General features: G+C 46.0%; 1 protein-coding gene across 2 annotated transcripts; it reads left to right on the plus strand.

The window, feature by feature from the left end:
• Nucleotides 1-18,319: 18,319 nt before the first annotated feature.
• LOC147122683 (interleukin-15-like) lies at nucleotides 18,320-57,911 on the plus strand. 2 transcript variants are annotated; one of them, XM_086009023.1, is made up of 8 exons: nucleotides 18,320-22,506; nucleotides 33,857-33,968; nucleotides 34,061-34,087; nucleotides 35,765-35,797; nucleotides 38,201-38,233; nucleotides 40,394-40,534; nucleotides 54,692-54,817; nucleotides 57,069-57,911. In XM_086009023.1, the coding sequence occupies exons 2-7, from the start codon at nucleotides 33,915-33,917 to the stop codon at nucleotides 54,788-54,790; spliced, it is 387 nt and encodes a 128-aa protein (XP_085865149.1). In that variant the 5' UTR covers nucleotides 18,320-22,506; nucleotides 33,857-33,914; the 3' UTR covers nucleotides 54,791-54,817; nucleotides 57,069-57,911. The 2 variants fall into 2 exon arrangements, with proteins under 2 accessions (XP_085865149.1, XP_085865140.1); XM_086009014.1 differs by having other exon boundaries at nucleotides 18,329-22,506; nucleotides 54,689-54,817.
• The last annotated feature ends 14,178 nt before the right edge of the window (nucleotides 57,912-72,089 follow it).

The following is a 72,089-nucleotide window of genomic DNA, read 5'->3' on the forward strand; positions in this document are numbered from 1 at the left end:
TAGCCATATATATTACGGATTAGCACTGGTATACCTCTAGTGTGCACTTTATAACTTGGAGTAAGTTACTAAGAAGAACTACAGCCTCTCATCAGGCAGCAGACTAACTCGTAAAATAAAAAGGAACAACTGCAAATTTTGGAAATCTAGAATTACGCAGCAGGCCAGTCAGCATATATTCTTTAAAAAGGAAACTGCAAGTTTGAAGATTTTGAAGGTGTATCCTTCCTCAGGATTGAAAGATAAACAGGCATTGTAGTAAGGTTGGGGAAAAAATTAGAAAGAAAAGGTGATGGGAGAGAATCAGCAGATATGCCAGTTGCAGAGCGTGAGTTAATGGGTTTGCAGGTCATTTAACCTATTAACTCCCTCTCTCTGGTGCATCTCTGTTTTCTATTTCCCCTTTATTACAGACTAACTGGTGTTTTGCAATGCTTCAGTGAGCTCAGAACTAGCATCAAAATAGCTCTACAGATGCCTCAATGACTTGACGGAATGGGCTTTCCAATGATGAATTCTACCGAACCTCAAAATCACAAGTGTATGCTATTCTCCAAAAGAAGCAAGCACAAAGAATAGGATGCGAGGATTGTGTTGCTGTCAAAACCAATCAAGACCAGCAGAGTGCAGAAGTTTCTGGGCCTAACTTTCTAGAGAAAAATGGATGGACTCAGCACAATGATGACTTTTCTGCCAGGGCATTAGCCAGACTGGGCCAATTTGCAAGTCCTCTGTGGAAAGAAACATGAGCCAACCTCAAAGTCACTGAGGCTGTTCAAAACCCACATTTTTCCAATCATGGAAGATGACCATTCAGACTTGTGCACAGGCACAAGATTATCAGGCCTCAAGATTATCAGGCTACAAGCAATCCAGAACAAGAGCAGTAAGGGCACGCATTGCTTCCCATGTTTTATATGCTCGACCGATCTACACAGAATCTGTGAACTCCAAAAACTGAAAGAAATGTTCCTGAGATTCTAGCAGAGGTACCTGCACAAGGCAAGGACTAGTCCATCATTCTCACAACTGATGATGGAAAAAGGATAGCGCCCATCCTGGTACATTTTCAACACTGCACTGCCTGCCATAGGTGGTTGGACCATGGCAACATGCAGTCACAGAGAGGATTCTGCCACAGGGTCAGCTGAACCAGTGGCACTGGAATCCACACACCCATCAGAACAGACTGTTACAAATTCTGGAGTATTGGATATCAAAGTAATCTAAAAGTGATAACAAATCCTGGGCCATGCTTAGCCAGTTCCTATTATTCCTAATGACTAATAGTTTGGTAACAGTTCAGTCTCTTTTTTAATATGTTCTGATTTGTATCTCTAGAATCTATCTTCAGTAAGTTATCTGTGTATTGATTTCTCTGTGGGTTCAATGATGAGACATTTATGAAAGAGAATGAGTTTTAATCTAAAGTCTGTTCAACTCTTTTATACAGCTTTTACAGGAGACACGATGCTGTGATGCATCTAGAACGAAACTGAAACTAAACTCAACTGCCTTGCTTGTCTCGGTCACATGACCTCTGCTGGTCAGGCACAAGCAATCAATACCTGCAATCATGCTGCTAAGGCATCATAATCGAACAGGCAAATACCATCTCTATTTGCTGATATCATTACAATCTGTAGTCATCTTTTTGCTTGGTTTAATAGTATTTATTTCACAAAAATGTAACACCTTGCTTATACTTGTATAACACATTCCTTTGGCATAGTTTTCAATAGCTACCTTCAAAAGTAAATGATTTTTAATTTTAACCCACTAAAATTGATCATCACTTCAGATAATCTGACCATTCGTAACAACCAAGTCAACTTTAGCCAACCATTTAAAGGATATAATCCAGCTATGCAAATATATCCTAGAAACTGTAACTTTTCCTATATGAAACTCTTCCTACATGCACTTTCATGTGTAGGATGTTCTACTATTGCTGCTAATTCTGTCTTCAGGATTTGAATGTATAATGTGGTCTGCCACAAGACCAAGGAAGATAAATCCATTTTTATCTTTCTTTTATTGCCTGCTCATTCTCTTGCTGATATAACTTTGGTACTGTCTACGCTATGTTGTCATTACCAACTAAAAGGATGAATTACAGGGTTAGAATTACAGGATTAAACTCTACTTTATGATTCCTGTACGCTTCCAGTAGAGGGATGTTAGATGCTGATTTGGAGCAAAAACTCTTCTGTACTTTTTTTTTTACCCTCTTACTCCAAGGGTGCTGAGGTCAGTTGCAGTGTGCTTTCTCTGGCAATCCTCGCTGAGATCATTAAATATCAGCTAACTTAATGAGGGATCAAGCCTGGAACCTTAATATGGCTGAGTACCACCCCTGATGGTTCACTTGCCCATTGAGCTATTTGAGAAAGAACAAGCGACCAATGAATATCGCAGCCTCAGCAGAATGTTGAAATTTTTGGGTGGGGGAGGAAAGGGTGGCAGGGAAACGCAGAGGATTGCATGGAGCACTTAAACTGGGGGTACCTTGTGTAAGTCCTGAAGCAGACCAACTAAATTAATGCTATCTATACTCCTTACTATATGACGATAAGAAATTTGGATTACAATGCTGGAGATTACCCAAATAATGTATACATTGCATGAAGAGAATGCCCCTTCTCATTGCATCCCAACAGGAATGAGATATGAAGTGGAGCAGTTTAATATTTTTAAACTTCGTGTCCGTTTGACTTTAAGATTTTTTAAAAGTACTGTGGGTAAGTGCAAAAGTGCTTTACTTCAGGGATCTAAGTACTGATCCAGCCCTCAGATTCTTGGAATGAATACCACAACTCTCTAACTGTTTGATTCTTGTGAAATGAATTGGAAAGTCTCAACACAGTCCCTGGTAAGAACAAGTGCACAGTATAATCTCGGGATTACTACCTGAGCCACGTGCTAATTGACATAGGGATAGACAGATCAGGAAGGTGACTGTGTGGCTGAAAGACTGGTGTGTGAAGGAGGGGTTCCATTTCATAGGACACTGGGACAGGAAGGAGCTGTACTGCTGGGATGAGCTCCACCTGAACCAGAGTGGGACCAGAGTCCTAGTGCAAAGGATAAATAGGGCTGTGGATAGGACTTTAAACTAGTAAGACGGGTGAAAATAATATAAGTCTGACGGTAAGAGAAATAGGAGATGAGAGTAAAGGTCAGACCAAGGTAAGGAACAAGGGTAACATAAATGGTCGGGGAACAAATCTAGTTATAAAACCGAAGTATAAAAGGACTGTTTAAAAATAAAGTAAAATGAATAACTATTAATGATTAATTAAACTGCGTGTACAGCAATGTACACAGCATCCAAAATAAAATGGGGGAACTGGAGGCAATAATCCGTAGTGAGGAATCAGATGTCGTAGGAATAACTGAAACATGGCTACATAAAGAACAGGACTGGCAACTAAATATTGCAGGTTATAGCAGAATCAGAAAGGACAGCGAAGATGGAGGAGGCAGGGTGGGGTAGCTGTAATAATTAGAGATAACATAATGGCAGTAGAGAAAAGGGACAAAACTAACCAAGGTTAGAAACAGAATCCATACAGATTGAAATAAAAGATAAAAAGGGATTACTCACGCTAATAGGGGTATAATGCACACCAGCTAATAGTGGAAAGGAGGTGGAGGAAGAAAGATGTAAGCAAATATGTGAAATGAGTAAAGGACACAGACTAATAATCATGGAAGATTTTAACTAATCCCAAATAAATTGAAAAGAGGTATGGAAAGTGGAAAAGGAAATGGAGTTTTATAGTGTGTATAGGACTCGTTTCTTACCGAGAATGTAAGAAGCCCAACAAGAGAGGAATCGCTGCTAGATCTAGTAATGGGAAATGAACCAGAGAAGATAAGAGAAGTAAACATAGGAGCACATTGAGGCAATAGCGATCACAACATAATAAGCTTTAAAATAATGATTGAGAATGACATAAGGAAAAAAATCAAAGTAATAGTTTGGAAAAAGTTAATTTTGAGGGGATGTGAATGCAAAACTAGGGAAGATAAATTGGAAGAAAATATTGACAGAAAACAAGTGGGAAATATTTAAAAAGGTAATCAATAGAGCTCAGGAGTAATATATTCCACTAAAAAAAATAAAACTAGCCAATAATGAAAGACCATGAATGAATAAAGGGTTAATGGGAAAAATTAGAACTAAAGAAAAAGGACATACACTATTCACATAGAGAGCAAAGGAAAGAATAACAATGGGAATATGAAGAGGTTAGGAACAAAGTTTTAAAAAAAGCAATGAGGAACTACAAAATTAAATTATCAAGGAATATGAAGAAATAGTAAAGTATTTTACCGACACATAAATAACAAAAGGAAGATTAGGATAGGGCCATTAAGGGATGCATAAGATAAACTCACGGGCAATGACAGCAAAATGGCAGACATATTGAATAATTACTTTGCCTCCGTATTTACCAAGGAGACTAATGGGATGGACATGACATTAGAAGAAATCAAAAAAGATACCAAAACACTTTAGAAGGGTGGGGGGGGGGGGGGGAGATAATAAACCTAATTAAACCTAGAGGATAAAATCCCTGGATTGCATCCGCACATATTAAAAGAAGCAAGGGGATAGATGGTAGAGGGAGAGGGACTAGTATATATTTATAAAAATTCACTAGAACATGGTATAGTGCCAGAGGAATGGATGACAGCTAATGGCCCAGAAATTCGGGTTGGGGGCTTCCTGCAGGTGCAAGCCCCCGACCTGCACTTAACTTGCGCGCTGGCCGTTGAGCTGTAGGGCCCCGTGGAATTCTGCTCCGGGGCCTGGCCCAGCTGCCGGCGCGCTGTGCTTGCGTGTCCCAGGGGCGCAGTTAGTGCGATGCGTCCCCTGGGATCACATGAGCCATGGGCAGCCAATCGGAGGAGGGAAAAGCCCATTCACAAAATTGACAGGAAGACCTGTCAACTTATAAGTACTACGGCCCCAAAATAGCAGTAAACCTTCAAATAATTTTTTTTAAATGACACTTTTTAAATAAACTATAAATTACATTAAATAACTATTTTAAACAATAATTTAAATTTTTGAAAAAAATAATTTTATATTCGAACAGGGCTAAAAATAAACTTACCTTGCTTTAAAGTATTTAAAAATAATAAACCTGTGGAAAAAATGTTTTAATTTTAATTAATTGACCACTTACCTTGTAAAAAGCAGGCCTTATGCCTGCTTTTTACATTTCTAAATCCTGCAGGCTTGCGATCCCGGGAAAACCTGCAAAAAAAAACCTAAGTTCAAAGCGCACGCGCAGCCACTCCTGCGCATGCGTTCGACCTCTGAACCCCTTCGTTCAGAGGATCAGAAGTGCCAGTTTCCCGCGCATGCGCAGTGCATGCAGAAAACCGGCACTTCCATTTGGCCTACGGGTGAGTACCCCGTGCATACCCATGGAGACCCGAATTTCTGGAATGTTGTTCCTAGATTCAGAAAGGGAGATAGATCAAGTCCAGGGAACTACAGACCAGTTCACTTAACATCGGTGGTAGGAAAAATAATGGAATCTTTATTCAAAGATGTAATAGAAAAAAAATCTAGAAGCTGAAAATATAATAAAGAATAGTTAACCTGGATTTCAAAAGGGGGAAGATCATGCTTGACCAACCTTGTTGAATTCTTTGAAGAAGTAACAACAGATCGAGTAGACAAGGGTAGTATACTTGGATTTTCAAAAGGCCTTTGATAAGGTAGTAGACTCATGACTAAGGACAGAGCATGAGCAGTAGTGGGATAAATAGCAGAATAGATAGCAAACTGACTACAAAACAGAATACAGAGTAAGGGTTACTGGTAGTTACTCAGACTGGTGGAGGGTGGGAAGTGGTGTGCCACAGGGACTGGTGCTGTGACCACAAGCCTGAGTTGACTTTCAAAGCAGGAAATAAATATATAAAGTGTCTTTTTGGTGCAGTGCAGATTCAGCCACCAATTTGTATCTCTCCCAGTCTCCGATTTGAAAGATGCATGCTGTGAATAGTTGACTGCATTGTGGGAGAGCAGTGCATAGCAGTTAATCAACAGAAAAAAAAGTTGCTAGATGTTCATCAGGATACTACTGGTTCACTGGTACCTTGTTGATGCTTAAACCACAAATCTGTAATTTGGGTGTACAGATCTGTAATCTGGAAATTTGTGGCTTTTAGTCCATATCTTTTTAAAAAAAATAATAATAAATAATGTGGACAACTCCACAAACTGGCAAATTGGGGGTGTGCCGGCTATTGTCTCACCCATTTTTCCTTCTATATTGTATTCCTCCTTTTCTCACCCCCCACATCCATACCTCTGTTTCTATGGTGCTGGCATATTTAAATCTTAAAATACATGCATGTGCTCAGAAAGAGTGATGCAAATTTTAGTCTTTTAGTCCTTTGCACATTTGAGGCAATCAGGAAAATCTTGTGCTACGGATGGATTTAACGTGTGATGTGCACTACACTCAAAACCTTCAATACATTAGCGGATCTTCTTTGGTGTTGCGCACAGTAAGTCTGATGATGCACCTATAAGGACAGAAGTTTAATACGATTTAATGCACAAGGTAGTCTGCTTAGGTGGAACTGTGCCCTGTTAAGGTGACCAAATCTAATGGGCAGTCTGAGATTAAGGGCAGGATTTTCATTCAGGAGTCGGGTTGGAGGCGGGTCTACAACTTTCGGGGTTCTGAGAAAAACATCCTGTTTTGAAGTTGTGTACAGATTCTTTCATGTTTCCTTGTGTGAACCCATATAGATATGTTCTCCCTTCCAACAGGAGAGCAGGCATTTAACAGCGATTGCATTGTTGTTCCACCCCCAATTGTAGAGATGAACTTATCTCTAGTCTTTCAAATAATCAGGATTGATTGCAAACCAATATGGTGGGTATATTGTGTTTAATCGGAGTTTAGGACGGAATATAACACGCTAGTTATATAGCAAAAACATACGACCATGACAAGCAGCTGATACCGGACCCGATCGGACAGATGGCTTGCGTGCACGAACAGCTCTTATTCCTCTCTCTCTTCCCGAAGAGTGTTAGACCGAAGTCAACATCGAATCCACCCTTAGGAGTTCTTACTTCACCGTCTGCGCTAAGGGCTCCTTAGGTCTTTCTCTTATTCTCTTTTTAGGGGTGGGCCTGGGGTAGAATATGGACAGGACCATTTAACCTATAGAGGTGCCCCTTAAAACAAGATGCCCAATGGCATGTCGACTTCTTTGTCTAAACTTACAGACCCCTCAAGGGGTCGTATGTTTTCCCCTCGCATGTCTTTCTTGTTTATACTTTTTGAAGGCCAATCCATCTGAACCCCTCTTGTCTCGTCCACCCTGTTCTCTCATACTCATTTTCCAAGAAAACAAAACTTATGCAGTTCCAGTAAAACATAACTTATACATTAACCCCTTACTTGTCTCAAGCTCTAATACGATCATTTAAACACAGTATTATTCATGTCATAGTTTCATTCGCATAACCATATGCATTTTTAGGCACCCCTAATTCTTAACAGTATGTATTCACACATTATTGCCTTCAGAAGTTATGAAAATAAAAGCTGTTTTGGGAGTTCAAGGATATGTCACGCAATGCACGCAAATACTGCTAGACCTGGAATTAGCAGCTCCAAAATTTTCCACAAGAGGTTCACTCCTGAGTTGGAATTATTTTCCTTCCTCCTCTGTCTGAACAATGATATTGAGGATGTTTTACCATCTTGTTCTGTTGTGAGGATTATTCTGTTTGTGTTTTCGTGCTGTTCCCTTTTAGATTCATAGAATGGTTACAGCACAGAAGGAGGCCATTCGGCCTGTCGAACCCGTGCCGGCTCTCTGCAAGAACACTTCAGCTAGTCCCACTCCCCCGCCCTTTCCCCGTAGCCCTGCAATTTTTTTTCCTTCAGGTACTTATCCAATTCCCTTTTGAAAGCCACCATTGAATCTGCCTCCACCACCCTTTCAGTCAGTGCATTCCAGATCCTAATCACAAGCTGCGTAAAAAGGTTTTTCCCTCATGTCGCCTTTGTTTTTTTTGCCAATCACCTTAAATCTGTGTCCTCTGGTTCTCGACCCTTCCACCAATGGGAACAGTTTCTCTCTATCTACTCTGTCTAGACCCCTCATGATTTTGAACACCTCTATCAAATCTCCTCACAACCTTCTCTGCTCTAAGAAGAACAACCCCAGCTTCTCCAGTCTATCCACATGACTGAAGTCCCTCATCCCTGGAACCATTCTTGTAAATCTTTTCTGCACCCTCTCTAAGGCCTTCACATCCTTCCTAAAGATGCCTAGAATTGGACACAATACTCCAGTTGAGGTCGGACCAGTGTTTTATAAAGGTTCAGCATAACTTCCTTGCTTTTGTACTCTATGCCTATAGTTATGAAGCCCAGGATCCTGTATGCTTCTCAGCCTGCCCTGCCACCTTGAACGATTTGTGCACATATACCCCCAGGTCTCTCTGTTCATGCATCCCCTTTAGAATTGTACCCTTTAGTATATATTGCCTCTCCTAATTCTTCCGACCAAAATTTATCACTTCTTACTTTTCTGCGTTAAATTTCATCTGCCACGTGTCCGCCTATTCCACCCGCCTGTACATATCTTTTTGAAGTCCATCACTATCCTCCTCACTGTTCACTATACTTCCAAGTTTTGTGTCATCTGCAAATTTTGAAATGGTGCCTGAAACACCCAAGTCTAAGTCATTAAAATATATCAAGAAAAGCAGTGGTCCTAGTACCAACCCCTGGGGAACACCACTGTATACCTTCTGCCAGTCCGAAAAACAACAGTTCACCACTAAAATAACAGAAAATGCTGGAAATACTCAGCAGGCCAGGCAGCATCCGTGGAGAGAGAAACAGAGTTAACGTTTCAGGTCTGGGACCCTTCATCAGAACTGGAAGAAGCTGGAGATGTAACAGATATTAAGCAGGTGCAGAGATGGGGTGGGGGGGTGGGGGTGGTTAGGAGGGGAGGAAGGAGTAGAAAGAACATCCTGTACTTTTGTAAGAGGCAGGAAAGATAAAATGTTGCAAATGGGAATGGCAAAAATCATACTGCATGAATAATGGGGGCAGGGATAATTATCTGAAATTGTTGAACTCAATGTTGAGTCCGGCAGGCTGCAAAGTGCCCAATCGAAAGATGAGGTGCTGTTCCTCGAGCTTACGTTGAGCTTCATTGGAACAATGCAATAGCCCGAGGACAGAGAGATCAGAGTGGGAGTGAAGCGGTGAATTAAAGTGACAGGCGACCGGAAGCTCAGGGTCACCCGTACGGACTGAACGGAGGTGTTCTGCAAAGCGGTCGCCCAATCGGCGTTTGGTCTCCCCAATGTAGAGGAGACCACATCGTGAGCAGCGAATACAGTATATTAAATTGCTAGAAGCACAAGTAAATCGCTGTTTCACCTGGAAGGGGTGTTTGGGGCCCTGGACAGTGGGAAGGGAGGAGGTAAAAGGGCATGTGTTGCATCTCCTGCGCTTGCACGGGAAGGTGCCAGGTGAAGGAGCAGGGCTGTTGGGGATGATTGAGGAGTGGACCAGGATGTCGCGGAGGGAGCGGTCCCTTCGGAATGCTGAAAGGGGAGGTGAGGGGAAGATGTGTTTGGTGGTGGGATCACGTTGGAGGTGGCGGAAATGGCGGAGGATGATCCGTTGAATGTGGAGGCTGGTGGGGTGAAAGGTGAGGACAAGGGGAACCCTATCGTGGTTCTGGGAGGGAGGGAGGGGCAGGGGTGAGAGTAGAAGTGCGGGAAATAGAACGGACACGGTCAAGGGCCGTGTCAACCACGGTAGAGGGGAATCCTCGGTTGAGGAAAAAGGAAGACATGTCAGAAGCACTAGTATGAAAGGTGGCATCGTCAGAACAGACGCGGCGGAGACGGAGAAACTGGGAGAATGGAATAGAGTCCTTACAGGAAGCGGGGTGGCACAATAGCTCATAATCCGGAGATTACTACCTTTTGAGGCCCTGCTTTTTAATCTCTTTCCTAGCTCCCTAAAATCTGCCTGCAGGACCTCATCCCACCTATGTCGTTGATAGCGATATGGACCACGTCCTCTAGCTGTTCACCCTCCCTCCCCCCTCGGAATGTTCTGCAGCCGCTCACTGACATCCTTGACCCAGGCACCAGGGAGGCAACATACCATCCTGGAATCACGTCTGCGGCTGCAGAAACGCCTGCCTGTTCCCCTAACTATCGAATTTCCTATCACTATTGCTTTCCCGATCTTCCTCCTGAGCCACCCGTGGTGTACTCCCCAGAGGAACCATCGCCCTTACCAGTATTTAGTACTGAATACTGGTTGGAGAACGAAATGCACCTGGGACTCCTGCACTGCCTGTCTGGTCCTCCTTGTCTGTCTGACGGTTACCCATTCCCTCTCTGCCTGCTCACTGTTGCGCTGCGGGGTGCCCACCTCCTGAAACGTGCTATCCACGTAGCTCTCAGCCTCACAGATGCACCGCAGTGATGCCAGCTGCTACTCAAGCTCTGAAATCAGGAGCTTGAGCGCCTCCAGCTGATGACACATCCTGCACATGTGGTTGTCGAGGACACTGGATGCATCCTGGAGTCCCCACATGGCACAAGATGTGCATTAGAAGATGAGAACATAAAAAATAAGAACAGGAGTAGGCCATACGACCCCTCGAGCCTTCAATAAGATCATGGCTAATCATCGACCTCAACTGCACTTTCCCACCCGATCTCCATATCCCTTGATTCCCCTAGAGTCCAAAAATCTATCTATCTCGGCCTTGAATATACTCAAAGACTCAGCATTCACAGCCCTCTGGGGCAGAAAATTCCAAAGATTCACAACCCTCTGAGTGAAGAAATTCCTCCTCATCTCAGTCTTAAATGGTCAACCCCTTATCCTGAGACTATGCCCCCTCGTTCTAGACACTCCAGCCAGGGGAAACAACCTCTCAGCATCTACCCTGTAATACCCTTCAGAATCTTGTATGTTTCAATGAGATCGCCTCTCATTCTTCTAAACTCCAGAGAGTATAGGCCCATTCTACACAATCTCTCATCACAGGACAGCCCTCTCATAGAGTCATAGAGTTATACAGCACGGATAGAGGCCCTTCGGCCCATCGTGTCCGCGCCGGCCATCAAGCCCTGTCTAATCTAATCCCATATTCCAGCATTTGGTCCGTAGCCTTGTATGCTGTGGCATTTCAAGTGCTCATCCAAATGCTTCTTAAATGTTGTGAGGGTTCCTGCCTCCACAACCCTTTCAGGCAGTGAGTTCCAGACTCCAACCACCCGCTGGGTGAAAAAGTTCTTTCTCAAATCCCCTCTAAACCTCCCGCCCTTTACCTTGAATCTATGCCCCCTAGTTATTGACCCCTCTACTAAGGGAAAAAGCTCCTCAGCATCCATCCTATCTATGCCCCTCATAATTTTGTACACCTCAATCGTGTCCCCCCTCAGCCTCCTCTGCTCCAAGGAAAACAAACCCAATCTACCCAGTCTCTCTTCATAGCTGAAGCGCTCCAGCCCTGGTAACATCCTGGTGAACCTCCTCTGCACCCTCTCCAACGCGATCACATCCTTCCTGTAGTGTGGCGACCAGAACTGCACACAGTATTCCAGCTGTGGCCTAACCAGTGTTTTATACAGCTCCATCATAACCTCCTTGCTCTTATATTCAATGCCTCGGCTAATGAAGGCAAGTATCCCATATGCCTTTTTTACCACCTTATCCACCTGTTCCGCCGCCTTCAGGGATCTGTGTACTTGCACACCCAGATCCCTCTGACCCTCCGTCTTGCCTAGGGTCTTACCATTCATTGTGTATTCCCTTGCCTTGTTAGTCCCCCCAAAGTGCATCACCTCGCACTTTTCCGGGTTAAATTCCATTTGCCACTGTTCCGCCCATCTGACCAACCCATCTATATCGTCCTGCAGACTAAGGCTACCCTCCTCGCTATTTACCACCCTACCAATTTTTGTATCATCCGCGAACTTACTGATCATACCCTTTACATTCATATCCAAGTCATTAATGTAGACCACAAACAGCAAGGGACCCAGCACCGATCCCTGTGGTACCCCACTGGCCACAGGCTTCCAGTCACAAAAACAACCTTCGACCATCACCCTCTGCCTTCTGCCACTAAGCCAGTTTTGTATCCAATGTGCCAAGGCACCCTGGATTCCATGGGCTCTTACCTTCTTGACCAGTCTCCTGTGCAGGACTTTATCGAAGGCCTTACTGAAATCCATGTATACCACATCCACTGCGTTACCCTCATCCACACACCTAGTCACCCCCTCAAAAAATTCAATCAAATTAGTCTGACATGATCTTCCCTTGACAAAGCCATGTTGACTATCCCTGATTAATCCTTGCCTCTCCAAGTGGAGACAAATTTTGTCCCTCAGAATTTTTTCCAATAATTTTCCTACCACTGATGTTAGGCTCACTGGCCTGTAGTTCCCCGGTTTTTCCCTACTTCCCTTCTTGAATAATGGTACTACATTAGCGGTTCTCCAGTCCTCTGGCACATCCCCTGTGGCCAGAGAGGTCCTGAATATATGTGTTAGAGCCCCCGCAATCTCTTCCTTTGCCTCACACAGCAGCCTGGGATACATTTCATCCGGGCCTGGGGATTTATCCATTTTTAGGCCAGCTAAAACCGCCAATACCTCCTCCCTCTCGATGTTAATATGTTCGAGCATATGACAGTCCCCCCGCCCTATTTCTATGTCTACATCGTCCTTCTCCATAGTGAAAACAGATGCAAAAAATTCATTTAGAACCCCTCTTACATCTTCCGGCTCCACACATAGATTGCCACTTTTGTCCCTAATGGGCCCTATTTTTTCCCTAGTTATCCTCTTACCCTTAATATACTTATAAAACATCTTAGGATTTTCCTTTATTTTGCTCGCCAGTGTTATTTCATGGCCCCTCCTTGATCTCCTAATTTCTTTTTTAAGTATCCCCCTGCACTTTTTGTACTCCTCTTGGGCTACCTCCGTCTTTAGCCTTTTGTATCTGCCAAAAGCCCTCCTTTTTTTCCTAATCCATTCTCGTATATCCCCTGACATCCAAGGTTCCCTGTGGTTTTTGGAACCACCCTTGACCTTTACGGGAACATGTTGCCATTGTATGATCTCAATCTCCCTTCTGAAAGCCTCCCATTGCTCCGATGCGGATTTTCCTACAAGTAGCTGATCCCAGTCCATTTTGGCTAGATCCTGCCTTATCCTATTAAAATCGGCCTTCCCCCAATTTAGAACCTTTATTTCCGGCCCATCCATGTCCTTTTCCATGACCACCTTAAATCTTACCATATTATGGTCACTGTCACCAAAGTGCTCACCTACTAGCACTTTTTCCACTTGGCCAGCCACATTCCCTAGAATTAGGTCCAGTACCGCCCCCTCTCTTGTAGGACTTTCTACATGCTGGCTCAAAAAGCTCTCCTGGATGCACTTTAAGAATTCTACACCCTCTGAGCCTTTCACACTCTGACTATCCCAGTTAATATTGGGGAAGTTGAAATCCCCCATTATTATTACCCTATTATTTGCACATTTCTCTGAGATTTGCCTACATATCTGTTCCTCTATCTCCCCCTGACTGTTTGGAGGCCTATAGTACACTCCCAGCAAAGTGCTTGCCCCCTTTTTGTTTATAAGCTCCACCCATATGGCCTCATTAGAGGAACCTGCTAATATATCATCCCTCCTTACTGCAGTAATTGACTCCTTAATTAATATTGCGACACCCCCTCCTCTTATACCTCCCCCTCTGTCTCGCCTGAAGATTCTGTACCCCGGAATATTGAGCTGCCAGTCTTGCCCCTCCCTCAACCATGTCTCCGTGATAGCAACAATATCATACTCCCATGTGTTTATCAACACCTTCAGTTCATCCACCTTATTTGCAAGACTCCTTGCATTAAAATAGATGCCATCCAGCCTTGCCCTTATATATTTGCCCTGTCTACCAAGCTGACTTGTTTTTTTCTCTATAATTGGCAGCACATCACCCCCTATTTCAGCTCCCCTCTGTATCCCATCCCCCTGCCAAGTTAGTTTAAACCCCCCCCCCAACAGTGCTAGCAAACCTCCCCGCAAGGATATTTGTCCCGCTCTGGTTCAGGTGCAACCCGTCCAACTTGTACAAGTCCCACCTTTCCCAGAAGCAGGCCCAGTGATCCAGGAAAGTAAAACCCTCCCCCCTACACCAACTCCTTAGCCACGCATTCATCTGCTCTATCCTCCCATTCCTATACTCACTAGCACGTGGCACTGGGAGTAATCCAGAGATTACAACCTTTGAGGTCCTGCTCTTTAATCTGTTACCTAGCTCCCTAAATTCTTGATGCAGGACCTCATCTCCCTTCCTTCCTATGTCGTTGGTCCCAATGTGGACCACGACCTCTGCCTGCTCACCCTCCCCCTTAAGAATGCCCTGCAGCCGCTCAGTGACATCCCTGACCCTGGCCCCAGGGAGGCAACAAACCATCCTGGAGTCACGTTTGCGGCCACAGAAACGCCTATCTGTTCCCCTTACGATAGAATCCCCTACCACTATTGCTCTCCCACTCTTTTTCCTCCCTTCCTGAGCAGCAGAAGCTTACCTGGTGCCAGGAAGCTGGCTGCTGCTGCCTTCCCCTGGTAAGTCATCCCCCTCAACAGTATCCAACTTGGTATACTTGTTTGAAAGGGGGATGTCCGCAGGGGTTCCCTGCACTACCTGCCTGCCTTTGTTGCTCCGCCTGATGGTCACCCCCTGTGCAGCCCTACCCTGAGGCGTGAACAACTCGCTAAACGTGCTATCCACGAGCCTCTCAGCATCGCGCATGCTCCAAAATTCATCCACCCGCAGCTCGAGCGCCGTAATGCGGTCTACAAGTAGCTGCAGCTGGATGCATTTCCCGCACACATGGTCGTCGGGGACACTGGCAGCGTCCCTGACTTCCCACATGGAGCAAGAGGAGCAGAACACGGGTCTGAACTCTCCTGCCATGAACTCCTTTAATTAATTTAAACATTTATTCAATACCCAGGAATCAATCTAGTGAACCTTCGTTGCACCACCTCCAAGGCAAGTATATCCTTCCTTAGGTAAGGAGACCAAAACTGTGCACGGTACTCCAGGTGTGGTCTCACCAAGGCCCTGTACAATTGTAGCAAGACTTCCTTACTCTTATACTCCAACACCCTTGCAATAAAGGCGAACATGCAATTTGCCTTCCTTATTGCTTGCTGTACCTGCATGCTAGCTTTCTGTGACTCTTGCACGAGGACACCTAAATCTCTCTCAACACCAACATTTGAAAGCCTCATTTAAAAAAATATTCTGTGTTTCTATTCTTCCTACCAAAGTGAATAACCTCATATTTCCCTACATTATACTCCATCTGCCACCTTACTGCCCACTCACTGAGTCTATCAAATCCCTTTGCAGACTCTCTGTTCTCCTCACAGCTTACTGTCCCACCTAGCTTTGTATCAGCAAACTTGGATACATTACACTCGGCCCCTTCATCTAGGTCATTAATATAGATTGTAAATAGCTGAGGCCCCAACACTGATCCTTAGGGCAACCCACTAGTTACAGCCTGCCAACCTGAAAAAGATCCGTTTATCCCTACTCTCTGTTTTCTGTCCATTAACCAATCCTCTATCCATGCTACTATATTACCCCCAACCCCATGAGCCCTAATCTTGTGTAATAACCTTTTATGTGGCACTTTATCAAATGCCTTTTGGAAATCCAAATATACTACATTCACTGGTTCCCCTTTATCTACCTTGCTAGTTACATCCTCAAAACTCTAATAAATTTGTCAAACACGATTTTCCTTTCATAAAACCATGTTGACTCTGCCTAATCATGTTATGATTTTCTAAGTATCCTGTTACCACTTCCTTAACAATGGATTCCAGCATTTTCCGGACGACTGATGTCAGGCTAACTGGCCTGTAGTTCCCTGTTTTCTCTCCCTCCTTTCTTCAATATTACATTTGCGACCTTCCAATCCACTGGGACCACGGGACCGAGGTGCCCTGCTATGCCTCTACTTAATAGACTATTAAGTAACTTAACAGATAAAAACTTAAGACTTTAAAAAAAAAATCACCAACTACTCCTCCTTCCCTTGCGCTGAAATCACTTTCCTTGCTCCCTGACACTCGTGGGCTCTTGGGCCTACCTTTATCTGCGGCCGCTCCTCGCTCTCCCGCAGGTCCACTCTCGTGTCTATTAACTTAGAGACCTTGGGTTCTGTGGCCCCACTCCTCCTTTTCAGTCAGACATCTCCACCGCCTTCCTCCTCTCCACTGATTCCTGCGCTCACAAAATTCCTCCACTCTGCTGGCGATTCACTCTGTTTGCGATCTCCCAGCTCTGTCTCCAAGCTCTGTGCTCAAGCTCTACATGTTGCAAAGTAATATTTGCTCTTCAGCCTGGTAAAAGTATTGTCATGTGTGTGAAGTAGTGGAAGCATTCTCCGGCTGATTAACAGTCTGACTGGCCGCATTAACGCTCCTTCCATGGCCATAACCATCTTTATCCCAGCCGATAGGATGTTTGGTCTTATACGGCAGGAGTGTTTTAAGGGCTCCCACAACCCATACGATGATGTGGGGCCACTCGCGCCCAGAGGACGCAAATATCCCGCTGGGCGTCAACCCAGAATTCAAAGCCGACTCCGCTCGCCGGGACTGTTTGGAGTGGGGTCGAACCTTCTGGCACAGAGGCGGGAATGCTACCACTACGCTAAAGGCTCACTCCTGTTGTGAGGATGTATAGATATCAAGTTTAGCTTTAATAACATGTCATGCAACTGTCCTCCAGCTTGAGGACTGTCCTTGTCAGTTGTCTCCAGCTGCATCCGATTTTCTTAAGAAAAAGTGCATCTTGGAGTTTCTGTTTTAGTATTTGGCATTTGTTAAGAGCTAGTTGCCTTTATAATCTAGAGATCACACACTGGACAATACTTCTACCAGGTTGAAGAGCAAATATTACTTTGCAACATGTCGAAGGGAATGGAATTCTACATTATTTTGTGATTGGCAGCCATGTAAAGCAACCTGCTGCCTCTCACCGAGTACCACCCAAGTCTCGGATGTGTGTTTTCAAGCTTTGCTTATAGTCTGTTTTGGGGATTTTGAATCCTAGAATGATACAGTATAGGAATGGACCATTTGGTGTTTTTTCTCCTCATGGATCACCTAGTCTTTCTTTCTTTCTTTCTTGCAGTTATTAAATTCCCTCCATCAGGTCACTCCTTATTCTTCTCCGCTCTAGTGAAAATGTCATAATTCCTAAAATCTCTCCTTCGTATCTGTAACTCATACCTCGTAGCATCCTAGTCAATCAATGTTGCACCTTTTCCAATGCTTTTTATATTCTTTCTATAACATGATACCCAATACTGTGCAACTACAGTGTGGTCTTGTACAAGCTCAACATTACCTTCTTATTTTTGTATTCTATGGGCTGGATTTTACCAGCCCTGAGGAGGCGGGACTGCTGGGAAAATGGGAAAAATTGGGAGTGGGTCCGAACCCCGCTCCCAACCCGTCTCTGAACCATCTTCCCGGGAGGCGGGTCCCTGACTCACGCAGGAACCTGTCTCCAAATGGCAGGAAGGGGATTAGAGCCAATTAACTACCTATTAACAGGTAGTTAAGAGGCTTTTCCCCATTTTCAGCCTGCTGATGCAGGCTTCCCAACGTCGGGAAACCCCGCCAGGGTCAGCGAGGCAAGCTGTGGGTCGGCTGCAGTGTAAGTGTGCAAATGACAGCTGCAGAGGGAGTGTGATGGGTGCAATGGTGCACAGGTAAGTATGACAGGTGAGAGAATGTAGTGAGAAATATTTTTATTCTGTTTCTATGTATCTGCAGGTGACAAGATTTGATGTTTCTGTGAAGCCTCATCTGATCGGGAGAATTGACAGATGGCTTCTGCAATTTCACATGCAGCTGCCATCTGTTTTCTCCTAAGGAGAAAGTCATTTTTTGAGCCTGGGTGCAAGGGCTCACCTTTGGACAATGATTGTCAGTGTTTGACAGCCCCTCAATGCTGTCAAACACTGACAATTCATCTGTCAAAAAATTATGGGGCACTGTCCCTTTAAGAAAACTGGCAGATGAAGTGTCATACACTGACGTCATCTGACACTGGCTTTCCCTTAATTGGCCGGCAAGCCCGCAGGGCGGGCTTAATGAGGCCAATCAAGAGAAAATAACGTCTATTTGTCAGACGTCGCTGGGGGCGGGACTAGAACCCGGAACGCAGCAGTCCCGCCCCCAACTTGTCTCGGCAGGTGAAATATAGCCCTATGTCTCTATCTACAAAACCAATGTTTCCATTTGTTTCTTTTATGGCCTTATCTATTTGTACTGCCACCTTTTTAATGACTTGTGCATCTGCACACCAAGGTCCACCTGCCCAGCCCCTGCACTTAAGGTGGACTTTGTACCCCATTCTTGTTTTCAAAGTAAATTGTTTCACAGTTTTCTATATTGAATTGAACTGTACTTCACATCTATCTGCCCATCATGCTAATATATCTATGTTCCTCTTCGCTTTCTGCCCTCCAATAATCTCTCCGCCTATGTGACCGCATTCCCCTTAATTCCAAATGCCATCTTCTTTGTCATAAGTTTCTTGTGTGGTAGCTTATCGAGTGTTTTTTGAAAGTCCAGTTAACCCGCATCCACTACATTGCTTTACTTTTCTGTTATTTTGTCCAAGAACTCTATGGGGATTATTTTGGCCAAAGGGTGAAAACAGGCACTAAATGGGTGCAGTGCTAATAAAACACTTGTTTGAAAGTCTGGATTTAGTATGCAATTTTGGTCCTAATTGCTGATTACAATAATCTGAACTTTCCTGGAGGTGCTAAACCAGAAACCTGCAGATTTAGCACTCCAGTGCTGATTGTTCACGATTTTCGTGGAGCAGTACATGTTGGCTCCTCGCACCCACTTCCCCTGAGGATGTGGGGTGCTCTGGCTGGCACACAGCGACACATTGCAGGATGGCTCAGGGACCAAGGGAGAGGGTGCACAGATTCTCTGATACGACACTGGCGGTCCTGGTGGAGGAGGTCCAGAGGAGGAGAAATGTCCTGTACCTGCAGCGAGGGGGGGGCGGAGGATGTCATCTCTCCCTCCTCGCCCTCTCTCCTGCAGCAGCTGGATGTCACCTCTCCCATCCCTCGTCCAGACCAGAGGGGACATCGAGCAAAATGCCCATGACCATTACTCCCTTTCTCCTGGTGACTCCTATAAGGCAGATTAGCACAGCACTTAATCTTTTTTAGGTGAAGTCCTCAGGGAATTTCCGGTATAAATGTTGCTCGAGTGTTGGTGAAGTCTTGACAAAGTGTCCCGATGTATTTCAGACGTCCTCTTCACAGCTCCGGCAGCAAAGAACCTGAAATGGAGTATATCCCTTAAAGTAGCACTTGACATCGACATCAACGCTGTGTTTATTCCCAAACAACTGGTTGCTGTAAGGAGAGGGAATTAGTTGAAGCGCTAGCCACCAAAATGCCGTGCAGCCTCTTTAATGAGCGTTAGCAGACTTTTTAAGTGACAATTAGCTGTTTTAAGGAGCCTCCTGAGTGTTCGTTCCTAACACTGGCTTCAGCTCCTTTACCATAAGAACATAAGACATAAGAGCAGGAGTAGGTCATTTGGCCCCTCGAGCCTGCTCAATAAGATCATGGCTAATCTGATCTTGGCCTCAACTCCACTTCCCTGCCCACTCCCCATAACCCTCAACTTCCTTATCGTTCAGAAATCTGTCTACCAAGATGATGTCCTGTGTAGAGTGCTGTCTAAACTTGCAATGGAGCTTAAGACCCCCATCTTGGCCACCTCAGAGGCTCTTTAGCGCCTAAAGTATTCAGCAAAATCACCCCTATAGGGTTGGTCAGGTACAAACCTGCATTTTAGAAATCTGTGCTGACTGGCCCTGATTTAACTCGTGTTTCTCCAGGGGCTTAGTACTTTTATCCCATAATACAGACTAGTAGATTACCAACAACAACTGGTTTATAATTTCCTGCTTATCGCAGTCATCTTTTTTGAAGAAGGCCACAATCTAATTCTCTTGCATAATATTTCTTTCCACACAATTTCAGAAAATTACAGTTGGAGTTTCCTCTACTACTACTTCTCTAACTTCCCTAAAAATCTTTTGGATGTAAGCTATCATGTCCCACTGATTTGTCTGCTAGAAGTAACTTATTTACGACCAATTCTCTCTACGTAATAAGCTTCACTAACTGTTTTACACCCACCTCTAGTGGTTCTATAATTTCAATATCCTCCTCCTTTCTGAAAACTGAGGCAAAGTACATCATTAATATCTCTGCCATTCCCTCATTATCCACTACTTCACCCTTGACTTCCTTCATCTCTTCATGCCCTGTCACTGAGAAAGTAATAAGGAGAATATAGGACTATCAATTGATTCCTTAATTACTATGGGGGCGATTTTGTGACTGGGGGTGCGTTGGAGGCGGGACTGCTGCTTGCCGGGTCGATGTCCCGCCTCCATCGATTTGTGGCCAACCCACGCTATTTTCTCTTGATTGACCTTGTTAAGCCCGCCCAGCGGGTTTAGCAGGCCAATTAAGGGAAAGCCGGTTGCAGAGCATATCAACGTATGATGTTTCATCAGTTAAAAATTTTTGACCGATGAATTGTCATCGTTTGACAGCTCTGTGAAGCTGTTAAACAGTGACATTCTCTGCAGATTGATGAGGTCTTGAATACAAGACCCCATCAAACTTCTTTCTTTAACAGAATTGAGATGGTTATTGCATCTGTGAATGCAACGGCCACCTGTCGATCCCAACATGAGGTGTAGACTCTCCGCATACAAGATGGCACGGAGGTGGGTTGGACACCCGCCCCCAAATTCTGCCATTTTCCCGGCAGTCCCACCTCCCCAGGGTTGGCAAAATCACCCCCTATGCTTAAGAGTTTTGAGTTTGGGACATGTTAGCTTTTTATTGGAAAATGTCTACACTGAGTCTTAAGCTCTTAATTACCGGGCAATTTTGAACAGTACTAATACATTTACATTTAGATGTTACCAGTGAATTGTATTTACAAAGTAATTTTGGACACATCCAGTTAAAGTGTTCTTTATTCTGTAGTACATGCTACACATTTAGGTTTAGTTCACAGTTCCTGACTCGTACCTCTATATTGCTAATACAAAATATTGAAATCTATACTTTATACAATGAAAGTTAGGAGGTCTTAAGATCAAACCTTTTTGCCTACAATCTTCTGTTTTTAAAAAAAAAAAATATCTAACTAGCGGAATTCCGTGGTGGTGTTCATGGCAAATTGGAGAATATGCTGATGGCAATTTTGATACGAAGTGCACATCACGTGGGTGGTGGGCAGAGTGTTTGCACCATGGGGATAGGGCTTGGGTGGGATGGCTGTCGGTGTAGGGATCGGGTGCTAGGGTTTGGATGATCAGCCATGATCTCGTTGAATGGCGGAGCAGGCTCGAAGGGCCAAATGGCCTACTCCTGCTCCTATCTTCTATGTTTCTATGGGCTCAGTGGCGCTACTGAGAGGCCCGAACCATCTTCATCGTTGGGCCTCATTTCAATTTGCATAACAAGCTGCCACAGCACTCAACGGTGAGGGGCAGAGTTGGAAACCTAGCAGCTCCTCTGCAGAAGTGAAACTTTTAATGGGGGCTAGGTAATCCTGAGGGAGGGGGGGAACACCGAGTGCCCAGCAGTGTGTGGGCAAATCAGTGCCACCATGGCTTCTGTTCGCTTTTTCGAAGGGGCCTTTAGTTTTCTGTTTAAGGACTGCTGGTTAGGCCACTCTACATGCAGTGGCAAAGAAACAGCAGGATGGATGTGTGTCTGTGTGTAATTTACATTGGCTCTATGGATATTAGTTCTGGTTGGGTTGTTGCCTCATATTTGGACTAATTCTGGATTCAACATGGGAAACACTGATGTGCTAACTGCACAGGGTTTAATTTTGTATATACTTGTATGTCAAATGTAGTAACCGTTGTACATCTGATGCAGAGCAATAATGTATGGATGATGCTGCTGCTGAATTAGGATCAAATTCATTCCGTGCAGTTCTCTTTATCAGGCCAGAAAGGTCAATGTTGCTTTTTCACTCAATACATCTGCCTACCTTTAATTTTGTTTTTTCAACTTTAAAAAAAACTTGAACAAAATCTTTCCCAAGTAGAAATGATTGGGAAATATTGTTTTATATTAAATAAATGTTAAAATGAGGCATTAAAGAAAAAATGAGTAATTTTGCACAACTAGTTTTCTTTTTATATGTATCATTTTATTTTTTTCTCTGCAGAGAAGGCAAGTGAGACGAATTTGTTTCTACTGTTACCTTCATCTTAGTTTGGACTGCCATATTTTCACATTCATAAACTCTGAGACTTGGATTTCTCTGCTCTTACTATGGTAACTTTTTTGTATTTATGGATACCTATTTGTTTATCATAATGAAATGTGCAATAATACTATATAAAATGCTTATTAAAGTAATAAAGTACAATCTGGACATTGGCTGTATAAGTTCCACCTATTAATTTATGCACATATCTCAAATCGAGATGATGGCTGGTTACTTATTGCAATGCTGTTCTATGTGAGAGAGAATAAACTTTCCTTCCTTCTTAATAGAGATACCTCAGTTGCAGTCAGTGACTTTAGATGACTTTGCAGTAGAAAACACATCATAAGAACATCAGAACATGGAGCAGGAGGAGGCCATTTGGCCCCTCGAGCCTGCTCTGCCATTCAATAAGGTCATAGCTGATCTGATCTAGGCCTCAACTCCACTTTCCTGCCTGTTCCCCATAACACTTGACTCCCCTGTAGCTCAAATATCTGTCTATCTCAGCCTTGAATATAGTCAATGACTCAGCCTCCACAGCTCTCTGGGGTAGAGAATTCCAAAGATTCATGAGCCTCTCAGAGAAGAAATTCCTCCTCATCTCCCATCTTAAATAGGCGACCCCTTATTCTGAAACTATGCCCCCAGTTCTAGATTCCCCCACGAGGGGAAACATCCTCTCGGCATCTACCCTGTCAAGCCCCCTCAGAATAAGATCGCCTCTCATTCTTCTAAACTCCAATGTGTATAGGCCCAACCTGCTCAACCTTTCCTCATAAAACAACCCCTTCATCCCAGGAATCAACCTAGTGAATCTTCTCTGAACTGCCTCCAATGCAAGTATATCCCTCCTTAAATAAAGAGACCAAAACTGTACGCAGTACTCAAGGTGTGATCTCACCAATGCCCAACAGGGTACTGAATTTGGATGATCAGCCATGATCTCATTGAATGGCGGAGCAGGCTCGAGGGGCTGAATGGCCTACTCCTGCTCCTATCTTCTATGTTTCTATGTATAGGTGTAGCAAGACTTCCCTACTTTTATACTCCATCCCCCTTGCAATAAAGGCCAACATTCCATTTGCCTTCCTAATTACTTGCTGTACCTGCATGCTAACTTTTTGTGTTTGATGTACGAGGACCCCCAGATCCCTCTGTACCGCAGCATTCTGTAGTCACTCATCATTTAAATAATATTTTGCTTTTCTATTCTTCCTGTGGAGGAATCAGTTAGAAGACCAAGGGACTAGTTTCAGATTTTGGATGCAACATTAAATCCTATTTAAATCAAAGATGCGTAAAAGGACTTAATGATTTACTTAATAAACCACTCAGTGACATTGGACATACAGCTTGAAGAATCAATGAGTTACGCTGAACAGACTTTCTCGGTGGTTTATTCTCCTTAACCACCAAATCCTGTTCTTTTATTTGTTTGTAGCACACATCAACTGATTTAGGTTTTTATGTGTGAGTGTGTTGTCCTATGCATTGATTGTGTGTCTTAATCAATAAAACAAAAACACTAGACAAGTTCTTTACATTTGCTGTGTATTTTGGCCCAATGATTGAATGTGTTGCTTTTAAAAAAAATTAATAACCAGCCTTGTTTCTTTAATTGAAATAAATTGTTTGGTCCAATGTATAGGCTTGCATGTTTGTCATAATGCAAAGTGTTCATGTCTTTCTGCATTGACCATTTGTATTTTTGCCATGAGTTTTCTTCATTTGTGCATATGTGTATGAAGTGTTTTTGAGTTAGTCTGAAATCCCCATGTCAAAGGAGTTGACCTCCAAGGGCAAAACCAGGAATTTGAAACTGGTTAGAACCTCTGAATTCTGATGATCGGACGAAAGGCTCAGTTTCACTTCCTCCTTGAGAGTACAGTCCATCAAGAGGTTTATTTTTACAAGATGATGAAATCAACTGAGTTTGTTTTGCTCGAGCCTAGAATTTTGTGTATCGCATCTTCACTGAGTCTTGCATTAAATCTAGAGACTTTCCTACAAAGAATAATTGATCCATTATGGATCTTTTATATACATAATATATTAAACACCTTGTGTGTAGGGCGCACTTCATGCAAGTGTTGCACTTATTTCCTGTAACACTTCGCCCATAATATCCCTATTGTTTCAAAACAGCGTATCCTCTGAATCAGAGTAACACCACAGAAAATCTGCTAATATATATATTTTTGTAATTTATATTTAATTGTAACTAAAGATATTGATTGCTTTAGAGGGTTTGGTAGACTAGCAGGTAACTGTGAAATCCAGCAAGCGGGTTACTGCAAGTGGGAAAATTGTTAGTCCCGTTTGGGGGCGATTTTTCCACTGGAGACGAGATGGAGGCGGGTTTCGGTTTGGGTGGGTTTGAAACCCTCCTCCACTGATAGGTTTCAAAAATTTGCGATTTTTCCCATGATTGGCCACTTGATATCCGAGGTGTGGGATGCCCTTGCTCAATTAGTGTTTTGGGACTGAAACCCACCTCTGTTGACAGCACTTTTCCAGTCTGATTTTATGGCTTCTTGCTCCCTTGGCTCATTCCACAGCATTTCTGCGTCTCCTGCACCACCTCCAACACCTTTTGAGAAACCACTATGTCCAATTCCAAGGCAAGGGCCTACCCGAGGCTCTCGGATGAGGCGCTGCAAATGTTGTTTGAGGGGGTGACAGCTAGCAGGGAGGTGCTCTTCCATTCATCTCGGAGGAAGAGGCCTGCCAAAGAAACCAAGGCTGTGTGGGTACAGCTGGCAAGGGATATAACCTCCAGATCTGTGTGCAGATTGGAGGACTGTTTCTGTGTATTGAGGAAATGCCATCCCTGTTGGAAAGCATTAAAATGATTTGAAGCCAAAATGTTGGCGTTATGCCACCTGTTCTTTCGCCTTGGGCAGCTCCACATCGCGGGCACCGCCACACTTGCGTTGTCAGGTTGGTGGCCTGAGTGAAAGGAGGCCAGAGAGTCATGTCCATTGTCAATGATGGCTTAGGATAGAGCCAAGGACATGTGCCAGCTTGGGCAACCTATGCAAATCTGGCCATGATAAGTTCATCCCTTGCATCCCGGGTAGCCATGTGCTCTCGTGCTGCCGCTGGTTGATACACCGGTGCTCTGACCTCCTCCTCCTCCTCCTCATCTGAGGTCCATGCAGGAAGAAAACAAATGGTTCGCATGCTGCTTGTAGATGCATCCTTTGAGGAAGCGCTCCTTGCAAGCGGGGAGAGGGTCTTCCAAGGAGGTCCCACAGTTGATGGAGTCAAGCTGCAGCACCTCTGACTTCGGAAGGCCTTCTAAAAGTGCTCAGAGACCTTTTAAAGCCAAGGTCTGGCACCTGCAAGTAATCCTTGCTGCAATAAACGATGTCTTGTTAGACCTGCAGCAGTGCGGAGGCCACCCACAAGTCAACCCGTCAAGTTTAGCTGGCGTGGTTTAGGAGGGTCGTGGAACACGCCGAAATGCTGGAAAAATCACGAGGGCCTCTCAAAATAGGCTTAGAGAGGCCCTTAATGAGCATTTAAGGATCTTTAATAGCGCAATGGCCAGTTGAAGGCAGGAGCGTTTCCCGACCTCCAAAACCGGCACTGGCAAAATCCCGCGGAGGCGGGTTCCGAACCCGACCTCTTCGATTCTGATTTTCCCGCCTCCAAACCCGCCTCCTCTGATGTCAGAAAATCTCCCCCATAGAGTATAGAAAAAGGTGCACCCTCTGAATTTAAGGTGGCAAAATCTGGTCACTAGAACTGCTATTAGACTGTGGAGAGACTAGGCAGTTGTATAAAAATGCAACATTGTAATGGGGACCATGGCTATTGGGTCCTCTAGTACAGATTTGCTAAACTACAGTGTAGTCAAATGGCATGTATTCAGTTCATTATGCTGGGAGAGTGGCTATATTGTAGATTGATCAGAAAATACCCGACAAAGCATACATTCTTATAGTAATTTCCCAAGAAAAGGATGCTGAGTGGCATCAAATGCTATGGAGCTGGGCACCTGAGCTGTGATCTAGTATTGTGGTGCCCAGCAGTGACCAGCTCCATAGCATTTGATGCCACTCGGCATCCTTTTCAGCACTCAATCCCAGTCAATAACCTCAAATGGACAGTCAGGAATGGTTGGGCGTTGGATTTTCCAGTCTCTGATGTCTCCTGTTTGGGATCAAGGATAGAAAAGGCAGCCCAGTGATGGGGAAGCCTGTGGGAGCCACTTCTTGGAAATTGTAGCTGAGAGACAACTTTGTGGAGTCGGGTCTCAAGCGGGCCCTCTTGTTGCAAAATATGGAAGAAAATACATGCATATAAAATTACATAAGCAAAAATGTATTATAAAAATTCATACTCTTTCTCTAGGTAGGCTTTTCTCGTGCAGTCTTTGCCACACCGATAGCCCACAAGTTTGCGGGATTAATGGTGCTTTTGGTTTCTTTCACCTTTATGCAGGCGTTTCAGTCATTGCTGAGCAAAGTGTTCGAGGCTAATTGACTGGGGAACAGAAACGCGTTTGCCAGCTTTTGATTGTTCCTCTGCCAGCTCAAATCTCCTCCATGCCTCAAAAGGGCGATGGCCAAATTAAAATTTGATAGAGAGATCAGGAACAGCATGGGATAGCTGAAACAGTATGTGGGGCAGGAAACGGACGCCTGGTTTGGGCTCTGTCTAAAGTTATGCAAGGGCTGCGGTTGAGCTATATAATGAGTAATCTCTTGCAGGTACCAGTTGTAGCACATTTAATGAGGTAATTGTCAGATGAATATCTAACATTGTCTAATTTCTCTTGTACCTCAGGGCCTGAGGTTCCAATCTGGAGCCGGGGTGGAGAGCGGACAGATTGTGGGGGGGGGGGGAAGGGAAGTTTAAAGGGGTGACTACCTGCTTGACCTAGAAGTACAGCCTGGTCAAAGTACCAACAAATTCTGGTTGGTGGGGGATATGAGTGTTCTGTTCTACCCCACCCAATGTCAAGGGAGTGTGTCTGTGGAGTTCCTGGGCTACTCTTAGATGTCCTTTTAAGACCTAAATGGAGCTCTCACGAGCTGAGAGTTGGTGTGCATTCTGTGTGGACCCTTGAGAAGACCCCAGAAGGTTCCCGAGTAAATTGATTACCTTTATTTACAGCACTGAAGGCTCCCTTAGCTGAAGATAAATAAACTACCAGATTTCTTCAGCCCTCTATTAGAGCCTTCTAACAGCAGATCATGGTGGGCACCACTGATGTGTTCTTAAAGGCAAGAGTGGCCAGCCCCGAACACGCACATTACCCCATCCCTCAGGATCTGCGGCATTCCACTTGGGTGGTTGTGATGTCTGCTTCACTGAATTTGTGCCAACAGAACAGACCCATCAGAACTTCAGCCCCTTAGTGTTTAAACATCATAGCTGTGTGTAGAGAAGTATGGAACTAAACCATAGTAGCAAAGTGCTGAAAGTATATTTTTTTCAGTTTGTAATCTGAGTCAGATTGCAGGAGGGTAACCATTTATTATCAGCTCCACTTGTAGTTACTGGAAGACTGAATAGCTGGAGTTTTCCAGTATATGACTGTTTTTGACAAATGTCAGAAGCCTACATATATTAGGTTCATTTTTTTTTCTTAGATGTACTGAAATTGTGCAGTTTGCATTTTAGTTGCTCCATATCCAGTGGGTTGCTCTATATCCAGTGGGTTAGAGTTAATATTAAGAGTAATTATCACTTTGTCCTGTCCAAAAATAGACAAAGGATCGGGGTTTTGGACAGTGGGTAGGCAGGGTTAATTCATGTTTGTTTATTTTGCCTATTTTTCTTCCTCCTTATCTCCCTATTTATCTACCCTTGTGAGGCTGTGGCATTGAAGCTTGCTGTTCAGTTCATGTTCATTGGGCCAGTCTGTTGTGGGTACCTGAGTGGCATCATCTTCAAGGAAACCATTACTTGCATATGTACTTAGAACTTTTTAACAAAATGAAAAATCCATTCCTTGATATATCAGGTAAACTATTAACTAAAATTGTAATTTGAGGATATTGTTATATATTAAAATCCAGGTCTTAATTTCATAGAATGATTAGATGTCAACATATTTCTATTCAGGCAAAGATTTTTTGAGGGCAGGTGGCTGAAAAGCTGTTTTCTACTGAGACAAACGCTATATCTGCACACCTTACTGTAGTCGATAGAAAATCTCAGTCTCTGGTTTCCATCCTGCCATTTTCTTTTCTAAATGGTTGCCAGTTGCGAATTTTAGCTGACAATAGAATGGCCATTTATATTTTTTTTAACATTAAAATCAAGTCTGCGTTCCCAATCCTGACTCCAGTCTCTGACTTGCCGAGGAGTAAAATGCACAGGTGAAGCACATGATTCCCTCTTTAATTCACCAAGGAACTGCTCTGTTAATATTTGGTGGGAAAGTAAGGCAGAACTTGAAGATTGTCTAGTGATATGTAATGTTAAGAATACTGCACATTGCACAATTTGTCAGTTTAACTTTACCTTGAAGAATGACTGCATCATTGCCATTCAGAATCAAGCCTCTGGGAAGAAGCCTTTTGTCACAGGTTCACTCTTTAAAGCAAAGAGCTTGTCGGAACAAGTTTTTACTGTCCAAGAAGTCAAGCGAAGAGGATTCAACAACCATCGGTGCATTAACCTTCATTTTTCAGCACCATTACAGTTATTGTCTATGGACTGTTGAAGCAAGCTGACTGCCTGACCTCAGTATTGAGTGTCAATCATCATTTTGCGATTGGAAAGAACCAAGACAGCAGGACTCATGTAGAGGATATTCTGAGCCAATTTTCTGTAGAAAGTGCAGTGGATAGCTTAAAGTCAGGTGGGTTTCTATTTGTTGCTTCAACAGGTCTTCAAACACGAGCGACAGGAAGTTTTTCCCTTGTACCCTCTTCAGATGCTCAGTAATTTATAATATTGATTTCTTGAAGAACCTAATAAACATCCGGGTCAGTTACTGCTCGCATTGTAGGGATTTGGTTGCACCTCTACAGGGCTCAGTAGCGGCTGGGAGTCCTGATACATCACACTTCCACTATAGTTTATTTTGTCATTCTTGTATATTAAGATAAGCTTTAGAGCTTTGTAAATAAAAATTAAGCGACAAGAACAAAGACTACTTTTTTTATTTTTTACATGCAGTCAGTGATCTCCATGGTGTCCTCTTAGTTACCTGATCCTCAGGAATATTCGACTCTAGCATGGTGCTACTCACCCTTAATCGTCTAGCCTGATAAATCTCCCCTTCTGCTGCACTTAGAAAATCATGCTATGATTAGGCAGAGTCAACACGGTTTTATGGAAGGGAAATCGTGTTTGACAAATTTTGTGGGTGTAACTAGCAGGATAGATAAGGGAGAACCAGTGGATGTAGTGTATTTGGATTTTCAAAAGGCATTCGACAAGGTGCCACAAGATTAGCATGCAGGCACAGCAAGCAATTAGGAAGGAAAATGGCATGTTGGCCTTTATTGCAAGGGGGTTGGAGTACAAGAGTAAGGAAGTCTTACTGCAATTGTACAGGGCTTTGGTGAGACCACACCTGGAGGACTGTGCACAGTTTTGGTTTCCTTATCTGAGAATGGACATACATGCCTTAGAGGCGGTGCAACAAAGGTTCACTAGATTGATCCCTGGGATGAGAGGGTTGTCTTATGAGAAGCGATTGGGTAGATTGGGCCTATACTCTCTGGAGTTTAGAAGAATGAGAGGTGATCTCGTTGAAACATATAAGATTTTGAGGGGGATTGACAGGGTAGATGCTGAGAGGTTGTTCCCCCTGGCTGGAGAGTCTAGAACTAGGGGGCATAGTCTCAGGATAAGGGGTCGGCCATTTAAGACTGAGATGAGGAGGAATTTCTTCACTCAGGGTTGTGAATCTTTGAAATTCTATACCAAAGGGCTGTGGATGCTGAGTTGTGGAGTATATTCAAGGCTGAGGTAGATAGATTTTTGGGTTTATGGGGATCGGGCGGGAAAGTGGAGTTAAGGTCGAAGATCAGCTAGGATCTTATTGAATGGTGGAGCAGATTCAAAGGGCCATATGGCCTACTCCTTATGTTATGATTAGGGCTCATGGGATTGGGGTGATATATTAACTTGGATTGAGGATTGGTTAATGGACAGAAAACAGAGAGTAGGAATAAACGGGTCATTTTTGGATTGGCAGGTTGCAACTAGTGGGGTGCCGCAAGGCTCAGTGCTTGGGCCTCAGCTATTTACAATGTATATCGATGATTTAGATGAGGGGATCGAATGTAATGTATCCAGGTTTGCTGACGATAAATTATCCACTGACTAAAATTATTCACTTTAGTAGGGAAAATAGAAAAGCAGAATATTTTTTAAATAGTGAGAGATTGGGAATTGTTGGTATTCAGAGGGACATGGGTGTCCTTGTACATGAATCACAGAAAGTTAAAATGCAGGTACAGCAAGCAATTAGGAAGGCAAATGGTATGTTGGCCTTGCAAGGGGGTTGGAGTATAAGAGTAGGGAAGTCTTGCTGCAATTATATAGGGTTTTGGTGAGACCACACCTGGAGTACTGTGTACAGTTTTGGTCTTACCTAAGGAAGGATATACTTGCCTTCTAGGGGGTGCAATGGAAGTTCACTAAATTAATTCCTGGGATGAGAGGGTTGTCCTCTGAGGAGAGGTTGAGTAGAATGGGCCTATATTCTCTGGAGTTTGTAAGAATGCGAGGTGATCACATTGAAACGTAATGAGGTAGAAGATCTGCCATGATGTTATTGAATGGCAGAGCAGGCTCGAGGGGCCAGATGACCTACTCCTGCTCCTGTTTCTTAAGTTCTTAACACTTAATTATTTCCCAACAACGATCCAGAAGTCCGTTTATTAACTTGCATTCCTACATCTGACTAACAAACTAGATTTCTGTAGTAACCTGGATTATGATTTTATGGCTATGATCTTTTATGAAAGGAGCTGGATGATGAGAGATAACTGGGGTCAAAATGACCTGGAAGTTCTAGCTTGCCAATTTTTGGACACGTCTGCGGCACAGGGATCAATCCCTGCGTTTGAATGGTGAGGCCCGAGGAGCACCCAATATGGGGCCTTGGGCCTCAATACAATTGAGCCGGCAAAGTGGTATTAAAGACTGGGCCGCTGCAATGTCAACAGCTGCCCTCAGATAATTGATGAATGGGGGAGGGCGATTGGGTCGGGTTGGAAGCGGTGATCAAGGGTAGTGGTGGGCACAGCTGAATTTCTCGGCTAAAAGTTGTAGTCCTGCTTGGAACATGGGGATGTGTGATCTGTGATGTGTACCTAGCAAGGATTAAGATAGAAAAGTGCGGTTTGTAGTGCTGGATTGAAGTTCTGAAGTCGGTTAGTTTCTCTCTTCTCTCTTTCTTTCTTTCTTTTCTTTCGCTCCTTTCTGTCTTTCATTTTCATTTCTCTCTCCTTTCACTCTCTCGTTTCCTACATTACAACAGTGACTACACTTCAAAAGGTACTTCATTGGCTGTAAAGCACTTTAGGACATCCGGTGGTCGTGAAAGGCGCCATATAAATGCAAGTCTCTCTTTCTCTCTTTCTCTCTCTCTTTCTCTTTCTCTCTCTTTCTCTTTTTTTCTCTCTCTCTCTCTTTCTCTCCTCTTTCTCTCTTTCTCTCCTCTTTCTCTCTTTCTTTCTCTCTTTCTTTCCTTCTCTCCTTCTCAGGTTATGTCAGGTTCGTGTGCCCTGATCCGTTACCAGTCAATATTTTTGGAATACATCTCTGCCAGCTTATCTATTTCAACATGCATATAGTATAGCACCACAACAACCCACATTTTTATTTTAAAATATATTCTCTTGCGGGTAACATTGCTTAAGTTTTATGCCTTTCTGGATCCCTGATCTAACTTGCTGGTCATTAATGAGATGCTACCCAAGACTCCACCAATTGTTTGCTACGAAGCGTGCAAGAACAACGCTGAAAAGATGCTGTTTTTCCCACTCTCTGTACATGGTACTTCCTTGCAGCAGTATGGTTAACATTGGGAACTGAATGGTGTGTGGAGCTACAGGCGTCAACTCATATTCCAGCACATTGCTGTTGGCATAACCATTACTTCCGTTTGGTATGTCACCAGATTGTAAGGGATGGGGGCTTCCCAAAATAAAACATGAATAACATTGCTGAAGAAGTTGATCCTGTTGATGAAAAATGTTAAGCTATGCCTGTATGCATATATTTACTTCAGTGGGAAACTTGGCAGTCTTTCAGTTTCACGTAAGTTTGGAATTCTGGCATTAATGGATCAGAAACCCCACGTCCTTGAGCAACTTCTGGGTTTTTGTCCAGCGGTTGCGAGCGGTACTTTGACTTCAGAGTGATTGCTGAGAATGTTGACTCGCCCAACAAGCTGCCATTCCTCTCCATCCAGAACACAGTTGGATGCTGCTTGCCCTTTACCATGATGTGTCCTGTCGGTGTTGCTTATTATTGCGATAGCAAAATACCGTGGATGCTGGAAATCCAAAATAACAGCAGAAAACACTGGAAAAACTCAGCAGGCCAGGGCAGCATCCGTGGAGAGAGAAACAGAGTTAACGTTTCAGGTCGATGACCTGTCGTCATTATTGGTTTGGCTTGCTTTCTTCTGGCCTGGAGTGGTTATTCCGACTAATCAAGCTGTACACGACGACAGCTTCCCTTTCCATACAATGTTCCTGGTGTTTCTATGCTGCTGAAGTCCAGCATTTTCACTCATGTTGCACATCATTTTAGCAAGTAACTAATGAGCACTAACCAAGGAAGTAAAGCACGCACACAATGATCAAAAAACACACTGCTTTTAGTCTTGCCACTTTTTATCAACAAATGCACAAAAAGGTCAAAGTGCATGCACCGTGCAAATACAGGTATTGAGATCACTTGCCCAACGCTCATTTTTTAATTTACTAATCAAAAATGCAAATAGCCACATTTGAATTCCTATGTATTGGTCAACACTGTTGTAGTTTATGATTTCTTATAGAGACTGTCATATCCAAGAAAAGTTTTTTAAAATTTAATTAGGAAATGTATTTAGATGTAGACATTTTTGGTGGAACTTCTACCTGAGTAATTGTGTGTTTTATGTGTCCAAAATGTATTAAAATTTGCCATGTTGTTGCTTCAAAATGGGGGTGGGTGGGGCGAATAATGACTTAACTGTGTCTAAGTGTGATTAACTTGTAGTGATATGCAATGTAAAGTTTGACCAGAGTAATGAGGCACTATTTATACAAAGTTCAGTTCAGCGACTGTTTATTTTATTGTTTTCATTACATGTTATCAGTAATTGCACATGGTTTAGAAGAATTATAACTTTGCACTTGAAATGGGGGGATCATGGATGTGACAAGTCTAAAGGTTAGCTGTATATTCTCGGTTAATTGTGTGTGTTTTTTCTGCATTCCCCAGCAGTCTTGCTGTGAGTCTACCACAAGCAGATGCTGCTCACCATTCTAATGCAAGTAAAATGAAGACGTCAACAGAGCTGAGTGAAATTTTTAAAATAGTGAGAAGTATGCAAGTTAGTATTCAATGTATTTCTAAAACCATTTAACTTGTCATTCCATATAAAATTGTCTTCATTTTATTGAAGGTTCTTTTTATTTTTTTTAGAAACAAGTGGAGGACAAGCATAAAAATGTACGTATGACAACACCAATCAAGAGAAATTAAGAAGGACTAATGTTGATTTAACATCTGCAGTGCAGCAAGTGAGGCGTATTAGCTGTTAGATTATTTGGGGCATTTCATGTAAGTTGATCTATAGTGGTGCAAGTCACATGGTCAAACCCTCATCTAGGAATGATGAATTTAAAAATTAAATAGCAAAATTGAATCTGGCCTCTTTTACTGGTGAGGGTGAAGTCTAGGTAGAGCACTGTTTTATCTGAATGTGTTGGGCTGACCCGTTGATGCGTGTGTTTTCTTTTAAAAAGCTGTTATTCAGTGGACTGGGTGGTGCGGTAAATTAATACATTGTCCTTTCACCTCTGGGACCTGGGGTTAAATCTAAGTCTAAAATATTGTGCTCCGTGCTGCTTGTGTCTGAATCGTGAGGGATATTTCAGTGCTATAGTTTTACCCACACTATCTGCTTGTACCCCGAAGAGGAAGCCTAGTTTGTTGTTCGTATGCCTCTCAGTCTATTTAGACCAAACAAAAAAAAAAACAATTACCAAGTTAGGCAATTTTTCATTTCAGGACCTTGGGCAAACCAATTTCTAAACAGAGATTAGGCTAACTGAATTAAATAGTGCATTTATTAGCTGGTTCAGAGTTGCTAGGAAAAATTACAGCCAATTTTATTGATGCTAAGGCAATGTTTTGATTAATTATACTTCTCTCAATCTTTTACCGTTCTGGCTGAGAAGTGCTTTGTCACCTTTATTCTCTAAAATGGGTTTAACTCTTGGGCCTTCCAGCATTTTGTACTACTTTGGAATAAATCATTTGTTTGTGGGTATGAATTATTGAAGGAAGCTGTTAATTCACCAAAAGCAACTATGACCTTCCTTACCCATTGTATGTGAAAGACAGTCAACCTCCCTTTTTTTGTCTTGTTGCACCTTGCATCTTATTCATTTTGTATGTTTCAATTTCCTCAATCTCTGTGATGCTTCTGAAGTCAGGATCTGAGATGTGAATCACAAAACTCTTGTGTGTATTTATACATCATTGTGTGCAGGTTGAACTACATTTAAGATTAATAAGTAATATGCTTATGACTGACTGACTTTATTTTAATGAGTCCATTGTCAGATTTTTAAAAATGAAACTGCACAATGCAATCTGACTTCTAAAACTGTGCAATACAGCATGTCCAGAAAAATTGTACTAAGGTAGTTTTCACCTAGCAGTAGACTTCTTTGGTGTTTTAATCATCTCATTTTGAACTGTCTTTATTCAGCTTCCTCTTATTGTCCTTTCTCTCTCTGTCTTTTCTCTCTCTCTGTTACTGTCTGTCTCTCACTGTCTGTCTCTCACTGTCTGTGTCTCTCTCTGTCTGTGTCTCTCTCTCTCATACTGTCTGCCTCTCTGTCCCTTAGCTTTCTCTTGCTCTCCCTTCCTTCACTATCCTCTCACTGTACCTTCCCACAACATATCCTGTTGTCAGCATTGTTAAACAAAACAGCCACAGAAGTAGAAAACAGTTTTAGTAGCCGATTTTTGAAAAAGGTAGTGATGGTAGAAGTCTACGTACACCATTTTACTTACATATGAATATAAAGGGGCTACCACAAAGTTAAGATTTATTAAAGACGTTTTAGAAGAATAACTGTCTCGTATTTTCATCAAAGCATATTTTTTTTCTTTCAGGAATCACTTTCATACCCTCCTAAAGATGTACCTGTAAGTATTAGGCACTAGACTACCATCATTTTCTGCACTAATAAGACAAACTGAAAGGTTTAACCTTTCATTGTGTAGTTTATTGCCTAATGAATTAATAAAACTGATCATACAGTCCTATGTATAAGATAGCTGCAGTCCTAGCATTAGTCTCCTATCTAGGGTATGTGTGTGTGTTGGGTGGGTGGGGGGATGTGTTGGTGTTGTAGAGGGTGTGTGTGCGTGCGTGCAAAATTCCCTATGTCTGCATTTATAATGAAGCTGTCTATGTATACTTGTCACACCATCACTGTATCCTCCTAGGGAGAGTGCAGTTACAACATGACAAGTTTGCATAGGCAGTTTCCATTATAAATGTGGAAAATAGGAATTTATAATGGAAAAATGTTGTCAGGAATTGTGCGCAGACGTAAGATAGGGGGAAGAGCAACAAAGGTAGAGGAGAGAGTGTGGCAAAGAAAAGTGAAAGAACAGAGCGAGAGAAAGAGAATTGAAAGAGGAGAAATAAAAACGAGTAAAGCAGGAGAGAGATATATTTTGCAGTATTAGCACTATCCATAACCTTACTAGACGGTTGTAAGAAGCTTAGCCTAAAAATTCGGTTGCTTTGCGCCTCCCATTAGCGGCGCTAACGGGGCGCAAAGCAACTGGCGCCGCCAACGCCTCCCCCGAAATTCAGTGGGAGGTTAGCGACGGTGGTAACCGTTAGCGCCCCGCTCGCGCCCCAGCCACTATCTTCGGTAGCGCCCCCTGACTTACCGCTGGACGCTATGTCCGACGGGGTCAGGGGGGCCTACCTGCTGCCGGGGCAGCGCAAATTAAAGGGGAGGTGCCGGGTGGCCATTTTTGTTGCTGGCTGCCTGTCGGCACCTGCCCCCTCTGCTGTCCCCGGCCTCCTCTGCAGCCCCCCCCCACGGGGTGCTGGCTGCGCTTCATGACCCCGACACTTCTCTTGCACGTAGCAGCGTGATATTCACTCGCAGCACCCCAAGAGGGAGGCAGGGCACTTCCAATAGCGCTCCGCCTCCCTCTTGGGGCGCTACCGGTGAATTTCGGCCACGGGGGTGCTAATTTTTTTGGGGAGTAGCGCCCTGGTGAAGTTAGCACCCCAAAGGGGGCGCGACCCAATTTTTCCCCCTTGGAGTTTTGTTAATGGGGCCCAGTCCCAAATAAAAGTATGAAAACCAATGAATTGGATCGTTTTGTTGAAATTCGTCACAAATGACAAATAGATTGAGCAAGCCTTGAGTGAAGGGATGTGGCTGGGCCCCCAATGTCCCTACTGATATTTGTTGGTTGTTGCGCTCATATTTTCACCCACTCCTTTAAGCCCTGCCTTGCTCCTTTCCCACTTTCTGACATGCTTCAATTCTATACATCAGCAGTGACTCTGCTCCCAACACTTTTGCTAGCTTGAAAAACTCCAGTGCTAAGAAAATGGCCTTAGTTTTTACATCATTCATTTAACATTTAAAATTATCAATGCACAAAATAATTTGTTTGAGTTACATTCCCACCACACACTGATGCCACAATTCTCCGCCATACATCCTGCCATTGCTTCATTTTACTCCTAACTACCTCCCCATGCTCCAATGCCCATTACCCAAAATTAACGACTACCCATGCCCTCTTCACTAACCCACTAACTACCTTACACAAATTGCATCATAAATTTGCCGCCACTTCCACACTGATTACCTTCTACCAAATTCTAATTACCCAACACCACCCACTGAATCGATCACTACGCTAATCCCTAAATAGTCACTGCCCTCATACTTCCTGCACATACTCCTATTCATTAGCCTTCCCATCCCTTCACTAGACTCCCTAAGTACTAACAATCCACTTCCCAACCATTCACTATTTTCCAAACTACTCGCTACCCCACAATGCCTCGCCTCCTCCATCGACTTAACTACTTCCCTATCTCCTCCAAATTCTTTCAAATGCAGCAAACCTCAACCACAAACCATTTTGTCCCAATTGCAATAAGCAATGCTGCAACAGATACACTTCCATATAAAAGATTACTACTCGTGAGCAGTGCCATGAGAGATCAACTTCACGTGTGTGTGTGTATATGTCTGATAATGTCTGTATATTTTACATCTGTTGTATGCTGTTAGAATGAGGAGATTATTTGACTGGTTACCTCCCTTCACTGTTTATCCTCTCTATACCTCGCCACAACCTGCCCTGTTCTCAGCACTTGTTAAACAAAACCATTGTTTCAAAAAAGCTATCAAAATAGAAAACTGTTTTTGTAACTGATTTTTGAATAGGGTACTGATGGTAAAATTCTACGTACACCATTGTATTAAACAGCTAAGATTTATTACAGACATTTTAGAAGAATAATTGTCTTGTATTTTCATCAAAGCACATTTTTCTTTTTAGGAATTACATTTATACACTCCTGAAGATGTACCTGTAAGTATTAGGTACTAGATTACCATCATTTTCTGCACTATTAAGACAAACTGAAAGATTGAACCTTTTTATTGTGTAGTTTGTTGCCTAATGGAATAAAAATAATGAATGGAATAATAAAACTGATCATATAGTCCTATGAACTAGATTGGCCTCTTATCTAGTGTGTGTGTGTGCATATTGGAGGAGGTTGTGGTTAGTGTAAACTCCTATGTCCACGTTTATAATAGAACTGCATTTATAATTAGATCTATAATCTGTTATCTCTTCATATCACATACTAGAAAGTCAGATTCCTTCCCCTCGGAACAGCTAGTTTGGTCATTTTACTGAAGTGTTCTAAATGTTCCTGGCCAGTAATGAATGTCTGGTTGCTGCCTGATCTGGGTTCAACACCCAGAACTGCAAATGAATTCTCTTGGCTCTAACACCTGGTTGGTCTCCAACATAACTACTGCCAAGTGAAGAACATTTCTCCTGCAGGGTAGGATTAATGGTTACTGTTGTACACCCCATCTGAGAGCTCTCCATGCCATGGCCCAATTGGCTGTAATGTGGCTCTATGTAGGTATCTGCATAGTATAGAGTGGTATTGTGTAATGAAGTTAGGGGGAGGATTGATCACTTGAAATTTCCAACTACCTGGCACAAAGTTGATTTATATTTAGGCATAATTTTGGACACTAACTGGTTTATAACAGAAGAAATACTTAGTGATTCCCCAACATTAAAACTGATCTGCCTCGTAATTCAGCACAAAGTTTGGGGAGAGGAAACTGCAGCAACAATGCCATCATTCAAATAGGCGAGAAGGCCAGACTATTCACCTGTGAGGAATTGGGCAAGATACTGGAGGTCTGCCATATATGTGGATCTGTACTCCAGGAGTTGGAGCCTTTAAGAGAGGAAAGAAAGAGAAATTGGGGGGAAAATACCGTTCCCCCAAGTATTCTCCTTTTAAATATTGCCTCAGCTAGTTTTAAACAAATATTTTGGGCTGGATTTTGCCAGCCCTGGGGAGGCGGGTCTGCTGGGAAAATGGCAGAATCTGGGGTCCCCATTCCGCCCCCCCAACCTGCCTCTGTGCCATCTTCCCAGGAGGCGGGTACCCGACCCGCGCCGGGTCCCGCCTCCTCGAGGCAGGAAGGGGATTAGTGCCAATTAACTGCCTGTTAACAGGTAGTTAACAGTCAGTTTTTTGGCTAGTCCCTATTTTGAGCCCTGAAGTGTGGGCTTCCTGATGGCTCCAAACCTCGCCAGGGTCAGCGAGGCAGGCCGTCGGTCTGCGGGGGTCGGAGGGACCGAGATATCCGGTGTGCAGGTGAGTAATGGGTGCATGTGTGCAGAGGTAAGTGTGTGTAAAGTGTTTTAATAAGTTTTACTTACCTTTACTTCTTCCTGCAGGCTTCCTCCCTTCAGGTCTCTGGAGTCCCTCAGCTCACCGGCACAGAAAGCAGAATGGCCGCTGAACTGTCAAAAGCTGCAGCCTTCTGCTTTCTGGTCAGGAAGGCTTTCTAATTGAGTCTTGAGTAAAGACTCAGCTTAGAAGACAGATTGTCAGTGTTTGACAGCTTCACAGAGCTGTGGGCGGGCTTAACAAGGTCAATCAAGGGAAAATAGCGTGGGTTGGCCACAAGTCAATGGAGGCGGGACTAAAACCCAGCAAGTGGGAGTCCCGCCTCCAAAAGTTCCCCATTGAGAAAATCCAGCCCTTTGACTCTAATGCTGAAGAAAGGAAATTGTAGGTTGCAGAAGATAGAAGTTAAAAATAAGGATATTGTATTTGGTTCATGTCAAGTGAATGCTTTCACCTAGAGTACACTTAGAAATGCTTTCTGAATTCATTTTTTGTTATCAATTCGATTCCAAACTGCATAGATTCAGATCTGTTCAGTTTGAACTATATCCCTGCCATTCTATCTTGTCACTTACAGCTGATTCAGAGATTGAATGGTGAGGTGGTACAGACTGTAATAAGTAATCAATTCTCTCATTATTAACTTTTCTCCGATATAAGGATTTATTAATATATTAATTTTATTAAAAATGGGGATAATCTGAACATGCAATTCCTTTTAAGACCTGTAAGTAATGAAGATACCATTCTGATAGACCAGAATTAATGAAGTAAAATTTAATCTGCTTCTTTTTTTCCCCCAGGGTGACTGTTTTGAAACTGCTTTCCATTGCTTCATTACAGAACTGGGTGTTTTACAATTTGAATTCCTACTTGACTCTTATGAATTAAAACATATAAAGATAGTGTTTAGAAATGCGCCAAAAATTTCTAAATTTAGCCAGGTAAGTTCTTGAGTAACTTTTTAATACTGTATAGGACTTTTTCGTTTTTGGGGGGGGGGGGGGGGGGGTGAAGAAAGAAAGACCTTGTAAGGAGCTTGTATATCTGTATATTACTTTCAGGTAAGATGGTGGGCTATCTGCTGTGCAGGCCTCTTCAAGCTGCCAGGGGATTGGTCAGGGAAAGGAATTGATTAACGTTTGCCCAAACTTGCACTAAACACAGAAAATTGTCACGTCTACATCTGACCGTGGAACACTCCCTTTTAGCATGCTAAATAAGCAATGCTGTTTTCCCTCCCTTAATGCACCTGAGGTGGAGTTACCCATCATTGAGGCAATGCCAAGGAGGAACAGAGGGAAATTTCTTTGTTTGCTGTCTTTGATGAAATTGTAAATGGGTTCTTTATTCAGGAACTTACAACTGATTCAGAGATTGAATGGTGAGGTGGTACAGACTGTAATAAGTAATCCATTCTCTCATTATTAACTTTTCTCAGATATAAGGATTTATTAATATTACCAATTTTATTAAAAATGGGGGATAATCTGAACATGAGTTGGTGTGTTTTGAAAAACAGTGCCGTTTTTAAAAACAGCAACAACTTGTATTTATACAGCGCCTTTGATGTTGTGAAACATCCCAGGGCGTTTCACAGGCGTGTTATAAAACAAAACCTGACACCGAGCCACACGAGGAGAAATTAGGGCAGAAAAGAGGTAGGTTTTAAGGAGCATTTTAAAGGAGGAAAGAGAGGCGAAGAGGTTTAGGGAGGGAGTTCCAGAGCTTAGGGCCTTGACAACTGAAGGCACGGCCACCAATGGTTGAGCGATTAAAATCCGGGATGCTCAAGATACCAGAATTAGGGGAGTGCAGATATTGTGGGGTGGGGGGGGGGGGGTGCGGTGGCGGGGGGCTGGAGGAGATTATAAAGATAAGGAGGGGCGAGGCCATGGATAGACAAACTCAGATTCCAGCTATATGTTCTACCAATAAATAAAATAACTGTTGATTCAAATTCAGATGCATGCAAAGAGATATTCATCAGGTCCTATGCTATTTCTAAGGATTGATTAATAAGTGAGATACAGCAAAGGTCAATGTAGAAGAGTGAGTCACCTGGGCAAATATCAGTAATGCCTACTCATCCAGCATTATATTTGTGCTCCAATAATGATTTAATTTTTTCATAAAGTTATGCATTTTATTTGAGGTGCACAGTAGGCAAAATATTCAGAGACCTTGCGTCATTGGTGGGGCTTTGCAGTCAGTGAGCAGCTTATAAGAAAATTGTGGGTCCACTATCTGTTTTTCCATCCATAGAAAACAATGGACTGAATCTCGAGCAGTACTCCCACGATTTTCCAATAAATCACCCACTACGTGCGGCACTCCACGTATGGTGGGAGTTTTTGACAGTTTTGTCCTAGATGTTTAAAAAAAAAATTTGGGACTTACATTGAGGGCTCAAAATATTGGGTAGAATATATAAATGACCCAACAAGGAAGATTTGACCCAGTTGAAAATAGAAAATCTGCTGCTTTTTCACACATCAGGTTGCGAAGTTTATCTGTCTGTATCATCTCTTTATCCTCCTGCTTTTTGTGTTCTGTCATTTCTGAAGTCATTTGGTGATGGTGGAGCAGGGCCAACTTTTTTCTGTCTGTCTTTCTGGACAAGTTTCCTATGTATTTACGCCCAGAGACACACGTTATCGGGGCACAAAACAAATAAGTGGCCTGAAAGATCTCAGAAAATTGGGTGCATAAGTGATTTACGGGCATAATTATAATACGCCCAAATCTCCTCGATCTTTTACGATCGTCTGTCAATCCCTCCACCTGAACGTATCTTGGCTCGTAATAATGACCCGCCCCCAAGCTACAGAGACTAGTATGTAAATTTCCTGCAATTGCTCTTGCTCAGCGGATATGTACAAATTACAACCAGATTTTCAGGCACCTGTAATCACCTGAAGCAGGTGCAAATCAGCTGCTCTAGGTAGCATTGAGGCCACTATCAGCCTGTTAAGCCAGACAGCCATTCTTAAGTCCTTTTTAAAAATATAAATGGCTGTTTTTCTGGCTCTAACCCTGCTTGCCATTATCATGGAGGAGGAGGAGGGAGAGAGCCTGAGACAAGAGGCCCAAGAATGAAGCACTACCTGCGGAGACAGCACCCCACATGCAAGTACTCGGCCCGGAGAGTGTACAGGCCTCAACTGATACTCCAGGAGATGTCTGAAGACCTGACTGTGCGCCAACTGTGCTATATAATGAAGCCATCGGCCGACTCTGTGACTTACACTGTGGTGACTTAAAGCCAGCAGCAGAACCTTAACTGTAGAAATGAAGGTCACCACGGCCCTCAGCTGTTACGGGCCTAGATCCTTCCAGGCATCCATGAGGCTCCTGTGTAGGATTTTTCTGGGGCATCCATCAGGAGGAAGCTCAGACTGCTCCCTCTGCCAGGGGATCTGCTGTGTGTCCCAATGCAGCTGCATTGATTCTTGCAGCTCTAGCATCACATGCGCGGTGTTGGTGCGGAGCATTGCAGCAAACCCGGAGGCCATGCCTGTGAGAAGCTCCATGTTACTGTTGATGGATCCTAGAGTCTTCGTGCCGCTCTGATGCTCCGCCAACAGGCGTCTCTTTCGGCACGCAGCTATAAAATCACAGTCCACTGATTCCACAGTCTATGGCCACATTCTAGCCGGTCTCTCGAGAGGTAGCAGCATCCTTCACCTCCTCAGTCTCCCAAGTTCCCCGAAAGTGGATTGTGATGCTGGAGTGCCCACCTTGCATTCAGGCACTCGCGTCGCCCATGGAATGTGTACGCGCTGATACCCGGTTGAGTAGAGTCACGTGACTCCGACTCGGGGGCGGGGGGGTTGCCTGAAGGTTGGGAGGAGGGAGAGGAAGGGGGTTGGGGGGAGGGAGAGGAAGGGGGGGTAGGATTCACTCTCAGGGAAGAAGTCTGTGGTTCTGGCCTTCCATTGCCCCCTCATCTGGCAGCTCAGTGGGGACAAGTGGCACAACAAAGCCAGGGTCCACGTTCTCTGAAATCTGTTACCCTTCCCACTCCCACACGTTCTCTCCCTGCTCCGCTGCCTCCTCCTTGTGCCGTCCTCCACAACAACTGCCTTCCATGGCTTTGAATGACCTGCAGGAAGGAAATAACAGTGGGTTTGAATGGTTGCCTTTGCCAGTGCTGAGTTGCCCCATTTGAGGGGATGGGAAGGGGAGATAGGTAGGGGAAGGTGGGGGGGTTGATGGGAAGAGGGGTGGTTGATGGGTAGGGGAAGGGGGGGTTTGATGGGGGGGGTTGATGGGTAGGGGAAGGGGGGGTTGAGGGGATATGGGGGGGTTGATGGGTAGGGGAAGGGGGGTTGATGGGTAGGGGAATGGGGGGGTTGATGGGTAGGGGAATGGGGGGGTTGATGGGATATGGGGGGGTTGATGGGATATGGGGGGGTTGATGGGTAGGGGAAGGGAGGGTTGATGGGAAGGGGGGTTGATGGGTCGGGGAATGGGGGTTGATGAGATATGGGGGGGGTTGATGGGAAGGGGGTTGATGGGTAGGGGAAGGGAGGGTTGATGGGTAGGGGAAGGGGGGGTTGATGGGTAGGGGAAGGGGGGGTTGATGGGTAGGGGAAGGGGGCTGATGGGAAGGGGGGATGATGGGTAGGGGAAGGGGGTGATGATGGGTAGGGGAAGGGGGTGATGATGGGTAGGGGAAGGGGGTGATGATGGGTAGGGGAAGGGGGTGATGATGGGTAGGGGAAGGGGGTGATGATGGGTAGGGGGTGATGATGGGAAGGGGGTGGATGATGGGTAGGGGAAGGGGGTGGATGATGGGTAGGGGAAGGGGGTGGATGATGGGTAGGGGAAGGGGGTGGATGATGGGTAGGGGAAGGGGGTGATGATGGGTAGGGGAAGGGGGTGATGATGGGTAGGGGAAGGGGGTGATGATGGGTAGGGGGTGATGATGGGTAGGGGAAGGGGTGGATGATGGGTAGGGGAAGGGGGTGATGATGGGTAGGGGAAGGGGTGATGATGGGTAGGGGAAGGGGGTGATGATGGGTAGGGGAAGGGGGTGATGATGGGTAGGGGGTGATGATGGGTAGGGGAAGGGGTGGATGATGGGTAGGGGAAGGGGGTGATGATGGGTAGGGGAAGGGGTGATGATGGGTAGGGGAAGGGGGTGATGATGGGTAGGGGAAGGGGTTATGATGGGTAGGGGAAGGGGGTGATGATGGGTAGGGGAAGGGGGTGATGATGGGTAGGGGAAGGGGGTGATGATGGGTAGGGGAAGGGGTGATGATGGGTAGGGGAAGGGGTGGATGATGGGAAGGGGGTGATGATGGGTAGGGGAAGGGGGTGATGGTTAGGGGAAGGGGGTGATGGGTAGGGGAAGGGGGTGCTGATGGGTAGGGGAAGGGGGTGATGATGGGTAGGGGAAGGGGGTGATGATGGGTAGGGGGTGATGGGTAGGGGGTGATGATGGGAAGGGGGTGGATGATGGGTAGGGGAAGGGGTGGATGATGGGTAGGGGAAGGGGGTGGATGATGGGTAGGGGAAGGGGGTGATGATGGGTAGGGGAAGGGGGTGATGATGGGTAGGGGGTGATGATGGGTAGGGGAAGGGGTGGATGATGGGTAGGGGAAGGGGGTGATGATGGGTAGGGGAAGGGGTGATGATGGGTAGGGGAAGGGGGTGATGATGGGTAGGGGAAGGGGTGATGATGGGTAGGGGAAGGGGTGATGATGGGTAGGGGAAGGGGGTGATGATGGGTAGGGGAAGGGGTGATGATGGGTAGGGGAAGGGGGTGATGATGGGTAGGGGAAGGGGGTGATGATGGGTAGGGGAAGGGGGGGTTTGATGGGGGGGTTGATGGGTAGGGGAAGGGGGGGTTGAGGGGATATGGGGGGGTTGATGGGAAGGGGGGTTGATGGGTAGGGGAATGGGGGGGTTGATGGGATATGGGGGGGTTGATGGGATATGGGGGGGTTGATGGGATATGGGGGGGTTGATGGGTAGGGGAAGGGAGGGTTGATGGGAAGGGGGGTTGATGGGTAGGGGAATGGGGGTTGATGAGATATGGGGGGGTTGATGGGAAGGGGGTTGATGGGTAGGGGAAGGGAGGGTTGATGGGTAGGGGAAGGGGGGGTTGATGGGTAGGGGAAGGGGGGTTGATGGGTAGGGGAGGGGGGATGATGGGTAGGGGAAGGGGGTGATGATGGGTAGGGGAAGGGGGTGATGATGGGTAGGGGAAGGGGGTGATGATGGGTAGGGGAAGGGGGTGATGATGGGTAGGGGTGATGATGGGAAGGGGGTGGATGATGGGTAGGGGAAGGGGGTGGATGATGGGTAGGGGAAGGGGGTGGATGATGGGTAGGGGAAGGGGGTGATGATGGGTAGGGGAAGGGGGTGATGATGGGTAGGGGGTGATGATGGGTAGGGGAAGGGGTGGATGATGGGTAGGGGAAGGGGTGGATGATGGGAAGGGGGTGATGATGGGTAGGGGAAGGGGTGATGATGGGTAGGGGAAGGGGGTGATGATGGGAAGGGGTGATGATGGGTAGGGGAAGGGGGTGATGATGGGTAGGGGAAGGGGGTGATGATGGGTAGGGGAAGGGGGTGATGATGGGTAGGGGAAGGGGTGATGATGGGTAGGGGAAGGGGGTGATGATGGGTAGGGGAAGGGGTGATGATGGGTAGGGGAAGGGGGTGATGATGGGTAGGGGAAGGGGGTGGATGATGGGAAGGGGGTGATGATGGGTAGGGGAAGGGGGTGATGGTTAGGGGAAGGGGTGATGGGTAGGGGAAGGGGGTGCTGATGGGTAGGGGAAGGGGGTGATGATGGGTAGGGGAAGGGGGTGATGATGGGTAGGGGAAGGGGGTGATGATGGGTAGGGGGTGATGATGGGAAGGGGGTGGATGATGGGTAGGGGAAGGGGGTGGATGATGGGTAGGGGAAGGGGGTGGATGATGGGTAGGGGAAGGGGGTGATGATGGGTAGGGGAATGGGGTGATGATGGGTAGGGGAAGGGGGTGATGATGGGTAGGGGGTGATGATGGGTAGGGGAAGGGGTGGATGATGGGTAGGGGAAGCGGGTGATGATGGGTAGGGGAAGGGGGTGGATGATGGGTAGGGGAAGGGGGTGATGATGGGTAGGGGAAGGGGGTGATGATGGGTAGGGGAAGGGGGTGATGATGGGTAGGGGAATGGGGTGATGATGGGTAGGGGAATGGGGTGATGATGGGTAGGGGAAGGGGGTGATGATGGGAAGGGGGTGGATGATGGGTAGGGGAAGGGGGTGGATGATGGGTAGGGGAAGGGGGTGATGATGGGTAGGGGAATGGGGTGATGATGGGTAGGGGAAGGGGGTGATGATGGGTAGGGGGTGATGATGGGTAGGGGAAGGGGTGGATGATGGGTAGGGGAAGCGGGTGATGATGGGTAGGGGAAGGGGGTGATGATGGGTAGGGGAAGGGGGTGATGATGGGTAGGGGAATGGGGTGATGATGGGTAGGGGAATGGGGTGATGATGGGTAGGGGAAGGGGGTGATGATGGGTAGGGGGTGATGATGGGTAGGGGAAGGGGTGGATGATGGGTAGGGGAAGCGGGTGATGATGGGTAGGGGAAGGGGGTGATGATGGGTAGGGGAAGGGGGTGATGATGGGTAGGGGAAGGGGTGATGATGGGTAGGGGAAGGGGGTGGATGATGGGTAGGGGGTGATGATGGGTAGGGGAAGGGGTGATGGTTAGGGGAAGGGGGTGATGGGTAGGGGAAGGGGGTGTTGATGGGTAGGGGAAGGGGGTGATGATGGGTAGGGGAAGGGGGTGATGATGGGTAGGGGAAGGGGGTGATGATAGGTAGGGGAAGGGGGTGATGAGGGGAAGGGGTGATGATGGGTAGGGGAAGGGGTGAAGATGGGTAGGGGAAGGGGGTGAAGATGGGTAGGGGAAGGGGGTGATGATGGGTAGGGGAAGGGGGTGATGATGGGTAAGGGAAGGGGGTGATGGGTAGGGGAAGGGGGTGATGATGGGTAGGGGTGGATGATGGATAGGGGAAGGGGGTGATGATGGGTAGGGGAAGGGGGCGATGATGGGTAGGGGAAGGGGGTGATGGGTAGGGGAAGGGGGTGATGGGTAGGGGAAGGGGTGATGGTTAGGGGAAGGGGGTGATGATGGGTAGGGGTAGGGGAAGGGGGTTGATGATGGGTAGGGGAAGGGGGTGATGATGGGTAGGGGAAGGGGTGATGGGTAGGGGAAGGGGGTGATGGGTAGGGGAAAGGGGTGATGATGGGTAGGGGGTGGATGATGGGAAGGGGGTGATGATGGGTAGGGGAAGGGGGTGATGGGTAGGGGAAAGGGGTGATGATGGGTAGGGGGTGGATGATGGGAAGGGGGTGATGATGGGTAGGGGAAGGAGGGGATGATGGGTAGGGGAAGGGGATGATGGGTAGGGGAAGGGGGTGATGGGTAGGGGAAGGGGGTGATGGGTAGGGGAAGGGGTGATGGTTAGGGGAAGGGGGTGATGATGGGTAGGGGTAGGGGAAGGGGGTTGATGATGGGTAGGGGAAGGGGGTGATGATGGGTAGGGGAAGGGGTGATGGGTAGGGGAAGGGGGTGATGGGTAGGGGAAAGGGGTGATGATGGGTAGGGGGTGGATGATGGGAAGGGGGTGATGATGGGTAGGGGAAGGGGGTGATGGGTAGGGGAAAGGGGTGATGATGGGTAGGGGGTGGATGATGGGAAGGGGGTGATGATGGGTAGGGGAAGGAGGGGATGATGGGTAGGGGAAGGGGATGATGGGTAGGGGAAGAGGTGGAGGGAAAGTGAGGGGTTGATGGGTAGGGGAAGGTTGGGCCCCTGTCCTGGAGCATTGATAGATAGCTGGGATAGAATTAGTGTAATAGGAATAGAGGGTGCAGAATTCTTAAAATGCATTCAGGAGAACTTTTTTAGCCAGTACATAACGAGCCCTACAAGAGAGTAGGCGGTTCTGGACTTACGTTTTAATAAATCGTCGAAGTGAAACGTGGTTCAGAGCAGCTTAATCTCTGGATTCTTGGGAATGGCATGCAGCAGCCAACAGAATTAAAATCAAAAATATAGATCTCTTTTAAAATATAAAAATGTCTCTTAACGGTCATAAAAGCACAAAATTACTTCATAAAGTGCTCTGCTTTGTGTTAATCAACATTAAAACCGACAACTAGTCAGCAAGTGATCGGACACCAGTTTGAGTCGTGGCCTTCAGTTGTGGCATTTTAACCCCTTCAAGTTGATGGAACATCTGGTTGTTTAAAATGGATTTCTGCTGACACAGCACTTCGTTGCTTTTAATAAAAAGTTATTTTGATGCAACCACACCTGTTGATTAAATATTAAGTGTTTGAATCACTTCCAGTTATTGACTTTACTGCATTCGGCACGCTCTGCTGTCCGTATGTTGGTTTAGTTCCCCTTGCAGTAGATTGCTGTTCCAGTTTTTGATGTTCTGGCCACTTTAAGATAAGGCAGCAGCTACAGATGCTTTCTGTTTTCAGTTGCATGTTAGGCCAGACATTTGTCTAATTGGCAGCAAGCCAGCCTCAAAAGAGCAGATTGACCTAAAAGCAGTTTCAAGAAACACAGACTTCAGATAAGGCACTTTTTAATCACCTGACCTGATTGGCTGTAGCTGCTGTGGCGAAGGGAACGCTTGTGGCAGGTGGTGTTGCAGAGACCGTGACAGGCATTGCACTGTGCATCAAGGGTACAACAGTTGTAGCTGGAAGAGTCATGTAATACACCGAGACTGTTGGGGAAAAATGTTGGCTGCTGCATATGTGCATTCACTAGAGCCTGTTGGTAGTGCAAAACACTAGGATTAAAGACTGTGCTGGTTCCATTGCTTTTTTCAAGGGCTGGTCTCTTTGGAAGTACGCTTTAAGATAATAATTGTGAAAGACATAAATATGACGAAGACCAGGGTAATAGATAGGAGAAAAGACGATTTTGCGGGGCTGAGAATAGAACTTGCAAAAATAAAATGGACAATAATATTGGCAAACAATGATGTAGAACAGCAATGGGAAATATTTAAAACGGTGTTCAACAGAGTCTGGGGAAAAATATATGCCGCTAAAAAACAAGAACAAGCTTAACACTAATGAGACACCATGGATGAATAAAGATCTAAGGGAAAAATTGAGGGTAAGGAAAGAGGCATACACTAAGTACATGGATAGCAGGGGAGAGCATGACAAGAGAGAAAACAAAGAGATTAGGAGAGAAGTCAAAAATCAATTAGAAAGTCAAAAAGGAACTATGACATTAAATTATCAAGGAACATAAAACAAAATAGTAAAATATTTTACAGGCACATAAATAAAAAAAGGAAAGTCGGGATGGGAATAGGGCCACTAAGGGATGGATAGGATAATATCACAGGCAGCGATAGAGAGATGTCAGAAATATTAAATAATTACTTTGCTTCATTATTTGTCAGGGATACAGAACAGGTGGACATGGCATCGGATGATAAGATTAGAAATGAAATAACTGCATTTAAAATAAAAAAGGAACAATATTAAATAAACTAACCAAACTCAGAGGATAAAACCCCTGGTCTGGATGGATTACATCCGCGCATTTTAAATGAATCGAGGGAAGAGATAGCAGAGGCATTACTACACATATTTAATAATTCATTAGAAAAAGGTGTAGTGCCAGATAGCTAACATAATACCTATATTTAAGAAGGGAGATGAAACATGTCCAGGAAACTATAGACCAGTCAGCTTAACATCAGTGGTAGGAAAAATAATGGAATCCCTACTGAAGGAGAAAATAGAAGAACATCTAGAAACCAAAAATAGAATAATGAATAGTCAGCATGGATTTCAAAAGGGAAAGTCTTTCTTGACCAACCTCATTGAATTTTTTGAAGAGGTAACAGAGTTAGAGTAGACAAGGGTAATGCAGTAGATGTAATTTACATAGATTTTCCAAAAGGCCTTTGATACTACATAATAGACTAATGAATAAGGTCAGAGCATGCAGAGTCAGGGGACAAGTAGCAGAATGGATAACTAGCTGGATTCAAGACAAAAAGCAGAGAGTCGGGGTAAAGGGTAGCTATTCAGTCGCAGAAGGTGAGAAGTGGTGTTCCACAAGGATCAGTGCTGGGACCAATGTTGTTCATAATTTATATTAATGATTTAGACTTTGGAATCAAGTACATTTCTAAATTTGCAGATGACACCAAATTGGGGGATAGTCAATACTGAGGAGGACTATAACAAATTACAAGACAACATTCATAAACTTGCAGAATGGGCAAATGAAATTCAACACAGATAAATGTGAGGTATTCCATTTTGGTAAGAAAAATAGGGAGGTCACATATTACTTGAAAATACAAATCTAAGTGGGGTAGAGGAGCAAAGGGATCTCCGAGTACAAATCACTGAAAGTAGTGACACAGGTTAACAAGACCATTTAAAAACAAAAGCAAACCAAGCGCTAGGGTTTATTTCTAGAGGGATTGAATTGAAAAGTAGAGAAGTTGTGCTAAACTTGTATCGAACCTTGGTTAGACCACACTTAGAGTACAGCGTACAATTCTGGTTGCCATATTATAAAAAGGATATAGAAGCACCAGAGAGGGTGCAAAAAAGATTTACAAGGATGCCACCAGAAATGTGAGGGTATACCTATCCGGAAAGGATGAACAGGCTGGGTCTCTTTTTCTCTTGAAAAGAGAAGGCTGAGTGGTGACCCAATAGAGGTCTTTAAAATTATGAAAAGTTTTGATGGAGTAGACACAGAGAGAATGTTTCCACTTGTGGGGAAGAGCAAAACTAGAGGCCATCAATATAAGATAGTCACCAAGAAATCAAATTGGGAATTCAGAAGAAACTTCCACATTCTGACCACTCTCTGGGTAAGGAAGTCGCTGCCACAGGGAGTGGTTGAAGCGAATAGTATAGATGCATTTAAGGGGAGGCTAGATAAGCATATGAGGGAGAAGGGAATAGAGGGTTATGCTGATAGTTGGATGAGGAAAGATGGGAGGAGGCGCAAGTGGAGCATAAACGCCGGCATGGACTGGTTGGGCCGAATGGCCTGTTTCTGTGCTGTATATCCTATGTAGTTTTATGGAATGAAGCTGGGCAGGTGGAAGGAGTATCAGTGGGAGAGCTTTTTGGGTGGTAGTGATCATAATTCAGTTAGATTTACCATAGTTATGGAAAAGGACAAAGATAGACCAGGTGTAAAAGTTCTCAAATAAGGAAAGGCCAATTTTACTAAGCTGAGATATGATTTAACAATAGTGGATGGGAAATGGCTACTTACAGGTAAATCACTGGAGCAGTGGGAGGCATTCAAGGAGGAGATAGTGAGTGCTCAGAGCAAATATGTTCTCTCAAAGAAAAAGGGTGGGACTCCCAAATCTAGAGCCCCCTGGATGTCGAGGAGCATATAGGGTAGGATAAGGGGGAAAAAAAGGGGAAGCTTTTGTCAGATACCGAGCGCTCAATACTACAGAAAGCCTAGAGGAGTATAGAAAGAGCAGGGTTGAAATTAAAAAGGAAATTAGGAAAGCAAAAAGAGGGCATGAAAAAATATTGGCAAGTAAAATCAAGGAAAACCCAACGATGTTTTATAAATACATAAAGAGCAAGAGAAAAACTAAGGAAAGAGTACGGCCTATTGGAGACCAAAAAGAAAACCTGTGTGTTGAGTTGGAAGATGTGGGTATGGTTCTTAATGAAAACTTTGCGTCTGTCTTCACAGAAGAGAGGGACGATGCAAACATTGTAGTTAAGGAGGGTGTGATGTATTAGATGAGATAAACATAGAGAGAGAGGAAGTATTAAGGGGTTTAGCATCTTTGAAAGTAAATAAATCACCAGGCCTGGATGAAATCTATCCCAGACTGTTAAGAGAAGCAAGTGGAGGCTCTGACCATCATTTTCCAATCCTCTCTGGCTACAGGTGTGGTGCTGGAAGACTGCTAATGTTGTGCCATTATTTTAAAAAGGGAGAAAGGGATAGATTGAGTAATTACAGGCCAGTCAGGTGGTGGTGGGAAAATGACTGGAAAAAATTCTGAGGGACAATATAAATCAATATTTAGAAAATTACTGATTAATCAAGGACAGTCAGCATGGATTTGTTAAGGGAAGGTCATGTCTGACTAACTTGATTGAATTTTTTGAGGAGGTAACGAGGAAGGTCGATGAGGGTAGTGCATTTGATGTAGTCTACATGGATTTTAGCAAGGCCTTTGACAAGGTCCTACATGGCAGGTTGGTCAAAAAAGTAAAAGCCCGTGGCAAGTTGGATCCAAAATCGGCTCAGTGGCAGAAAGCAAGGGGTAATGGTCGATGGGTGTTTTTGTGACTGGAAGGCTGTTTCCATGGGGTTCCATAGGTCCCTTGCTTTTTGTGGTATATATCAATGATTTAGATTTCAATCTAGGGGGCATGATTAAGAAGTTTGCAGATGATGCAAAAATTGTCAGTGTTGTTGATCTTGAGGAAGTTAGTTGTAGACTGCAAGAAGATATCACTGAACTGGTCAGGTGGGCAGAAAAGTGACATGGAATTCAGTCTGGAAAAGTGTGAGGTGATGCATTTGGGGAGGGCTAACAAGGCATGGGAATACACAATAAATGGTAGGATACTGAAAAATGTAGAGGAACAGAGAGACCTTGGAGTGCATGCCCAAAGATCCCTGAAGGTAGCAGGACAGGTGGTTAAGAATGCATATGGGATACTTTCTTTTATTAGCTGAGCCATAGAATACAAGAGCAGAGAGGTTATGCTTGAACTGTATAAAACACTAGTTAGGCCACAGCTAGAATACTGCGTGCAGTTCTGGTCACCACATTACAGGAAAGATGTGATTGCACTAGAGAGGGTACAGAGGAGATTTACGAGGATGTTGCCAGGATTGAGAATTTTAGCTATGAGCAAAGATTGGATAGGGTGGGGTTGTTTTCTTTGGAACAGATGAGGTTGAGGGGGGGTTGTTAATTGAGGTGTATAAAATTATGATGGGCCTAGATAGAGTGGATAGGAAGCACCTATTTCCCTTAGAGAGGTCAACAACCAGGGGGCATAGCTTTAAAGCAATTGGTAGAAGGATTAGAGGGGAGTTTAGGAGAACTTTTTTCACCCAGAGGGTGGTGGGAGTCTGGAACTCACTGCCTGAAGGAGTGGTAGAAGCAGAAACCCTCATTACATCTAAGAAGTACTTGGATATGCACTTGAAGTGCCGTAAACTGCAAGGCTGCGGACCAAGAGCTGAAAAGTGGGATTAGGCTGGATTGCTCTTTTTCAACCGGCGCAGACACGAGGGGCCGAATGGCCTCCTTCTGTGCGGTAGATTTCTATTCTATGATAGCAAGCAGACCGGTACTGATCTGCTTCTGGACTTCCCCCACCCTCCGCATCCAGGCCTCCACTGTGGCCACAGTGGTGCAGCAGCCCAGAAGCTGCACCACCTTCTCCTCATGGTGGACTCAGAGCAGAGGTTTGGCTGTGTTTTTCCCCCTCCCACAGCCCCAACTCTTTGCCCTGTCCTGGGCATTCTTGCCCAACAAAGACAAAAAGTGAGAAAATTAGGCTTGAATTCATTGAATGTGTGGAACAATTGAAGGAACTATTAGTCTGCATCTTGGTCTGTAGCAGTGATCCAACGAGTTCTGTCTCCGTCTTGAGTGTGGTGCTCACAGTGGGTGAGGAGGAAAGGGAGCATATTCTGATTATCTTACCTTCCCAGTTCTGGTCAAATCGTTGAATTTTCTGCTCCACTGTACTACCGTTCTGGACACTACAGAGGTGGCACTCTGCCACCACTGTCCACGCCCACCTCCTGACCACAAGTATTCCATTTGGTCATTTCTTTTGCACGTTGATTTTCGATCAGCACTGATTTAATTTTACTGTTTCTTTCTCCTCTCTTATCCTGCTTTGTCTGTTTCTATGTGTGAGTGCCTGTGTCTAATATTTTACCGTTCTAATGGTTGTAATTTAATTCTGTGCTATTAGTTTATGTGCAATATTTTAGAAATAAGCCTTGTATTGTAATAATTGATTAGGTTAAGCATTGTAATTGTGTGTAGTCCTAAAATTATTTGTTTTTATATAGCAGAAGAACTGTAAAATATGCGAGGAATTCCCAGAAAAAAATACAACAGATTTTCTAAAGGCCTTTGAGGTTCTTCTACAAAACAAGAATAAGGGATTGTAATATTTCTAGCATAAACCATGTTATTTGGTATGTTAAACAATGAATTGTGAATAACTTTTTAATAAATGCTGATTGTTTTTGTTGTGAATTTTATATTTAACTTAACCTGTAAATATTGTACAGAATTGAATGTGTATATTTTATATATTTTTTATAAAAGAACTGTATATTTCATGCTGAATTTTATTTTCTCTGTAAATGATGAAACTATGAATTACATAACTATGAATTATGCAATATGCACAGTGCATAGAAACAGTGCATGAATTCGATCCTGTATACTTTTCACCAATCCAATTATCAAGGATATGTAGACTGTCAGAACTTAATTAAGCCATACCAGTTGTTGATGTTTTAATGTGGATCTGGGACAGGGGGAAGAGTTATAGCAGTAGTTACTATAGGCCCAGCTGTTTGAAAATCAGATTCAGATAATTTAAAAATGTATTTTAAGATGCAATTAATTTAAAATTGATATATATTACAAAAGAGGTCAAAATTAAGAGGTGAAATTGGGAGCCTTTGCGTCTCCCGTTAGCACAAATGGCTTTGCGGCCGGGCACGGTGCTGACGTCAACTTCCGCCATATTCGGCGGGAATTTTGCGGTGACGCTACGGCATTGCGCCTAGATCTCCTTTGCCTGGAGATCATGATGTCATCGTGCGCATCGCCGTGTGCATTGCCCCGGACCCGACATTGAGTTTTGCCCCCGCAGCAGCGCCGGTCGAAAACAGCGACAGCTGCAGGAGGCGTGCATCGGTCATCCGGTCGCTTCGGGAGCGATGATTAAAGGCGATGTGGCCAAGGTAAGTGGGGGGAAAAAAACTTACCTTTCCTGTTCTAGTTTTTTTTGCGGATTCCTGCCCGCAATCGATCAGCCCGGCACTCTGCTTGAGTGCCAAACTGATCGCGCGGGATCGCGGCTGCCTTGGTGGTCCAGGTAGGTACTTTTTAAATTGCAGAGCCTGCAGTGATGGCCCTTCCCTTTAAGGGAGGGAAGGAGCCTTTGAACGCGGCAACACTGCACAGCCCAGTGTGCAGCGCTGCTGAAGTCTTCGTCCCGCTCTCCGACGTTAGCACCCTAAGAAGGAAGTGGAGCTTGCTTTAGCATTCCACTTCCTCTTGGGACGCTAAAACTTAATTTTGCAGTCGCCGGCGCTAATTAGCGCCGGGCACTAAAGTTAGAGCCCAGGTGATATTAGCGCCCCAAAATGGTCGAAACCGAATTTTTTCCCCTGAAGAGTGCATGAACTCCCACCAACCCCTCCCCAACCCCCAGATTGTTTTTGATCCGAGGGCAAAGGATCATAGAATTATACAGCACAGAAGGAGGCCCTTCAGCCCATTGTGCCTGTGCTGGAATAGGCAGGTTGCCAATAATACACAAAACTATACACAGAGTGACCAATGTGGTATGGCCCTCTTTTGACACTATTGATGGTACTTAATACTTAAAGTTGATTCTGTTCTTTTTGGTTTTAATATATGCTACACATCCTGAGCTCTTGCATCATGTGCAAGCCATTCATGTTTTTATAAAAGTGTCACAGTTGCAACAGCTAAGAGAGTGCCTCAGATTTAAACTACCTTGCAGTGAACAGGTTAACAATTGACAGTAACAATTGTCCAGGTCTTCAAATCATAACTCCCATTGTAGCCTATTCATTTCAATAGGTTACAGTTGACTTTATGATCAGTAAACCTAGGCTGCCTTTTTTATGCTTAACTCTCCATGTAACCATGAAGTCCAGTAATAATTCTTGCAACATTATTTTAAAACTAGTTTGTGCTACACAGCATAACCTACTTTAAGTAATAAAACATGCTGGAAATGACTTTGCATTTAAAAGTAATTTTACAAGTGGGCACTTTCATAATCCGAGCCCCAGAGGAACCATAAATCTCGAGAGTATTTTTGCCATTATAGCTTATGCAGTAAAGACGTTTTTTTTACCCCAAGAAAATAGTTGAAGTTTACTTTCCACCCAGTTTGTATTGCAACTGCATCCCTCTCTACTCTCTCCTTTCATCGTTGTTTTTCTCTTTCTTCCTTCCACCTCCCCTGCCGTCACTCTGGAGGTGACCAGCCAGTACCCTCCATAATTTGTGGTCTCTATACAGGTGGATGCAGTTGCACCTGTCCATTCCATCACATCACCTACTGTATTATTTCCCATTGAATGTGTGTGTGTATACTTAAAACTTTCTTGGATAATTTTAAACATATTTTGGGCTTAAATTGTTGCTTGTGACCCTTATTCTGGTATTTGTTTGCAGTATTCAAAAAATGCACTTGAAAAATGTGCATTTATGAAGCTTGTCAGCCTGTCCTGCGTCACATCGCATCTCTGACACCACTGGCCTTCTCACTTACAAGCTCAATCTCACCAATCGATTTCTGGAGATGAAGCATGTTATCTCATGTAGGTATCCATAACTACAGCTGTAACTGTCCCCTTGAGATGCATCCATCCTAAAATAATGCAATCCCGAGGAGCAAACCCGACAATGAACCAGCCGTAAAGCTATACATTTGTTTATAATCCAATATTAGCAGCACTTTTCTTTTAATTGCGTAATAAATGCTAATTTACTTGTTTATAGTTTCAGCTAGATTTTGTCTGGGTGCAGCAGTTTTCAATCGGGCATTCAAATTGTCACCTGTATTATTAACCGTTTCAATGTTAACCCATTATAGCTGTTCTTAATAACTGGTTTTTGCAGGGTACTTTTTAAAGCAATGAAGAACAATTTGACTACTGCACACAGCATTTTCAAAATTCTGGCTGTTTATTTTAAACAGGGAAAAAAAAAGTTGTATTTATATTAAGATGAATACTGACCTATTAATGTTTATACAGCAACATGTAATGGTGCTCATATTGGAGCCTTTTTTTCCATATACTGTAATGTGTAATAATGTTCCTGAAATAAGATGGAATTATGTGTTATTCCTAATGCTGAAACCTAGTCCTGTGCCCAAAGATGTGCCATTATTGATACATTTTCTCATCTGCTGGAGCCATATAAAATTAATAGTATTGAAAATTTTCCACAAAAGTGGTCATTCTATATAAAGATTCCTGTTTTATCACCATTAAAAACAAATGTTCACCTGAACGTTTCTTGCTGTAATTTGTATTCAATTCCAGCAGCATTGCTCATTCTTGACCCTGTATGAAGGATTTATTTGCCAACATGCCAAATAAATTCCATTGTTTTCTGGTTGTCCTAAAAAAACAGCAAGTTAAGGCTATGTAGACTTGGAGGGGGGGGAAATTCAGTTGGCTTGCGCCTCCCGTTGATGCCCTAAGAGGGCGCTAATGGGGCGCAAAGCAACTAGCGCCCGGGTGCGGCGATGTTTGTGCCGCTCGCGAAATTAACGACTTTTTGCGGCAGCGCAGAAGTTTAGCGCCCCGATCTCCTGCGCCCGCAGATCGTGACGTCAGTCGAGCGTGCAATGCCCTGGTGGCGCCCCGGACCGGATATTGAGTGGCGCCCCCCTCCTTTCCGCCTGGCGCAAGCAATGACAGGGAGACTGGAACATTTCCCAGTCAGTGAGGGGCTATTTAAAGGCGGCCTCTTCCTTGCTTTTTCTGTGGTAGACATTTTTGCACCACTCATTCTGACAGAGAGAGATTCTGAGAGAGAGAGAGAGACTTCTGCATAGAGTCAACGCTCTGTGAAGTCGTTTTGGCTACTGAGCATCACTTTGTAGGTACTTTTGGATTTGACCTGCATTACTTCGATTGTCAAGAGACTGTGGGGCCTGCACTGATTTGGGGCGTCGTCCTGTGCCTGCAGAATCGGAGGCAACAGAGACGCAGAGAGAGAGTGGCAATCATGCCCAGACGGCGGAGGGCCAACAGGCCTCTGCACAGGAGACCTTACCCTCCTAGGGTATTCCGGGTACAATTCTCCTACATTAATTTGTCTGAGGAGCAGTGTTTGTGCAGGCTTCGCTTCAGCAAGGAGCTGGTCGCTGAGCTCTGCCACATGCTGCAGCCAGATCTGCAGCCTCTACTGTCGGTGGCAGTGAAGGTCACAGTGGCTCTGAACTTTTATGCCACCGGCTCCATTCAAGCAGCTACTGGGGACATCGCCAATATCTCCCAGTTCGCGGTCCATTGCTGTATCCGTCAGGTCACAAATGCCCTCTATAAAAGGAGATGCTAGTACATCTCTTTCCCGATGACCCGGGCCAAATAGCATGAACACGCATTGGGCTTTGCGAGGATAACGGGCTTCCCCATGGTGCAGGGCGCCATTGACTGCACGCATGTGGCATTGCGGGCACCGCATGAGAATGCAGAGGTTTTCCGAAACCGCAAGGGGTTCCACTCCTTAAACGTCCAGTTGGTCTGTGACCATAGACTGCTGATACTTACTGTCAATGCCCGCTATCCTGGCAGCAGCCACGATGCTTTCATCCTGCGCCAGACTGCTGTGCCAGAACTTTTCAAGGCACCGCATCATCTAAGTGGTTGGCTCCTCGGTTGACAAGGGTTATCCACTGTGCACCTTGCTGATGACACCGCTCTGTAGCCCCAACACCCCTGCTGAGCTGCGGTACAATGAGAGCCATCTCGCCACCAGGAACAAGCTCTGCAAATGCTTTCTTTGGAGGTATTGTTGCAGCCAGAAGTACAGGGAAATCTATGAGTCCCACCATGACCATCACTATTAACTTTAATATATCCCCTCTCGAGGTTTCTCCGTTCAGTTCCATTGATATTCTCTTAGAGCAGAGAAGGTTAAAGGAGGATTTAATAGAGGAGCTCAAGCAATGGTTCCGCTGTCTGAACCACTCAGGAAGAGCCCTGCAGTACTCGCCTGAGCACCACCGGAGGAGGTGGAGGATGATCAGCAGCAGCACCAAGGTGGGAGGGAGGCCCACAATGTTGAAACTGCAAGGGCCGTCCGTCAATGGCTGATAACAAGCCACTTCTAGGCCCCTACTGAGGAAATGGCTTCTGGCATGGAGAACAACATGAATGAAAGCAACTCGCAATCCCAAAGCCGACCAAGGCAGCAATGATTCCAAAGGCCAAACCTGTACATTTTGAATACAAAAACTTTTTTATTTTACAAATGCTGCGTGTGTCATTTCTTCATGACAAACTAATAGAAACAAAATCATAACTGGTTCTCACAACCTGGAGATAATGTCCAAAACACTAAACAAAAGTTTGAACATGAACCTCGGCCTTTAATAAAAAATTGGCCAACATATCGTCACACCTCCTACTTTTTGCCCGTCGAGGGTGATCTCTTACGTACTTCCCCCCCCTTCCCACCCTACTGCTGCGTAATGGGGCCCCAGTGGCTGCAGCAAGGCTGGTGGAAGGCTGCTGATTGTCAGAACCTGAGACTACAGATGCCCTTGAAGGACGGCCTCGACCACCTCTGGGCCTGGAGGGCCCAGCTGCAGACTGCACCAACTCTGCATAGGCGGCAGCAGTCTGGGCTACAGGTGGTGGCAAGTGTAATGGGGAAGTGACAGTGGTGGGAGGACAGCACCGCCCTGCTCGACCAACACACTGGCACTTCCACGGGGCAGCACCTCAGCATCCGGAGCAATCTGCTGGAGCACAGATTGGCCTGCTGCGACGCAGTGAGAGCCCCGGGGAAATGTGTCCGAACCAGCAACAATGGCAGCAGTCAGTGCTTGCGGGACCTCAATCTGAGTCTGCATGAGACCAGTATGAGATTGGATCACGGCAGCCAGTGACTGAATTGCAGCACTAAACGTTAGCGTGGCACCTGCCTGTGCTACAGCGTAGTGCTCCACACTCCTTGCCAGTGCATCAGTGCAATCGGGTACCCTTCCCACTGCACCTATGAGCTGAGTGTGCATGTCCACCGCCTGGGTCTTCATTTCAGCGATGAGCCCACTCCTCCTCTGCGTCCAGTGCAGCAGGACTCACTGGCCTACTCTCCCTCTGGGGAGAAGGCCCCCGAGCTTCCCTAGCCACATCGCGTTGCTGCAGCCCGCTGGGTCCCAGAGCTTCACCCTCATCAGACCCTTCCCCCCTGCTCCCCTCCAGGGAAGACGTGGTCCCAGTGTGGGCATGGGCTTCCTCGGGAGAGGGTGGTGCTGATGCTCCGGCTTCCTCTTCCTCTTCCTCCTCGCCTGCAGCTTCACTCCCACTGGCAGCTTCAGGGTCCGTCTCCTCAGCTGATGAATCACCTTCTGAAAGCAGGGAGGTACAAGAGTGGCTTTAGCGTGAGGACAGGGGGGCAGTAAGGGAGGAAGGAGTGCAGCGATTTAGTAAGTTGGATTGAAAGTGTCAAAGGCTGGTGTTGTGAGGGACAAGTGGAATGAGAGAGGAGAGAAAGCTGATGACCTTACCATTGCTGTCCCGAACGGGGTCAGCCACTCCAGGGGCGATGGGACCAATCACCTGGCTTGCCACAATCCTGTGGACACACGCCTCAAGATCGCTGAGGGGTTGCAGCTGAGGCCGCCCTCCACCCGTCCATTGCTGCTGTCTCCTATTATGAGATAGCTTGGCCTGCAACAAAAAGGACGGTGTCTGAGTAAATATACAGCGATGGCCTTGCCTGATATGTCTCCCATAATTGAATAGCCCTTACCGTATGCAAGGTGTGGAATGTGTGTGTGTGTTTCATGAGAGGGCCAAAGGTGTTGGATGAGTGTTGGGCATTGGGGTTTTAAGACCCTCTGGCCACAGAGTGAGGTTGAGATGGAGGGATGGAGAGGTATTGAAAAAAAGCCACTCACCCTGACAGCCCGAGTGAGGTCGTTGAACTTTTTGCGACATTGAGAATGGGTCCTGGGCACCATGCTCCTGGAGGAGATGTGCTGAGCCACCTCCCTCCACACTCTTCTGTAGTCGCGCGGCAAAGGCCTCCTGCCACTCTCAGGGTAGAGTATAGATCTTCTGTGTTCCACTGCACCAACCAGAGCCTCCAAGGCCCACTCACTGAAGCGCTGAGCTCATTCTCTTGCCCTCTCCATAGTCTTTGTTTGGAAAATGTAGTCACAGGTCTCTCCAGGCCGAGATTCAAGGCTCCAATGAGCAGGGTGTGGATGGAGAGCAAGATCGACCCTCCCCTTTAAGAACTGTCCGGCGCCAGTGTGTCTGTGTTCCATCGCTAACTGACATCACCTGCACTGTGCCCGCGCTCTGAGTTAACGCCTCGTTCCTTGGCCTTTGCGCCTTAAGACAGGTGTGTAGCACCTGATTTAGTGCTCCAATCACCTCCAGGGGCGATAGAAGCCAAGTTTGCAGTCAGAGGCGATAATTACTGCCGGGTGCTAAACTTTGCGCCCGGCCGATAATTGCACCCCAAATGGGGTGATACCGAATTTCTTCTCCTTGATGTTTAGGAGAACAAAAACAACAAATGTTCTTCTGTATTGTAAGATGGCCACTATTAAATTGAAATGTAAAATGGCCACTATATTAAATTGGGAAACTGTTGCTAGGCTGACTTTTAATGAGAGGATGGGTCATGAGGCCCACTGACTAAACTGATCAAGTGAGATTAGCACACAATTGACCATCTGGTTGCAGCCACGATAATTCAGGACATAAATCTGAGGGTAGTGAGCGATCTCGGCAATGCAGTCAAGAACAAGTCCTTGGTTGATCACCAAGTTGAGACGCCCAGGGCAAGGTAAGTCTGACCAGCACTTGAGTCTGGGTAGCATAAACGGGAACCCTTAAGGTATTTACTCTGTGTATGTTGTGCTATAATTGTGTTTATCTAACTTGAGTTAGACGAATAAAAGTGTCAACGGTTAATCCGGCATTGTGTGTATGTGTCTGTAATTCCCGGAGTCACGAACATTGTAATGTAGGGTAAAGGCACGTTCCTTTTTGCCTACAGATTTGGCCACCGCGGCAGGACTCTGAGGTTAGACTATTATACAGAATAAGAGGAAGAGTAAGGGGCCCACACCGGGCCATGAGGAAATGTACCTGTATTGCCCGGGAAAGGTAAATCCTAAGGAAAAATGGATGAAATCCATTTTGGTAGCGCCTTGTCCGAAGGCCCGAGCGTTTGAGTGGTCGGAAAGTTCGGCCAGAAAAGAAAAATCCGAACGGGCGGTCTGGCTTTTGGCCATGGATCGCGAAATTACAAACAAACAAGGGGAGAATACCCAACAAGATGGGAGATTGCCCGACTGACTTAGATTACAAAGGAGCCAGGTATGGGCGGAGCCCTGCACACAACCAATTCCAGCACATTCCAATACATAATACATGAGGACTGGGGGAAGGGGAAAGACACAGAAAGCAGGCAGTTACAAGACACAGAAAACAGGCAGTGATGAATGGAATATATTTCATCACAATTGCACGGTCGAAGGAACAGCTGAGTAATCAGGAAGCAGTGGTAGAAAGGTTGAAGAAAGAGCTACAAAAGGTGGGGGAGGAGAAGTTACAAATGCAGGAAGACTTTTAAGTGTGAAAAGCAGTTTCTACAGTGTTCTCTGACTAATGCGAAGGATAAATTGCAGAAACAAACACAGGAAAGAGATGAGTGGGGGCAGAAATGTGAGACGGTGGATCAGGGGTGTGAGGATATGAAGATACAGAGTTTTAAAACAGCAGCAAAGTGAGCCTGCTTGTCACAGTCAGTGTCAACAAGAAATGAATAGGCTGAAAACAGCGCTTAGTGCCCAACGAGGGGTTGTCTGTCTAATGACCCCGGCCATAGAGCGGGACGAGACAGAGGTACAAGGACCAATGTAGCGAGAGTCGTCCTCCTCCATTTAACCCTGTGGCCCTCAGCTGAGCCCGATTGTGCAACGGAAATATCCCCCCGGTCAGACTGAGGGTGACAAACCAGTACTTGCAATTACCTAAATAACAACAGAAAATGCTGGAAAAACTCAGCAAGTCAGGCAACATCCGTGGAGAGAAATTTGAGTTGACGTTTCGGGTTTGACCCTTCTTCAAAACTGGAGAGAAAAGGAACTAGATCGAAGGCAGGGCTGCGATCGGACAAAAGAATAAAAGAACCAAAAGAAGTAAAAGAGATTAGAAGCTAGACGAGATGGTAATAGGCTGTGATTAGGTGTAAAGTGTACTGGCAGGGCAAAAGATAGCTGCCAGGTGTGAGAGAGAAACAAAAGGAAAGGGGGGGGGGGAAAGGAAAGGAGTGGAAAAATATAAGTGAAAATGAAATAGGGGCCGAGGTTTTTTGATTCCCCACACTACGGGCCAACGACAGGAACTTGCTACGAAAATGCTACCTATCAGACACAGCCAATCGCCCGAACCCACCTTCTTAATGGCCGTGCAATTTGCCGGCATTCGTGGCCTGGACGAGGAAGAAAATCAGAAATTGTTGTTATTTACTCTCGATCCAGGGATAGATGAGGGGCTGGGACGGGACCTGAAACTAGTTCGGGGGACTACCGCCGGCTTGAAGGCAGAGATCTTGAAAGCTGTCGGCATGTCAGGAGGGAACCCCTTTCTGGAATGTTCCCAGATCTGACATTAGCCAGGGGAACACCCGCAAGCTTTCGCCAATCGACTTTGGCCTTCCTATTTACGAGCCCAGGGAGGGATGGTGGCCCGCCACCAACTACAGGATGGCCCTCCAAACCACTGGCTCCGGACACTGATCAGTCAGTGCCTTCCCTCCACCAAGTCAAGGCACTTCATTGGTTTGACACTGACAATGAGAGCAACACTGAGGCAGAGGTCCTACGGAGACTCGCCCTCCTCCATAATACCGACCGAGCGCCAGAACCCAAGTCTGGTAAGCTGTTCGAGAATCACCCGGGAGGAGGGACTGATCAGTCTCAGTTTCAGACCCCAAATAAGGAATGGAGACAAGAGGGGAAAACCCCCTCCAAACCGCAGACAGGGCTGTGCTATAATTGTGGAGGAGAGGACATTTCGCAAAGGAATGCAGGAAACTGCGGCACCCGCGGGATTCTAGCCACCAGTCCTCAAACAACTGACGCGTGCCCTGCAGAATCTCAAACCCAGCGGCCCCGTCCACGCTGCAAAGGGAATGACAAGCGGACTTCCAGGGTCTGCCCCGCAATGGCGTGGCCTCGCCCAGCCCGAGTAGTTGACCCCGATCACCTGTGACGGGTGCAGTCGCCCCTGTGTGAAATGAAAGTTCGTGGGCAGAGAGGGAGATTATTTGGTGGACCCCGGGGCCTCCTGGACAGTTGTCCACGATAGCGACCTTCTTAACTCACCACACTCATCGGGAGAACCTTATAATCTCTCAGAATTCACGGGCCAGGAAAGGACTGGGGCGGTATCCAAACCTTTAACAGTCGCAATCAGTCCACTCCAAACGGATTGGACCTGTATATTAATGAGATGGGGACAGTGGGGTACTCGGGTCTGACTGGATGCTTCACCATCAGGCGATTATAGATTTTAAAAAATTGTGTTTAGGCAGGGGCAGGAGGTGCAGCGAGTCTGGACACTGTTATGATCATTCCCCCTGAATGGGGACCGGCGTGCGTGTTACATCCGTCCACTGTATATGACCTAGAACAGCTGAGTGTTAACGCCCCCGAGACATTGAGGGGAATAGTTGAGAAACATCAGAACGTTTTTGCATGTCATAAGAATGATTGTGGGAGAATGACCGGTGTGGAAGTTTGCATCGACGGACAGCCAATGTCGAAGCCACAAAAGCAAGATCCCTATCCCGCGGTGGCTAATGCCCACCTTGAGCCAACGGCTAATTCCCTGGTTGAACAAGGGGTTTTGCGCCCTATCGCCACTGAGGTAATTCCCCTATCTGGCCGGTGAGGAAACCAGATGACTCATGGCACATGACTATAGACTATCGCATTCTAAACAAGCATATCCCAGCGTGCGCGCCCACCGTGGCAGCGGTGGCGACCTTATTGCCAATATTCCCCCGAACGCCACCACTTCTACCTTCTTGGCTATCTCCAACGGGGTTTGGTCAGTTCCCGTTGGAAAGGAAGATCAGAATAAATTTGCTTTTACTTTCAAGGGACAACAGTACACTTGGACCTGTCTCCCACAGGCATTCCACAATTGTCCCTCTGTTTTTCACCAGTGTATGGCGCAGGCACTTGAGGGATTCTCTGAGCCCTCTTCATTGGTACAATACATAGACGACCTCCTACTATTCACTGAAGGTGGGGACGATCGTGGGCAACTGCTGAAGGACTACTCCAGTTACTGCAGCAGGCGGGATTAAAGGTCAATCCAAAAAAAGCCCAGATCGGACAGTTACAGGTCCAATTTCTGGGTCTTACCATAAAACAAGGTGAAAGGGGCATAGACCGGCTAAACGGGAGGCTGTTCAAGCCCTCCCTATTCCGGCGAATGTCTCTGCCCTCCGATCGTTTCTCAGTCTCATTGGTTACTGCAGGGAATTTATTGAGGACTACGCGGCAACGGCAGCGCCTCTGTATTCCCCTTTAAGGAAAGATCAACAGTGGATCTGGGATCCCGGTTGCCAGCGCGCTTTTGAGACCTTAAAGAACCAGATCCAACAGGCCCCGGCTCTGGGCTCCAACCACCGGAATAGACCCTTTGTACTCGAGGTAACCGCCTCAGAACTAGGGCTCAGTGCTGTCCTGATGCAGCCCGTGCCTGGTAAAGATCGACCCGCAGCATCCGCGTTGCAGTTACTGAGTGAGGCCGAGCTCGGATACTCTACTTGTGACCACCACCTGCTGGCGGTCTTTTGGGTGGTCAAGCACTTCATGGTCTTTACTGGGGAGCGTCCCATTCACTTGTTTACACACCACACCCCCACTAAGTTATAACTGACTGGTCGACCGCAGCATGGCACTGTTAGCAGTGTTAGGCTGGCCCGCTGGACGTTCCTACTGTCCAGTCGACAGATAACCGTGCAACAGTTAACGGAGCCCGAACCGGCCCAGAATATGGCTTATCCAGGGAGCCCGCATGAGTGCCGCGTGGAACACAATGGTTGTATCAACGGGGTCATGCTTACCGAGCCATGCCCGGATTGTAGGGATGTATATGTGGACGGATCCAGTTGTGTCCACGAGGGTACCTGGTATACTGGATGTGGATATGGGATGAGGAGCGTAATGTGACGCTCGCCCTTAAATTGCCCACCCATTTTAGTGGACAACAGGCACAATTGACGTTGTCACCCACCCCACCGAATTCCCCACTCCCTCCGTTATATGTTCTCATTCCACGTTCACCTGTAATTCTATGACAGAATACATGAACATTTGGCAATGACGGGGTTTTAAGTCGGCGGATGGCAAACCTTTGTCTACGGCCCTCATTCTGAGGACCATTTTTAATGCTATCCAACAGTCCCCCACTAACCTCTTCATTCAAAAGGTCAAGGCACATAGCAAGGCAGAGCCGCGCTAGGAGGGCAACCAAAAGGCGGACGTACTCGCTAAGCAGGGAGCGATGGAGGGAACATCTTGGGACCCCCAACAATCAGGGATGGTTCTAGCAATGGCGGATGGCTCATCCGGCGCTAAGGCTTCCCCCTCCCCAGGAGACCTAGTGGTGCAACTTGCAGATCCAGTTCTCAAAAATGTTATCCGGGCTAAACGAAATGATGAGGTGATTCTGGGACCCAACCTGAACACAGTGTTAAGTCAGGAAATGCTCTTCCACAATGACCAATGGGTTGTCCCGCACCATCATGGGGAAGAATTTATACAATTGGTCCAATGGGGGACCAGGAGCAGGCCACCCGAGCCCTGTCGTGACCACCAAACGAATAGAGGCCGTAGCGAGGTGGTCGAACCTCCAAGATGATGTCCGGAATTTCTGTGACAGGTGCTTGGTGTGTGCAGCAAATAACCCCGACCCTACAGAAGAGAAAGGCACCCCTCGGTCACACACGGAGAGTGGAAGGGCCATGGCAAGCCATACAAATTGACTATATTGGGCCCCTCCCCACCACATCCAGTGGGAATAAGTACTGCCTCGTTGCTTTCGACAATTTCTCTAAATGGGTGGAGGTGGTGACAGCCCACGGCATGGCCAAAAGTCCAGTGAAGGAGGTTTTCTCATGGTGGGGAATTCCAAGGATAGTGGAATCTGACCAAGGGAGCCATTTTACGGGGCAAGAAATGGGCAACACACTTAAACTCCTGGGCATACAGGGTAAATGGCATGTGGCATTGAATCCCCAGTCTTCAGGGATCGTGGAGCAAATCAATAGGACTTTGCAGGAGAAGCTCCGTAAGGAGATTAGTCCTAAACAATGGGATATTAGACTCCCGTTGGTACTCATGACGACTGGCTATTCACCACACGAGTTAATGACCGGTAGACCAATGCGTACCCCTACTCACCTCCTGGTCCCACAGCTGACAGAAAGGCAGATAGGAGAGGTAGAGAAGGACAAGTTTGTCCAAAATCTCCACCAGCATCTGCAGGAAGTCATGTTGCAGGCAACCAATAACATCGGAAAAACCGACAGAATAAACTCTTACTGGAACCTCATAAACCCCAAGGGTGGGATATAGGGGACCAGGTAACTGTGCCCCAGTGGGAATCTTTGAGTCTCTACACCAGGGCCCGTATACTATCATTGACAAAGCCAGCCCCATGGTATACGCAGTACAGCTCCCTAAAAGGGTTAAGTGGTTCCACATTAATCAATGTAAGAGGTATCCAGGTGACAACCCACCACAACCAAAGGCCCCGATCTGCCTGGTGGAGGCAGACACACCCGACATTCCCCCATGGCTATGGGGAGAAGATGGGGGAGTGGCACCCATTGCTCCGACACTGGACCCAGACCTAGTAACCCTTCAAGGAACTCCACCGTGGCAAGGGGTATGGAGCCCGCACGGTATGGGGGCAAATAAATGAAAAAGGAGAAAGCCACTTCGGTTTTCACCTAATTAACTCACAAACCTCCTGAGGAACGAGCCAATCGGGAGAGTTACCCGTGCATTCTCTTTTAGGTTGCCATGACGACTCTGAAGATTGGGATGTCCTGCAGAATCGTAATGCCAATGCTGGGATTTGTACTTATGGGCCTCCTGGGGTCCAGAGTGATCGTTGCTCTCCAAACAACAGGCGAAAATAATGAATGTAATGCGAATAGCACTGTGATGAAATATTCCATTCATCACTGCCTGTGACTGTGGTTGGTTTCAGGTTCCCCCTTACCATTGTATTGCCTGTGACTGTGGTTGGTTTCAGGTTTCTCCTCACCATTGTATTGTGTATTGGAATGTATGGAATGTGTTGTGTGTAGGGCTCCGCCCATACCTGGCCTCTATGTAAGCCAGCTCAGTCTGGCCTCACAGCCAGTACTGCAGACCTCCAGGGAAGATACCTCTCTCCACTGCGTGTTATCTTCTAAGTTAATAAAAGCCTTGTTTTGTTTCGCTAACATCGAGTCTCGGGATTATTGAGGCACATCAATTTTATTAACTTATTTTTCAACACAATGGATCAACTCCTGAAACCCGAACGTTTGGATTTGGATCAGCATGCTCCGGACGCATCAGCACGCTTCGGACACTGGTTCATGTGTATGGAATTCTTCCTGGACAATTCCGCAGCCGTCAAAGACGCTACGGACGCTGCGAGTATGAAACTCGGAATTCTGCGGAATTGGGTAAGCCACCGGGTTTACCCCCCATCCAAGACGCCGACACGTACCCGGCCGCCTGCGACATCTTAAAGGCGCATTACCAGCAGCCTACGAATGATGTGTATGCTAGGCATCTGCTCGCCACTCGCGCACAGCGACCTGGGGAATCGGTGGAGGAGTTCCTAGGCACCCTGAAAATGCTTGGCAAAGACTGCAAGTGCCGAGATGTAAAAGCCGCAGTGTACACCGACGAGCTTGTTCGCGATGCCTTTATCACAGGCCTCAGCTCCACTTACATCCGGCAAAGACTGCTGGAAAAAACGGGATTGGACCTGGAACAGGCTGCGGACACCGTGCGATCCCTGGATGTGGCCCAGAGAAACTCGGACGCCTACTCTTCAGCCCGCGCCGTCCACGCCGCCACGTGTGCACCAAGGGCGCCGCCATCTTGGAAGGCATCTTCCCCGCCCGGTAGCCCGACACCGTCGGGGCCCCGCTCTCCCCCCAGAAGCCCTACGACAGCCGCGACGCGTCGGGGACCCAACTGCTACTTCTGCGGGCAGCCAAAGCACACCAGAAACCTGTGCCCGGCGAAAGGCACCACCTGCTTTAAGTGCAGTAAGAAGGGGCACTTTGGGAAGGTGTGCAGAGGGAACCCCGCTGGAAAACCAAAACCCGCCACCGCCGCGTGTGCGCCGTGGGAGCGGCCATCTTGGACGCCATCTTGCCCGACCTCGTGGGGTCCGCCATCTTGTGAGCAGACAGCGCGGACGCCATCTTGTCTCGATCAGGGCCCTACAGTGGCATCGGTCACAGTGGACCAGACCAGGCCCCACCCGTTATCCAAATCAATGGTGGACATCGAGGTAAACGGGTGCGGGGTTAAATGTTTAATTGACAGTGGAAACACGGAGAGTTTTATCCACCCGGAACTGGCACGACAACTTTCCCTAAAGGTGGTCCCTACTCGGGGTACCATCTCTATGGCTGATAAAACCCAGACATCGACCATTCTGGGTTACTGCACGGTACAATTGTCCATTAACGGGACTGTATACGATAATTTTAAAGTATTAATCATGAAGAATCTATGCGCGAGCGTGATCTTGGGCCTGGATTTCCAGTGCAACCACCAAAGCATCACGCTCAAGTACGGTGGGTCCCAGCCGCCCCTCACAGTGTGCGGCCTGGCTACCCTGAAGGTAAAGCCGCCTTCGCTATTCGCGAACCTTACCCCTAACTGCCGGCCAATAGCGACCAAAAGCAGGAGGTACAGCTGGGAGGACAGACGGTTTATCGCGACCGAGGTAGACAGGCTCCTGAAAGAGCGCATTATTGAATGCAGCAATAGCCCGTGGCGCGCCCAAGTGGTGGTGGTAAGGGGTAGCGAGAGGAAACAGATGGTGATCGACTATAGCCAAACGATCAACAGGTACACCCAACTAGACGCCTACCCGCTACCCCGCATATCAGAAATGGTGAACCAAATCGCCCAATACCGGGTGTTCTCCACCATCGACCTCAAGTCAGCGTACCACCAGCTCCCTATCAGACCAGAGGACCGCCCGTACACCGCCTTCGAGGCGAACGGACGCCTCTACCAATTCCTCAGAGTCCCCTTTGGGGTGACGAATGGGGTCTCGGTCTTCCAGAGGGAGATGGATCGCATGGTCGATGACCACCACTTGCAGGCAACCTTCCCCTACCTCGACAACGTCACCATCTGCGGTCACAACCAGCAGGATCACGACTCGAACCTCGAGAGGTTCCTGAAAACCGCACAAAAACTCAACCTCACCTACAACGAGGACAAGTGCGTTTTCAACACCACGCGCCTCTGCATACTAGGCAGCGTGGTGGAGAATGGGGAAATCGGACCAGACCCCGACCGATTGCGCCCCCTACGGGAGCTGCCCCTGCCCAACACTCCCAAAGCCCTGAAAAGGTGCCTGGGGTTATTTTCTTATTATTCCCAATGGGTCCCCAACTACTCCGACAAAGCCCGCCCCCTCTTGAAAGCATCCTCTTTCCCGCTCTCTGCTGAGGCCCACGCCGCCTTCAAAAGCATTAAGCAGGATATTGAGCGGGCCACGCTACAGGCAGTGGACGAGAACACTCCATTTCAAGTGGAAAGTGATGCGTCTGACTTTGCCTTGGCGGCCACCCTCAACCAGGCGGGGCGGCCCGTAGCTTTCTTCTCGAGGGCCCGAGATCAGACACTCCTCCGTGGAAAAGGAGGCCCAAGCCATCGTGGAGGCAGTGCGCCACTGGCGCCACTACCTAGCCGGCAAACGCTTCACCCTACTTACCGACCAACGGTCGGTAGCGTTTATGTTCAATAATAAACAGAGGGGGAAGATCAAAAATGATAAGATTCTTAGGTGGCGGATCGAGCTCTCCACCTTCGAGTATGACATCATTTACCGGCCAGGGGCCCTTAACGAATCCCCAGATGCCCTCTCACGAGGGATGTGTGCCAGCGCCACCGGGGATCGGCTACAGACCCTCCACAACGACCTCTGCCACCCAGGGGTCACGCGGCTGTTCCACTTCATAAAGTCCCGCAACTTACCCTACTCGATTGAGGAAGTTCGGTCTCTGACCAGGAACTGCCGCACTTGCGCTGAGTGCAAGCCTCGGTTCTACCACCCTGATAGAGCCCACTTAATCAAAGCTACACGGCCCTTTGAGCGGCTCAGCTTAGATTTCAAGGGCCCCCTCCCATCCGTCGACCGCAATGTTTACTTCCTGAACATT

This window comes from Somniosus microcephalus, chromosome 2 (assembly GCF_052327205.1).
Source record: "Somniosus microcephalus isolate GS21.2 chromosome 2, FLI_Smic_1.0, whole genome shotgun sequence".
In the NCBI taxonomy this organism is placed as follows: Eukaryota; Metazoa; Chordata; class Chondrichthyes; order Squaliformes; family Somniosidae; genus Somniosus; species Somniosus microcephalus.

Coding starts and splice junctions, on each gene's coding strand:
- LOC147122683 (XM_086009014.1), top strand. CDS start 33,915: ATGAAGACGTCAACAGAGCTGAGTGAAATTTTTAAAATAGTGAGAAGT. Junction 33,969..34,060: donor AAATAGTGAGAAGTATGCAA/GTTAGTATTCAA, acceptor TATTTTTTTTAG/AAACAAGTGGAGGACAAGCA. Junction 40,535..54,688: donor AAATTTCTAAATTTAGCCAG/GTAAGTTCTTGA, acceptor GTTTTTATATAG/CAGAAGAACTGTAAAATATG.